The following is a 72,089-nucleotide window of genomic DNA, read 5'->3' on the forward strand; positions in this document are numbered from 1 at the left end:
TGCGCTTGCATTGCTTCGTTTGCGAGACGATTGGTCATTGGGGCTTGAACCACTGACCAGAGTCTCTTCCCAACATCCTAAGGGTGGCTTGAACCATGGCTAAGGGCCCTAGGCCAACCACAATCCAATCCAACACCTAGGACAACACCAAGCTTCAACCGAGAACACAAAAATCTGTACGGTGATGTTTCTGAAATTTCGTTTTGTTGCTGTCATGCATCATACCAGTGGCCATATGGTTGGCCATGGCTTGATCTAGACATCATGGGGTATGGTATGAACCGTGGCTAAGGGCTAAAGAGCCAACCAAGGTCCACACCAACACCCAAAACCGAGAGGACACATGCAGAATTTAAAAGGGTCGAAGGGGCTGTTCTTGTTGTTTGATTTGAAAACAGATTTCACCATGGAACAAGCCTCAAAAGGGCAACTTGGTCACGTCTTAGACATGATAGGGAAGTGTTCTAACCATGGCTATAGGCCCTTAGGGCAGCCAAGATCAGAAACTCACCTTGACATCAAAACAGAAAAATTCAAAACTCAAATGGCATAAATGAGGGGTTGCTATCATTTTCGGTTTCTAGCATGCATGGGGGCTGAACTAATGGACCAATGTGGTCCTAATCCATCCTAGAACATGTCTAGATGTAGCCTTGGGAGCCTGGAATCGAACCATCCACCTGTACTCACAAAAACAAGCAAACCGTGAAGCATGAAAGGAGAACAAAAAAATTCTGCACTTCATTATTCGAAAATGGTATGAAAAGATTTCGGTTTTTGAGCTTAAATAAATCATGATTATGATTTTTCAAAATACTACTATGGATTGATTGAAGAGCAAAGAAGATCATATACATGCCTGGTTTCGTTTTGAAAAGAAACGAACGAAACGCACGACGCGGCGCGGAGGAGACGGAGCATTCTTCCTTCCTTGTTTCTCTCTTGCTAAGCTCGATTTTTCTCTCTTATTTCTTCCCTAGAACTCACGGTTTTTCACCCTAATATTACTCTGGAATTCGAGAATGGGGAGTGGGGAAATGGTGGTTAGGAGAGTGAGGGAGATCCAATAATAAAGGAATTCAAATGGTATGAACAAGTCTCATCTCTTTTGAATTTTGAATTGGTTGATATCAAATAATTGTTGGAGGGATCTAGAATAAGGTGTGGCCGAATTCTCGTGCTAATCTAGACTAGGATAATGTTCTAATATTAATTAATTAAGGGTGAAAAGATTACCATGCTAAGGAGTGACAAGGAAATGGTCAAAGGGTGAGTTGGCATAGAATTGTTGTCTCACTAAGGGGGGTGGCCGAAATTATTCAATAAATGGAAGGGAAATATTGTTTGGTTAGTAAATTTTTAAACCTTAAGAGCTTTACCTATCCTTTAAATAATTTAGTGAATTAACACCTCAGCTAAGGAACCTAAATGAACTTATTTCCTACTCACCTCAAGTTACTAAAATAATTCCTTAAACCTCCTTTTTAACTTAAATCAACTTACTAGCTAGCTAAAATAAACTCTGGGAATGATTTCTAAATCTTAAATTCTATCTCAAAACTCCAACTCTAGTCCGGCCTCACTGAATTAACTGAAAAGATAAAAATTTAAACTACTGCATAAAATAATTAACTTTAAAGAAAAGCATTTAAATACTCATGCAATAAAATCATTTTAATTTAAAATACTAGAATTATGCATGGCTTATACGTAGTCTAATTTACGGGTTCTACATAATCGATCTTAATGAGGATTGAAAAGAATGAATTAGCATCCGGGTCCCCACATTGGGCATATCGAACAGTTTTTAAAACATCATTGAATATGTATCCCTATAGGTTTGTTTACGGAAAACATTGTCACTTGCCTTTGGAATTAGAACATAAAGCTTATTGGGCGATTAAAACTTTTAACTCAAGCATGGATGATTGCAACAAATTGCGCAAATTGCAACTTAATGAACTTGATGAACTCAGAAATGATGCGTATCAGAATTCAAGGGTTTATAAAGCAAAAATCAAATCATTTCATGATAAAACAATGCTTAGAAAATCTTTTGAGATTGGTAAAAAGGTTTTGCTTTATAATTCTCGACTTCACATATTCCCAGGAAAAATACGATTAAGATGGACAGGCCCATATGCTGTAAAGCATGTGTATCCTTATGGAGCTGTGAATATTGAAAATCCTAAAAATGGTGATGTTTTTAAAGTAAATGGACAAAGGCTTAAACCATTTTTAGAAAATGAAATCTTTCAAGAAGAGTTTATTTCCCTTTTCGATCCTTAAATTTTTATTTTGCATTTAATTTTGTTTGTTTTTATTTCAGGTTTCCTTAATCTTTTTATTTTCTTGGTTAAATGGCGGATAACGGTACTCCGTGACTCTCATAGTCAGTTAAATCAGTTTCCCACAATTGCTGATACAAAAATTTTTTTAAAAAAATCATTTCTTTTCTTTTCAAAATGGATGAAATTCTCTCGAAAATTTGTAAATATTTTCCTTCTGTTTCTGAAAATGTTCTAAGAAAAATATATGCAGGTAGGTGCGAAAGATTGAGATTGCTAATGCAAAAAGGAAATCCAGAAGATATTCGTCTTGTAATAGAAGTTAAGGTCCGATTAGGAGAAGTTCCACAATCACTGCTCATTTGGTATTTGCCTGGATTAGGAAAAAGCACTTATGCGAAAAAACGAAAGGCCAAAAGGTTAGGGGTTTGTCATAAGTGTGCAAGATGGACTCGTGACAAACGATGCAGATCTTTGGGATATGTTTCCAATAACAGAAAAGATAAAATCGGTTTCATTAAGAATGGGCTGAGTAAGGAATCTTTAGATAACATCTTATTGACTCTTGAGACGCATTCTAGTGGACACGTGCATATTGAACTTTTCCGTTTATGGAAACAATTCCAAGATGAGCGTCATAGTCTTGGAATCCAACTAAAAAAGACCCTGTTTGCCAATTTATAAGAAAATTGGATGGGAAGCATATCCTCGACTCATAGAAGGTGTTGAAGCCGTTTCTAGACGTAAAACCAGAGGAAAATTGTGAGCCACAATCACACTACTGTTTATATGCATGTGTGTCATTATTGTTTTTATTGTTTATTATACTTACAACTGTGACCTATAGTTTTGTCATGATAACATATTATCCCTACAAAATCTCTCATCTTTCTCTCTATTTTTGCAGACCAAAAAGAAATTAAAAACATAGCTGGATCATCTGCACAAACATTGAAAAATATTTGTGTATTTTGTGGGTCGAGTTTTGGAAAAAATGAAGTGTTTGTAGAAGCAGCGACTAATCTTGGAAAGATATTGGCTGAGAGAAAAATTCATTTGGTTTATGGGGGAGGTAATATTGGGTTAATGGGATCTGTTTCAACATCTGCTCATCTTGGAGGTAGTCAGGTTTTGGGTATTATTCCTACAGCTTTAGCTGAAGGAAATATTATAGGTGTTACGATTGTGGAGGAATTAAAAATTTCTTCTATGTATGAAAGAATCACCAAAATGATTGAAAATTCTGATGCTTTTATCGCACTACCAGGTGGTTTTGGTACATTAGAAGAAATCTTTCACACTGTTTCTTGGGCACAACTTAATATCCATTATAAACCTGTGGACTTGTTGAATATCAATAATTATTATGACAGTTTGTTGACATTTCTTGATAAAGCTGTGGAACAGATTTTCATTTCAGAAAATTCACGAATGATGCTCATCTCTGCTTCGACTGCTGACCAATTAATTGATGATTTGGAAGCTTTTGTTTATAAGCCTGATCCGATGATAACAAAGATCAATTGGTCGCAATCAAGCAGTAAGAAAAGAAAGTTGGATCATTGATTCAAAAGTCGTGGGTTGGTTTGCGTTTGTTTGAGTTTGTTATCTTCAATAAAATTCCAGGTGATATCTCTTTCATTATTTACTCTTTATTAATAGTTATTTTGACATTATGGACAATGTCATATTCTGATTGATGGGGGAACAAATTTAAAAAAAAAACTTTAAAAAAATAAAATTTTAAAATATTATTTTAAAATAAAACTATGTTTATTGTTTGTATCTTAGTATTTTTTGCAAAATATCATTACATTACATGTTTGAAAGGTTTAAATTAGAAAATGTATTAATCTATCTAAGGATGTTTAAATTTTTATTTGAGAAAAAGTCAATTTTAATATTCTGATCACTATAAAAATATGATTTATGAAATCTTTTGAATGATTAACTATTGTGATAAAATCAGTTATTAAAGTATATGGCCCAAGATATACCTGATAAGAATGCCTAAAATTTTTAAACTCACACATATTTTGTGAGTGAGTGGAGAGGATTGAGAAAACAGCTTGCGAGCCCTTATTGATCATCAGAGAGCCTATCTATTGCTTAGATCTTGAATTCTTATTTTGAAAAAAAAAATTGATATTTCCTGGAAAAAAAGAGAAAAAAAAAAAAGAAAGATGTTGAAGATCTATGTAATTTTTAAGTTATATGCTACGACCCATTTATCTCTCATAAAAATTTTTAAAAAAAGAGAGAAATTTATTGTACAAATTAAATAAATATGTGGTCAAGAAGCATAAACTTAGTCTGATATTATGAGTTAAAAAAAATGATCAGGGAAAAAATATAATAAGAATAACTAGATTTTGAATCAATGGATTTCCTATCTTTTGATTAGTTTGGCTCGTTTGTCTGTCTGCATTCTTTAAACCATTTTCCTGAGTATTTATCTGTATTCTAACTCCATGAAAGAAATCATTCCCATAAATGGAAACATTTATTAACCTGTGAGGACATGGAGTTGAGACTCTTACTAGAAATTTTTGAAGGCCATGTACATTTAACTACCTGAAAATAAGCTTTGAATTGATCAGTTCAGATTATTTCATAAATTATAATTATAATGAACTTGATATAATTTTAACAGTTTTCAAATTTAATTTAAACACTTGGATAGTTCTGATTACATTTCTATTTAAATTAATCAATATGTTTTGTGTTCTATTAACGCTTAAATTGCTAGGGACTGGCAATAAGCTGGTTGGAGAGTGTGATAAAGATAAAAAATTGTATATTAATTAAATATTTTATAATATAAATTTATATTTTTTGTTTTATTAAATGTTTAAATATATATGTTTTATAATAAATTGTATAAAATACAAGTTGTTGTGTAATTATAAGTTTTTACAATTTTTACAGATTCGATAAAACAAGAATAACCTTGGCGTTGCAAATGGGATTAAGATGATTCTTGGACCTGTAGAAAGTTGATGTTAATATCTACAATATTGGTGGCAGGCATGAGATAAAAATCTTCTAACAAGTGGGATCAAATTAAGCAACAAATAAAGTTATCAAAGAAGTGGCAGTTTTACCATGCTCTAGCATTTTGACCATATCTCTCAAATTACTTGGTCAAATGGTTAAAAAAAATATCACAATTCAAACTACTCAATTAACTACATGTTTTGTTTTATGTGGAGAAGAAAATTCGGATGGGAAGATTTTCAAAAGTGATGTGTATTAAAATACAATTTCTTGGAACACTTAATGAAGACTTTTGTGTAAAAAAATAATATTTTATTTGTGTTTGTCTCCCAAAATTTGGCTATAAATAGGGGTGCATTGTAATGTATTGAGATATCCCTCATTTTATGAACAAACCTTTGAGTTTATAATATTTCTCTTGTTGTTTTTTTTTCTTCATTTAAATATAATTAGCATATTAATTTTATATTCAAAGTTTTACACTTTGAATAATGAGTAGCTAACTTCCCAAAGTTGAGATGAAAATGTGAAACTTTTGACATGATAATAAGGTTATTAAAAGGTAAGAATCTATATTTTATATTATTTAACCATTATTTATTGTTTATGTTATATTTATTTCTGTAAGCATTATTATTTCCTACTTTTAAGTGGGAGTTTTAATTTATTGTTGTTATATGTTACACTAAATTCTTAGAGCCATTTAAATGTTAGTTTGGTATTATCAACCATTTAAAGTGGGAACCTTGATTTAGTGTTTACAAATATATATAGCACAATAAACATTGGACAACATTTATAAGTTTTGATATATATATTTATAAGATAATAATATATAACATAATATAAATATGATTATTTAATATATATTGGAACAATTTTATTAAGTGGATTTTAATAATGTTAATTAATGTTAACTTTATTAAATTACCAAGAGTGAATTAAAATTTCAACAATTAAAAATTACCAATTAAAGACTCAAACAATTAAACAAAAACAAAACAAAAAGACATTGTAGTGGACTTGTAATTACCTTAGTTTCCTTGTGGATACGATATTCGGACTCACCGAATTATACTACTTGTGGACAACCTGCTTTTGGGAGTGCAACAATCAAAGTCGCAACATTCTTGCTGGTCTAGGCTGGGCTAGTTAGGGTCCAGGAGGGTCTGTGAATTGTTTGGTCCATGATGGCTCGATGGTGGCTCGAGGGAATCGAGCCGTGGCTTTACATACATGGGCTAGAGTTCGGTTTTGAGGCTAGGATGAGTAATGGTTCGAACCATGGTCCACGGGGATGGATTCATGGTTCACGAGGGTAGTTTAGGTATCAAAAGTTTATGTTTAAAGTTTGGGAAGAAAATATTAAAGTTGGGATTAATTCGGGATTTAAACGCTTTATGGTTTAGTGATTAAGGAATTAAATTAAAAAACTCGAGTATAATTTAAATAAAAATATTAGAAGCCAAATTTAAGCTTAAATAATTATTTGGGATAGTTTAGAGTCAATAAAAGTGAGAAAAAGTCAAATCGAAAATTTTAAGGTCCAAGGGCAAAACGGTCATTTTACACCTAGGTAGTACAAAAAGGTCTGGCAGTGTCCCGAGGGATCATAACGCATGCCAAATGATATTTTAAAATGTTAATGATGAAAATATGAGATTTTATGATTTATGTTAAAACTTTGCAATTTTTACTGTTAAAAATGTTATTTTACAAATGTGGAAAGGACACGATATTTTAATACTAAAGCGAACAGAAAAATATTTTGAAAGATGTTAATTAATTGTGACAAAAAGGATATGATATATGATTTTTGGGAATATTATGAGGGAGAAGGCCCCTGAGTTAGCCGTTTATGGGATAAGACCTCATAAGGAACCCAACGATCGTACCTAGAGCCCGTCTCCATGCGCAATGGTGAGCTAAGACTTATCAGTCGACCAGAGGATACAGTTACTCACTTTCAAAGATCAAACTTCATCCAAAATGATAAATGATTGAGAACCTTATGATTTGACTATTTACGATTAAATTATATTTACAAATTTATGATAACTTATTTTGAATAATAGTATGATTTTTAATGCATGTGTTGTACATGTATTATTTTCTACTCATGTTTAGAACGTGGCGAGTCATTAGACTCACTATGTTTGAATGTTGCAGGTGAGGATGAGATTGAGGGAGGCGCTGACACTTGAGTGGATCGAGTCCGACAGTACACTCCCGAGGGACATTACTTTCCGGATTAGCTTGATAGTTAAAGTTTTAAATATTTTGATAATTATTTATTATATATTTCTATGCATTATTTTAAAGTTTAGTTTTGATCATTTAAAAGTTAACGTATGTATTTGTTAATTGACGATTTGGGGATTTTATGCACTTGAGATTTTAAATATTAATTAAGTTTTTGGTTATGGAAATGTTGAGTTAATTTAAATGGAAGTTCGAAATTTTATGTTTCAAAAAAAAAAAAAAGCAGTAGGATTTTAAAGAAAATAGTGAACATTTCAACTATATGTTAAATAATTAAAAATTATTATTTAATAAAAATATTTTCCCTTTAAAGTCTCGATCTCCGTTCCTCGATCGCATCTCGAATAATCCTTAAAACACGATTTTATGCATTCTAATAAAAAAACACATTTTAAACATGTAAACATATCTACCACATCAATGCAATTAAAATTATTTAATTAAACATTTTCTAGTTTTCCTAGATTCGCATGCAGTTGGACTGCATTATTACATTTTGGACCTTCCAAAAAATATCTCTCCAGTGTACAAAAAGTCAAAAATATAGTAGACAATTAACATGGAAGAGCGGAATAAAGATTTCGATTCATTTTTCATCCGTGTCGTTTGTTTTACCATCACATAACAATCTAAACTTAACATTAATTTGATAAAAAAATTTTCTTTATTATCTAACTTGGTTGGTGGTTTGGTTCTACTTATCATAATGTGTGGGTTGCTCTCCCGCATGGACAACTACTTATCTGCAACAGTACATAACAAGTGTCTACTTTTAACAATATAAGCTCAGATCAAAACTCAAGAATTAATACAAGAACGGGAAGGACAACCGATTGCAAAATATTGACAACAGGTCTTAAGGTTACATAAGTAAAGAGGTGCAACGGGACTCCAGTCCTTGAAATTTTTAAAAACAACGGCTGCTTCAACTACAAAGAACAGAAGCACTTGCTGGTCACATATAACATCTACAAAGACCAAAAATAAACTGGACAGTTAGTAACACAGAGATACAAAAGAAGCCAAGCTTTTGTGGGTTAAAGCTCTCTACGTCATCACGAGAGATATCAGAAATCATCCAGAATTTGCAGGAGTAAGTTTCTCTTGAAGTATTGCAATTTTAGCCTGACATCAAAATAGTGGAATACATGTTAGTACGTCAAACCCTACAAGATTATCAATTCTTAAATGTCCTTTAGGCAACTCTAGCGGTGAAAAAAATTAACTAAAAACGATAAAAGTTAGAAGAAATATGTCGGAAACTAAAAATTCAAACTCAACCAGAGTCCAAATTGAACTTTAATAACAAAATTAAAAAATATATATATATAATGTTTTGAAGAGATGAGATTCGTGAACTTGGAGGAAACTATGCAATCCCCCCAGTCCCTTCGTTTGGTATAAAGCTCATTCATCAAATAATATGGAGATGCTATTTTAATAATGATTATTTTTAATCATTTAAAATACCGTATATTTTAAATGTTATTTTCGAAAATGGTGCTTTTCGAAATGTTTTTACGCGTCAAATCGTATTTTAAACCGGTAGTCGATTTTTTACGAAAATAAGGACTTTTTGAGAACTTGCCTCATATTTTCAAAAACTTTCCTAAACAAAATATTGTACCTACATACTCTTGGGCCTAATATACTATAGTTATTGGGCCTAAAATTGTATCAATTGTTTTATTTAAAACAAAGCCCCAAAACCCTAGCCTTTTTCATCCAAAACTCACGCCCACTTCTTCAAGAGACCTAGGACTGTTGCTCTCTCCATCAGCAACACATACTCACACGTGTTTTTGAGGCAAATCCACGTGATTTTTGAAGGGAATTCAGCAAAGTTTTCTCTCCGTCAACGTTCCTCGCATCGCAAGTTTTTTTCGTGCGTGAAATACGCAAAGACACGCCTTAATCTTACTTCACTCATCATTCATACCATAATATGTGTGTTATACATGATTGCATGAAAAACATGATCTCCACTTGTATATTTTCGCTTTTATGGCTTGTACATGTTAAAACATTGATTTTCGTGCTTTTAAATTCTTGGTATTGATGCACAAAGGGGCTGCAAGGTAGGTGTAACGCCCCAGATTCGACGACTGTCCTCACTGTACCACGACGAGTCTTTCCAGCGTGCTTATGTCCTCACTCACACACACCCTGGGAAACTTCCCAGGAGGTCACCCATCCCAAAATTGCCCCAAGTCAAGCACGCTTAACTTTGGAGTTCTTATGTGATGAACTACCGAAAAGAAGATGCACCTTCGTGATATGAGTAGTACAAATCAAATCTTTTAAGCCCTCTTCAACTGTACAGTCCATTACATTGAACAGTCTCGGAATCCCTCTCATTCCCGTGTGGGTTCGGTTCATTCATGTTCCCTTCACCTAGAAGCCTGCCAGGAGCCGCTCATTGTCCGTGCAACTACTGATGGCACCGGCGATCACCCCCCGCCCTCTTCGGCCCCGGGCCTCACATGCCCACCAGCTTCCGCTTGGTTCGTCCCCGAACCACACCGTACTAAGAGAGGTCGGCTCTGATACCACTTGTAACGCCCCAGATTCGACGACTGTCCTCACTGTACCACGACGAGTCTTTCCAGCGTGCTTATGTCCTCACTCACACGCACCCTGGGAAACTTCCCAGGAGGTCACCCATCCCAAAATTGCCCCAAGTCAAGCACGCTTAACTTTGGAGTTCTTATGTGATGAGCTACCCAAAAGAAGATGCACCTTCGTGATATGAGTAGTACAAATCAAATCTTTTAAGCCCTCTTCAACTGTACAGTCCATTACATTGAACAGTCTCGGAATCCCTCTCATTCCCGTGTGGGTTCGGTTCATTCATGTTCCCTTCACCTAGAAGCCTGCCAGGAGCCGCTCATTGTCCGTGCAACTACTGATGGCACCGGCGATCACCCCCCGCCCTCTTCGGCCCCGGGCCTCACAGTAGGGCTATTAGATAGGACGTTTTTCAGCATGTTTTAAGAGTACATAGGAGCACAATTCAAGGCTGGAACGCATGAGGGAATGGCTATACGATTTGGGGATCTATAGGGCAAGGGTTTGCGTTTTGTTGGAAAAAAAGAGAAGGGGCTGAGCGTGGTGCTTTCCAGGTGAAGGGCTGGGCTCGTGAGGGTCCTAGCCATGAATCATGGTGGTCCAAGGGTGGCTGATGGGGCTGGTTAAGGTAGGTGCACGGCTAGAGCACTTCCTAGAGTGGCCGCGGGTTTGTCCTCGTGCATGGGCTGTAGGGCTTGGTCCAATAGCTTGTTAAGGGCTCGGGTATGGTCCTAGGATGGTTGCATAGGGGCTGGACAGGTTGGTGAAAGGCTAGGGACGAAGGGCCATAGGGTTTGTTAGAGCTAGGGTTTCTAAAAAGAAAAGAAAAGAGTGCATAATTTCAGTGGCTGTTCTAGGCTTGTTCAAGGGTTTTAGTTGGCTTGATTTAGGTTGTATGGTTAGGTGTTAATAAGCTATGGTTCAAGCTTGGTTAAGTTTCGAGTCAATTCCGGTTAAAACCGAGAAGTACGCTTAACTTTAAAACGAATTGGAAAATTAGACGAGGAGCTTAAGTTTACGTTTAATAAATATTTATGTGTGTATTCTAAGGTGTTATATTATGTTTGGATGGATTCGGGTCGTCGTTTTAATGTACAAGGGTAAATTGAGAAAGTTACGGTTTCAGGGACAAAACGATCATTTTACACCTGAAAAATGTTAGACGTCCTGACATCAATCCCTGAATGCTGTAATGAAAGTTAAAATATTTATTTTGAAAGTTTATGATATTTCGTGAATGTATATGTATTACTTGTTATCATGGTTAAGGTTAGTGAGTCTGTGATCGATACAGGTGAGCATGATTTGGTTGATGATGTAGGACTTGATGGTTGAACTAGATGAGCTGATGGTGCACATAACCCGAGAACCTTTGCTAGTTTTTCCGCACTTATATGATTTAAGATTACTTTAAATATTTGATTACGTGCATGACTTTTTTATGCTTTTAAGAGGTTTTGAGAGGATTTAAGAGTTTTACTATTTTAAAAAATGCTAGTTTAGATTTTGTTTGATGGTTTACGATTTGATGTTTTGAATTGCGTTTTTTTTTTAGATTTTCAAATAATAGGTTGGTTTATTTAAATTTTGCAAAGTATATTTAAAATATATATACGTATATGGATATTTCGGCCGAAGGTATACAAGGAAAAAAAAATCTAGTATGTTTTAGGTTAGCTTCAGGTAGCAATATCACATCCGAAGAACGTAGATGTTGATAGTACCTTGAATGATTTGGAACGACGAATAGATGGGTCCAACTCTAAAGCAATTGAATAGGACTCCTCAGCAGCGTCAAATCTATCCATGGCCATGAAAACATTACCTTCGCAAATATATGCCTGCACATAATATATTACAAAATGATCAATTGGATTTCAAATGACAATATGATCATATTGAAGAGAAGATAACTAGAAAGCACAAAAAAGAGAGATCAGACTAACAGGTTCGTTCACATGTAAGTTTGGGGTCAAGCTGGAAATAATAAAACTGGGTTGCAAGAAAAGTGAGGTTGGCGAATCGAGACAGTAAATTTCTTGTCTTTATTTCTCAAGGAGCTTTTGAGACAAGGTATTGAAGGAATTTTTTTCTGGTAAATTAAATCAATCTACAAAATTGGTTTCTCCTAACGCGCAAAACATAAGGTTTTAAAAAATAATGTATTTTAGCATTTACTTCTGAAATGGCTAGTTGTAAATTACGTGTACATCCCTGAGTTAATTTTAAATTTTGTAATGAAAAAAAGGGAAACTACAATAAAATTAAATTAGGTGGTGTGCATTTATATTCAGCTACAATATTGTTTTAATACTAAATGATTGAAGGATGGCGACAAATTTTTTTAAGATAAAAACATTGGTATTTATAAATTGAAGGTGCATGTAATTATGATTCTTGCAATAATATACCCAAAATTTTCAAATCAATCAGAGTAGCAGCAGAAAATTCGTAGGTTCGACATTTTCAATAAGTATAAACAACAACAAACACAGGCAGTGAGATCTTGATTGAAATTTTGTAGCCAAAGCAATGATTCCTCAACTTCGATAATATCAATAAAAAATATACTGACCTGAGGGTAGTGGGGTGCAAGTGTCGAAGCCTTTTTAGCATCCTCAAGTGCTCCGGATAAGTCACCCATTGCCAGCCTTGCTGCAGACCTGGAGAGGAACACATGGTCATATGAGCCTTCTAATGCGTTCAAAATATTCTTCCAGTAAGTTAAAATGTGAAGTAGTAAGTTTCAACATATTAACGCCATGATGCATGATTCAATCGAAAATAACAAAAACAAGATGTTCGAAAGTGATGCTCTTATGAGGGCACTTAAAATCTCGTTCTTTGGATCAAAATGAAAGCTCCACATACCTGTTCTTGTAAAGGGTATGGGCACCACCAAATGGTTTAAAATCTATAGCCTACAAAAACAAAATAAATGTGATTATCAGCCTCTCTACACTGCCCTTGAGCTTATACAGCCAAAATGTTCAATTTAGATTCCTATACAGAACCAGCGACAACAGAAAGACATATCCACATCCAACAAAACTTAAGGTTCTAAGCTTCTACATCAAGTGTGAATCCAACACAAAATATACAAGCATTTAGTTGCACAAACGAAGTATCGTATCACTTAGAGTCACTAAATGCTATATCAGCACAACAGTTCTTTGAGCAATGGTGTATCATCTTTGTTTATCCCAGCAACTCCGGCCATGGAAATTTATTATCAAATTTAGCCATTGATTTTCAAACATATACATATATTTTTTTCATATTTATGCATACCATTAATTGTAACACATCACCAAGTCCCAATCAACTAATTTAGATATCAGAAAACATGAATACATCACAAACTTATCTTAATCTTTCTAAAATAAATAGATCACCCTATTCCTTAGATATTATATTTGACGCAGGAGCATCAAGGATTGTAGAGCAAGCAATATTTAGAACTCCTGCTTGTTTCTAATACCAAATTACAGATAATGTCATCCAAATTCAAGAAGCTTTACGCTACATCAGTCACCCCTTCTTTCGCCCCAACCTCAAAACAGATAAAAGTTTTAATCTATTACACGCGTGCTGTAAAAGGAACCTGGCTGAGTAAAGTATTAGCCTGTGAGAAATCGCCCCGTTCCATCTCAGCCTCGGCTCTCTTCCTCAACGCCAGAGCTTCTAAACACTTGATCGCGCCATTCTCCACCTCATCATCACAAATCCCGCAAACATACGACATCGTATTCGCTGCCTTCTTGGGGGTCCCGCAGTGCCCAACAAGAACACCCTCCGGCAAAATGACGATATTCGGGCCCAGCCCGCACTTACCCAGGCAGCCGCAAGAGTTCACCGCAACAGACGGAGGGGCAATCCCTGAAAGCACCTGCAACACATCCAACGAGCCTTGCTTTCGGCACGTCCGATTCGTACACACCCTTATTTCGATATTTTCAGGAGGCGAAGACGATGCTCTTGGCGTCGGGCTGTGATTTTGTCTTCGTGTCCCATCGGAAAATGGAAACTGGAGGAAATTCGGGCCCGGGGTGTTGAGCCTTGTCTTCATATTTTCGAGGGAAACGCTGTAGAAAATTCTTGCATTAATATAGTGGTAGGCTGATTGTTCAGGCTAAAGGATATACCAAAGCACCACCTGTTCTCACCGTTAGACGGGTCAAACGAGGTGGGATGGGTTGACTCACCGATTTGACGGATTAAAAATAAATTAAACCCAAATTTCTTCCAAACCCAAAAAAAAACTCATTTCGGGTTAACATATGTATTTTTTTCCTTTCTTCCAAACCAAAAAAAAAAAAAAACTCGTTTCTGTTAATACTAGGTATAGAGACCTCAAATTTTTGAGGTGTTTACCCAAGTTTTAGTGTAATAAATGATAAATCTTGTTTGTGTTTTAAAGATAATAAATTTGTGTTTATATTTATATATGTTTAATTCTATGGTTTTTTATTTTTAATGTAGTTCAATTATGTAGATAAAACTAAATTAAACCAGCTGTAGTTTTTTAGCAAAACAATATAGGAAACATTATGTACTTGATGCTTTAAAGCAAATATTAAGTTGGATTTATTTGGGCATGAAAAATCAAAGATGGTAAACATAGGGAGCAGAAAATGTAGTATTATAGATACTTAAAATCATAGGGCGTTATTTTATATATATGAATTATTTTTGATATTTGAATTTTTTTAATGGAAAGTAATGAATTATATTGTTTGAGTAATGGTTTTCTTGGAAGTAAATTATAAAATATGTTTAAAAACATTAAAATTAAAAAAAAAATATCTTGGTAAGTCTGTGTAAAGTTAGTGCGTAGGTGTTTAAAAATGACAAAAATGATTCATTGCGTTAACAAAAAATAAGGAGTGAATATTCTGTATATATCAGTGGGAATTTAATTTTTTTACTATTTAAAAGAAATTCGAGGGTTTAATAGTAAATAGGTTTTACATATATATTTTATTTTTTTAAATTGAATTTGACATTCGTTTTTCCTAAAATCATAAGTTTTAAAGTTGTTTAGATAATGAAATGTGGGAAAAAATATGGAGAGGCCTAATTTTTTTTGTATGTGTGTATAAGCTAAAACTAATACATTGTTAAATTTGTTAATATGTGCTTTTTTGCTAAAGCTAAGAAATAAGCAATAGTTTGGTTGAATTTTGCTGTCAAAATATTAATAAATATGTACCAGTGTGTCAACTTACATATATTGTATCTAACGTTTTTAGACACCAGACACTTAGAAAGCAAAAAAACCTTAGCTATTTTCCTATTATTACGGGAGCACTTCATCCCTCGTGCATGGTTGTGGGGTTGTTCCTGGAAAAAACAATGCTCATAATAAAGTGCGTTAAATTCTAGTATAATAAATGACGGTGCACTGTAAAAATTTATTTAATTATAAAAGAACAACAAGAAAATCTAGTCATATCATTTTAGATCATTAAATCTAAGCATTTCATGAAAATATTTAGATTTACTAAATTTAATGGTCCTAATAAAAAATAGAGATTACAGCTTGTAAGTAATCTCAAACAATAATCCATCTGTATAAGCTATATTGTATATTGGTACTTAATGAGCATATCTGTTAATCAAGGGGTTTATATATGATTTATTGATGAAGAGTTAATAAATTAGGCATTAGTTAGTTCACTAATAATATGTTAAAGTCAGAAACATCTTAGTATGCTTGAGAATAGGTAAAATGGGTAAATTAAAGGTATGCCAATAACATGTAACACAGCTATTTATATACTGTAACAGAGGAAAGGCAAGTAATCATAAAAATCACAAAATAAAGGCAAATTTTTAACATGTAGTTTCTATAGGAAATATGTTATAATTGTTAGTAGGTCAATGTAAATGTTTTTGAATTAAATGATTTATATACTACAATATAGTTGTTCTAGTATTTGTTTAATACACATACTGGGTTTGGCGGACGATGTTGATATCTAGCTCGGTTTCAATGTCGGCTGCATAGTCTAGTAAGAGAAAAAGCTTTGATTCCATGGTAAGTACTCTTCGTAAGATGATTGCCCATACTGGGTTTGAGTAAAATCTTTTTATTAACTCTTCGACCTCTTTCTGAAACAGAGAGTTGTATTAACATTAAATGCAGTCGATACAGTCACAGCATGGGGTGTTTTCCATTGGAATTGATTTAGAAACAGTAGGTTTAGATATTGAAAGGAAAATGTGCAGATGATGTGGTAAGTTCTTGTAAAATGGTGGACAGTAGATAAGCTTATATATAGTACATGGAAAAGGGTGAGTCATAGATGGGGTATGACACATGGAATGATTGTTTCTGTCCAGCTCAACATAGGTAACTTAGATGGGTTAAATTGTTGACAAGTGCAAGGGTATACATGAATGTTTGATAACATAATGGTTAGTCATCATATTATTGAATATATTTGAACCATGTGTTATGTTTTTAAAACGCTAGAAATTATTTTTTATTTTAAGTGTTAATATGGTGAGTTTTAATGGTAAAAATAAAAAACTGTTAATATGTATTTAAGTTGCGATGGAATTGTAAATAAAAAGGTATTGAATGTAAGAATTTTGGTGCTTAAGTTATAAAGTATGTGATTTGTTTGCTAATAGGTATGATACAATTTTTTTCCCTAAGGAGGTTTATTAGTGAATATGATAGAGTGAATTAGTCATTTTAATGTTGTGAGCACTTGTATAGATGAATGCGGATTTGGAAAATTAGTAACAAATTTAGAGGTAGTTAAGAAACCATTTGTTTGATATTTTTTAGTAGTTCCCGAGTATTTTGGTTATATTTTTTGCACCAACCAGATAGTGCTAAACATGAAATGGTAAACATTTAAAGTGCAGGAAAGAAAAGGAAATAAGAATATATACCTCGTATATTGATCATCAACAGCTGTTATTTAAGTCGTCATTGTCAGCGTCATGGATAGCTTCATCTATGGATTGATGTGGTGAAGTGTACAACAGTTGATGTTGGGGTGTCCAGGGTGGTGGTGGAGGAAATGGTGCATCTGTTGAAGTAGTTGGTGGAAAGTGTTGTGCAAGAACCGAGGTAAAGTTAACCATATAAGCCATGAATGTGGTTGTTACTTGTTTGTGCTCTGCTAGCTCTTCCCGTTGTGCTTTAATAGCTTGTTCTATTTTTGTTATCCGGTCTCCTAGAGGTACTCTGCTCAATGCTGGTAGGCGTGGCTCTTGGCGATCTTTAGCACGTTGATTGTATGCCGCTCTTTCGTCGCGCCTTATGCTTTCTGCTTGGCCATAGAACCGTCTAAAACGATATACAATGATAGGTGCTTTAGCTTTTAAAACTTGTTCTTCTGGACCCCATGTTACACTGGCATGTTGGCATAGTTCAGTGATAATATGCGGGCAAGGGAGGCCAGTAGTGATTAGGCCTGTGCTCGTTCGAAGTATTGAACCATGAATGATTTTGCCTAAATCAATTGATTGCCCTGTTGTGATAGCATGTACCAAAGCGGCTTTGTCTTTTGTAATTTCTGTTTGGTGCGTTGAAGGAAGTATTCTTGCCAGAATGAATGACGCCCAGGTATTCGGGTCTCTAAGCATTTCAGATTTTTTTAATGTGACTGGGATTCCTTGATTTGTTCGCCATTCTGCTCCATTTATACATAAGTCTTTGAGGATTATAGTATAATCTATATCTCCAGCTATGTATTCAGTATATTCATCAGCTTCGAGGATTGGTAGATCGTAAACCATGTTTATGGTACTCAAATCAAATACTATTATCTTGCCCCGAACTAAAACTTGATGATCTTCGTGTTTCACACGTAAATTTGCATAAAACTCCCGAACGATTGAAATGATAGCGTCTGCTGGTGATTTGGCCAATTCTACCCACCCTCGTTTCATAATCTCTTTCACTAAACTATAGTCAGGGCTTGACATGTCTATCCCTCTTTCTTGAATAATAGGTCGAGCTAGTGTGCTTTCATAAATTCTTTGAGCTTCCGAATTCCAGAATTTGTGTTTATCATACCCATGAGATGAGGATAAAGCATTCCTTTTGGATTTCTTTTTTGGAGGCATATTTCTTAAAAAACGATTTGTAGAAGCAACAATATTCAGATATGAAAATATAAAAGATATAATATCACATAAATTTATAAATCCTTTGTATAAAATTTCAAAGAAAAACGGTTTACCTTAGAGAAAGATAGCGGAAGGAGGTGCCGAATAAAGCTGAGGGTTTGGTAGGCGTTGTTTTGTACGGGATCTTTGAAGGATGTGGTGACCGGTGATGATTAGTTCTTCGGAGGGATTTTGCTCAGCGCTAGGGTTAGCGGAACTATAAGGTTTTAATATCGGATATTAAGGGGGAAAAGACAAAGGAAGATGGAAGATGGAAGATGGAAAGTTATTGTGAGAATAAGGGGAGAAACGGTTTTTGTGGGTTTTTCATGGAGAATGACGTGCGCTCCTGCGCTTTTATTTCTCGTTAATGCGAGCTTGGCTCTGAAAAAAATATGAGGATAGGGAATGTGTATATGTGCAACCTTATGGTGCTGGTGCGCGGTTGTTTCTGTGGGTGATATTTAGGAGAAAGCGGTGCTTGTTCGTGGGAATAACGCGCAGTGGCGGCCGGGTCTCTGTATTTTGTGGCAATTGGTTAAGCGCTGCTACACGAATATATCGCGTAATAGCGCGAATGGCTCTGTTTTTCCGAAGGAAATGTGCATGAGTGCGAGAAGGTACTTTGCAGGGGCGCGGAGCTTTCTGGAATTTTTTGTTTATCGTGTGCGCAGGTGCACGCTTTTATCATGTCGTGGCGCAGCGGATTGTGGCAATTGATTAAGCGCTGCTGCACGAATATAGCGCGTAATTGCGCGCATGGTTTTGTTTTTTTGGAGGAAATGGGACTTTCTGGGCTTTTTTGTTTACCTTGTGCGCAGGTGCATGCTTTCATTACATCGTGGCACAGCGGTTGTTGAAAAATGAAATTGCAAGAAATACTTTCATGTATAATGGTAACAAATATAACGTTTTATAAGTTAATTCATGTAAGCGTATAGGTTTATGTATTTAGACTGTATGTGCTTGTGAGTTTAAAGCGTTTAATTGTACGATTATTAACGCAAATGGTTTGATTCGAGTTTTTGCCCTTTTTTTATATATTATTGAAACAAATATTCTGTTGGGCAATGTTTGATCCGTAATTCGTAGTTATTAGTATGTAATTTTCTCCGGTAAAGTTGTTTTAGTTGAATGGATATTACTAATTTTAATAAATTTTGTTAATTTTAGAAGAGTATTATAACAGTAGATAGCTATGTGTCGGTAATAAAATGTTGATACCGTATCAATAAGTGTGGAGGGTTTAGATATAATGTATCGTAACATAAAATTAGGTAAAAGACATTTTGTAAAGGATTTTTTTTTATTAAACGTCATATTTAATTTTACAGTTTGAAGAATGCATTTATATAGAGTTTTTTTATTACGTAGGAAAAAAAAAATTTCTCTTGCAATTCAATATGTATTAAGCATATTAAATTAAGCATATAAAACACAGAAAAGCTAGGTTTTTTTGTTATTCGTTTATATTATTCATGTTTTAATATTGTTAATGATATGTATATATACAGATATACTATACAGAAGCTAAGATGTTCGAATGAAGGAAATTGTTCTACATTTTATTAGGTAAAGCATGGGTGAAAAAATTTAAAGGTAAAAGGAGATGTGTACGTGTATGGTTTAAAGCGTAGGAGGGCCTAAATAACAGTAAATACATTAGCATTAAGGCAAAATGTTAATGCATTGATCACAAGTAGAAGGGAGTAACAATATATCTACATACAGAAACATAAAAATTATAACACATACTGGAATTTTCTATCTCTATCTGTCCTTTAGTCTTTTTTTACATGTTTTTTGATTTCATGTAATTCTTCTTCATGTTCCAATCTTCTTTTACCTGGTGTGCTGGGTTCTTGAGTTCTAAAGTCTGTTTCAAAATGTTCTCCCTGCATTGCAGAACTGCTTTCTTGGGATTCAGCTGCAGCCATATCACCTTGCATCAAAGCTTGAACTTTTAAAGAAGATTCTTTGCCTTCACAACTGTGCGATGCTGAGGACGAATCAGCTGCTGGTAGACATGCTATGACTGTGTTTCGAACAAAAGTTTTGCCTCTTGCTTTGCTCCACGATGTTCTTAGTTGGAAAAGGAACTGTAAATCTCTTGATATATGGTTAAAGTTCTCAGGATCAAATGGTGTGTCCTGCAGTTAATAAGAGCAGAAATATTTAAAAACTATATAAAATATCAAATAACGAAACTTAATTGGCAAATAAATTTACTTGTTCTTCTGCCTCAATTATGTCTTCTCCTGACATACGTAAAAGCATGCTTGCTTCTTTGTGCTCAACGTAAGCAGTCAAATTCCCAGTGCCATCAAAGAGTTCTGCTTGGAACCGTAACCTATATATATATCATAGGTAAGCTGACATGTTTTTAATAAGCTTAATTTCTGAAGCATATTTAGTACTTACAGTGGTTTTGGGCTTGGAAAATCGTGGTTGCAATAAAAACATGTAAACTCATATTTATATGCAGCGCCACAAGACTTAAAGCAACCTGGGCAAGCTAAAAAATATACAGGTCCTTCCGAAGCTTTTATTCTTATTTTAGCCTTTATCCAAAATGATTTAACCTGTAAAGCAAAATTTGTTAGCATTTTAAAATCTGTGTTGAGTCTAACTCTATGTAAGTTAATGAGTAAGTAAATTTGGACTTACTACTTCGTTCAGGCTCAGAATCTGGCTGATTTTTCGAATTTGAGAGTTAAACAGCAGATCTATTTCCTGGTTTGCTTTGTCATACAGCTTTTGAGAGACAACTGTTTCTATATACTCTTTATTGTTTTGCATCCTAAAAGAAACTTGTATATTAGCTATTTATTTCTAGAAAAATGGGAGATAAGCCCGGCTGTAAGGAAGAAATATGAACAAAAACATGAGAACATGGAAGGAAAAAACTACGAACAACAAGACACATGGTTCTTTAGCAAGATTTTCCGTTTCTTATTTACTACCTGTAATTTCATTTAAAACAATCCAATGGTACATATATATTCTGATTTAATATAGAGCCCGTTCATAATACGAAATAATAAATTCCATTAAGAAAGCTACATGTTATCAGCATATACTATAACAACATGCATATAGTATAACAACAAAAAATACGTTAGGTGTAAGAGTTATCCGTTCTCATTTAAGCTATAGTCTATTATTGTTCTTTTATTAATGGAAGATATGGTAATAATGTTAAGTTGTGAGATATCATGTAAGTTGCAGTAGGTTTTTTCAAAGTGGCTACAACTGTATGAGTAAATATGAAGAGCTAACTGTTAAAACAATCTACGGTTTGAAAAGAGACAATACTATATTTGTTTATTTCCTATGGTTTTTGAGTTTTTTGAGGAAATATTTTTTTTTTTGCCTGTCTCTATATGTAACATACAATAAACAAAAAAAAAACACTAAAATAACACCCTTCTATGTCTCTATATTTGTGCTTGGTTAAAGAAGAAATGACGCAAACCATTTTTCTTCAGAATAAAAGCTAACCAAACAAACTAAAAAAATTCCATTTGAGAAATTTGATATTACATGAATGTTTTCAAAAGATGTAATAGGTACCTATTAAAACCTAACAAACGAGCAGAGATATTATTCTTAAGATCTGAAAGTGTATGTTCTGTAACGGTGGTTGTTGAATACATACATAACTCTGGGGGGAGAAAACAGTTTTTTCCCATATAAAAGTTGAAGCAGGAGCATCTGATAAAGCATATTTATTTTGATTCAGTGAAGATAATTCTAAAATTAGCTGATAAAAGTACCAATTGAAAAAATATGAGTTACCATCGTTTTAGGAGTTCAGCCTGTTGTATTGGAGGGTCAAACAAAATGGTGCTGTTTGGGACTGTTCCAATTGATAAGCCTACATCAATAATAATTTTTATCGTTTTAACCGAGCTATGTTAAGCAAAATACATCAAAATATATTAAATATTACGTATAAACTTAAAGAAATTACTTTATCTAATCATGAGATAGCATTAAATAAAGAGCAGTATACCGTAAAATGTGTTGACAGAAAGCCGCATCCCTAAAATCACAAGAAGAGTATGCACATTTTGAGTCAAAAAAGGTGCCTTGATTTGGAGAAATTCTTCCCATAAGGTAAGAATTAACGGCCTGCGTCTACCAAGTTAAGCAAGATGTTATTTTCTGGTCTATATAAATATTTGTACGATGGGAAAAACCTGTAATTATTGTAGGAATATTAGGAGCGAAATTTACTCTTCGTTGACGATAACAAATTCCTGTAAATTCCTTTTTGTTTTTTCAACAAATCGTGGTGGAAAAACATGTACCACGCTACATAATAAATCTGTAAAAACATGTGCGTTAATAAAGCTAGAAATAATGTAATTGCATGCGATGGAGGGTTGGATCAAGGGCTTAACTGATCTGTTTAGTGGGCACATCTGCTAATTCAGGGCATTGGGCAAAAGATGTCAGTCGGTAAGCATGATCAATAGGTAGCTGTTCTTCCTCATTTGCAAGCCTAATATAAGTACTTCTACTAAGCAACATTTGGTGTTTTGCAGCTGCAAAGACTGGTGCGTTGCTAGTTATTTCTTTAATTTTGGTATTCTCAATATAATATGTCTTGTATAACTGAAGTAATTTGTCTAATTGCTCAACATCTTGATCATAAATTATGCCCTGCATGCTTCCATTCTATGGAAATAACCAGATAAAGTAAAAACACAATCCCATAATGAAAGGCTACTTGAAAAACACAATGTATTCTACCTCTTTGTCAACGAAAACAAGTTTTGTTGTCTTCCCCATTTTAGAAAACGAATCGGAGTTTTTTCAGACACTAAAACTTTGACAAACCAGTTGCGGAAATTTGGTGTCAGATTTACAAGGGTTATACATTTGTCTTCTATCGACCTGAATGCAAAGGAAAAAGGGAAGTAATGAACACAAGTTGTTTACATATTAGCATATGAAGTCTAAAGTAACGCATAGACAGATAATAAAATCTATTCCAAGCAATTTATGTGTTAAATTTCGTGCACAAGTATGAGTCAATGTTTTTACATCTCTTCGAATATGGAAAAAACTACATATTTCTGTGAAGATATACTTCTAAAATCAAAGTGTATATTTCAGAGCCTATAATTTGTTTTAGTAAAACTAACAATTTTATTTGACCGAACCCTATAATGGGTTTATATAAATATCTAATATGCCTTTATGCGCACTAATTTTTATATTAACAAGATAAACAAAAGAAGAATTTACCTGTCAATGAGGATGTGCATCGTCCAAAACCTCACGATATACTACGTTTTTTGTGTAGTTAGTACTTTGAACTAACGGGGTTGATGGTCTAATAAGCACTTTTATTTGATCTATATTTTTAGCTCTTGACAATGCAACATAAAGTTGACCATGTGAGAAAACTGGTTCTTTTAAATAGATACCCACAAAATCCAAAGTTTGTCCTTGTGCTTTGTTAATTGTCATTGCATAACATAAACGAATTGGGAATTGTTTTCTTTTAAATGGAATAGATGAAAAATCATCGTGTGGAGATTCTAATGTTATTCGAGGAATGAATACAGGTTTTCCTGCATGTGTGCCTACTGAGATTTCAGCATAAATAACATTTTTGTTAAATCCTTTGCAAAGTAAGCGCGTACCATTACAAAGGCCTTCGGCTGGATTAATGTTTAGTAGCAATATTATGGGTGAATTTATTTTCAATGTTAGTTTGTGTGGAGGAAGCCCTTGCGGAGTTGAACAGTGGAATAAAGCTTCTTGATCTGGTATAACACATTCACTTGTATTTTCATCACAACTAAAGTACGTCATCTCTACGCTAGAAAACTTGTTAATAAGAACATCATTTATTTCGTGGACAAATTCGTTCCTTGCTGTAAGTATAGCGCGTTTTACAAATGAAGATAAATTTGAATCTAGGTCATTAATGTTTGGGAAAACCTCGTCTATTAAAGCATACAAAGAAGTTATATCATCTGTGAATGGAATATTAATGCGAGATGGGATTTGGATTTCGTTGTTTTCATTAGTATTCTCAATTCCATCACCAATTTTCAACAGCCAAGATGAAAAGAGAGAATCAGACAATGCACGCATATTTTTTGGAGCTTTATCTTATTTAACTTATTCCACAACGGTGACATGACAATTGAAGAGTCTATGATATTTTCTTTTGTGCTTTTTAAAATGACTAGTAATGTTTGGCGAAAATCTCCACCGAACACAACTACTTTACCGCCGAACAATAAATTTGATTTCATTATGTCTTGCAACATTTCGTTGAACTTTTCAATGACATCACGCCTAGCCATCGTAGCCTCATCCCAAATAATTAGTTTTGCTAGTCTTATTAAAGTTGCTAATGTGCTTTGCTTACTAATGCTACATGATTTGATATTGCTTTCCTCTAAAGGAATTTTAAACCTCGAATGGGAAGTGCGACCTCCTGGGAGCAAAGAAGCTGCAACTCCTGAAGTTGCGGTTGCAATTGCTATGTCACCATTTGATCGAATTGTAGCAAGAAGTGCTCTATATAAAAAGGTTTTTCCAGTGCCCCCAGGGCCGTCAATAAAAAAAGCACTTGCCAGCTCATTACGAACATGGTATAAGATTTGAGTGTAAGCACTTTTTTGTTTTGTATTTAATTGTTCAACAGCTAATAGATCTTCTTTCGGTATGCAAATATTACGCTCAGATTGTAAATCTTTTACCAATCTATCGTTAAAATCTAAGCCCACATCTTTAGACGTATGAAAAAAGTCCTCTAATTTTTTACCCATGGAATGAAGGTAATTGTCAACTATGTCTAAAACCTTGTGGCTAATCATTTTTGGAGTAAGAGCTTTATTCCTAGCAAAATCTTCCGAGAGAAAGTCTTGGAATTTTGAGAGAAAGTCATGGAATTTTGAGAGAAAGTCTTGGAATTTTAACCATAGCTGAGGAGGATTTTTTGGGCAACAAAAAACGAGAACAGTTGCAAATAATTGTCGCAAGGCATGAGGCATTAAATAACAAGAAGCTTCTGCGATACACATTTCAGCAGTGTTATCACTTTCTATTAAGCCTAATGTTAATGCTGCTTCTCTAAATGTTGTAAAGGTCACCTCATTGACCGTTCTCAAGTCCTTGAAAGAAGATGGCTTTCTGACACGCATTAGCAACAATTTTAAATAAAACTTTTCACAATCTGAAGGACGGCAGCTAAAAATCCGGCCTATAACCTCTGTTTTCTTACGTGGTTCCCACTCTTTAGAATCGTTATGCCAAGTAAAATATTCAGGAAATTCAACATACAAACAATTTAGGCTTTGAGCATAGCTATTGTATTTGTTCATAAAGAAAAATTGGGTTAACATGGTTTTTTTAAATGTTGGATTGTTAACAATGCTGAACAAAGACTGATTCGCAGCAAATGTCACAACCTGTTCATTTTCTAAATGAATCGGTAGACATATAGCAGCTGGATGTACATTGTTAAGGTCAAAGTCGAAAATACGCCATATGGATTCAGGAGGTGAAATCCATCTTGCAGCTTGGAAATTTTTTGCTTCATCAATAATGTGATCATGTTCATCGCCAAGTAATGTATACAAAATCTTATCGTGGCCTTTGTATATATATTTGTAGATATATTTTACAGCTTGGATTGTTGAACATATTTCAACGTTAATATGACAATTAAATTTAGCAAGTAAATATGGGTTGTAAGGAACAACCCAACGGTTATCAAGTTGTGATCCCCTTATGTTTATAACATGATTGTCATTTCGACGGCGATATATTGGGTACGAATTTGTTCCAAATTTAATGGCTTCTGAATATTCTTTAGGATAATTATATTTACAAGAATTTTTTTTCATGCAAGGGCATGTTGGATTAAGTAAGCCACATGGACCATGCATCATATGTTTCACCACGAGTGAAAACAAATATAGTTCAGAATGGGCATTAGGTAATTTTGCGCAAACAATTCTGTCAAATGACTCAGGATGAAACATTTTTGAGGCTTGATTTAAAATAAGCAGAAAATGAGCATGGGGTAGGCCTCTTTTTGAAATTCTATCACGCTAGTGTACGCAATAATATGGCCAAAGATATCTTTCTTAAATAGTTCATCGCTTAAAATTTGGAGCTTTGCATGGAAAATCCTAGAGACCAAATCAGGTCTATTCTGGATTTCATCAGATGGAAGACAAAGAGACTTTATTTCAGCCCAATTCGGATTCGAAGTCATTGTTAAAAAGATATCAGGCTTCCCATAACGTTGGACCAACGCAATAGCATCCATGTATCTTTTACGCATATCTCTAGGCCCACCAATTAAAGACGTAGGTAATATTACGCGTTTTCCAACGTCTGAGCCTACCTCACACCCTTGTGTGAGACTATCTAACAACCCATTATAGGCCTCATTTCGCAAACGATTTTGCATACTTGGAGTCCTAAAAAATTCTAATCTTGATGTTTCAATTTTAATATGCATGTCTACTATATATTTTTGCAAAAGCCTACCAGTGTGTAGTAAGAAAGACTTATCGTTTTTCCTTATTTGTAATTTGTAACAGTAATACTCACGGCATGACACCGTAGTCCTTTGTTTTCTGGCTTTTTTCGAAGCTACACAAAAAAAAACAGCTTTCTAAGTGTAAAACATAATAATTGTAGTGTAATAGAATTTTCTTTTTAAGTCAAAATTACCTTGAATTTCAGTGCTTATAAAAAATTCTGCACTTGCAGAGTTTTCTATGCAATTGATGTTTTCACCGCCACAAGTTGGTCTAGGATGCAAATTTTTTTGTTTTTGATCTAATCGTTTAATGTTTCGATGCCAACCTGGCTCCCCATTTGGGAATATAAGAGGGTATTGCAAAGGATCATAGCAACCAAAGTAATGTTTAATTATTTGTGGGCAACTGTTTTTTGGATATACTTGTATATGTTGGCCGGTGTTTCGATTTTTGTCGTCAGTTTCTAACCATATTCCAGCAACCTGAGATACAGTGGGTTCGTTAAAAACTTGTTGGTCAGTAATAGGATCGGCTTGCAAACCAATTTTATATTCGTCTAAGTTGGCAACACTATTTAGACCATGGAAAAAATTTTCATATGGGTTTTTTGATAAGATGTACATTAATTTCTGAGTAAGAGTATCCTTAAATTTTGAGCTAATGCATAGGCGGTTAGACAGTTCATGTTCAGTATCAAAGAAATATAGTTGTAGATTTTTGGGTGTTTCATTCTCTGGCGGTATTATTTCGCAAATAAAATGATAAAGTTGACCTTGCACACGAAATATATAAACACCAGCATTTCTTTTGGAAAAAGCTGTATCACAATGTACGCCCATTGATGTGAAGACAAACATGTTATTATAGCTACGAATACATGTAGTGAATTCTTTTGCGTCATCGGAATTACCAACGTACAGTTGTACTAACTCAGAAGGCATTTCTGAAGGCAAAAGATTTATTTCTCCTAACGAACAGCAAAATGTTGGTGGTTCAGCATATAGGCGCAATGCACCACAAAATTTACAGTCCACCATATTAGGTAGCACATCTGGAGTATCCACTATATATGCCAATGGATCAGGCTTATTTTCTTTTGCACCAAATCCCTGGGAAGTACATGTTTTATTTTTTTGGGTTCGACACATGTTTTTTTGAATTCTACGGTCTTCTAAGCAAGCATATTTTCGTTTACAAAAGTTTTTATTCTTGGTAATTTCTATTGTATTATATCTTCTTTCTCGAGCTATGTAGCACGGATACCTTAAAATTTTTTTTTTTTAAGTATCGGATACGGATACGACACGCGGATACGCGTGTCGGATACCACAAAATCCGTATCGTTGACTTTGTTTAGGGTTGACCATCCGGATACGTTTTGGACACGGCGAGGACACGTCATGGATACGGCATGGATACGTTTTTCGGATACGTTTGGGCAAAATTGCAAATATTTAAAAGTTTTAGGGGTTAATTAAAAAAAATTAAAATTTCTAGGGACTAAAGAAAAATAATTTAAAATAAATTTGGATGGTCTTTTAAATCCATAAATAAATTTGTCCGTCTCTTTCATTCCATTTCTATAATTTTTACTTTTCAATACTAAATTTATATAAATATAAATATATATAATATTTATATATATTTTAATGATTGTCGTATCCTAGCCGTATCGTGTCTAATATTTTCAAAATTTGACGTGTCGCCATATCCGTATCGTATTCGATACGATACTCGTACCCGTATCCATGCAACATAGTTCTCGAGGCATAGTTGTTATTTTGGAATAACAAATAGCTCAAAATATCTAATTTTAATAGTACTTGTTTTGCTGCTATATACAATTTTCACCTAATGCTAGATATTACACTTCCCAAAAAATAAAAAAAGAAAAAAGAAAACACAAGCATAAGCTATAGCATAGAATTTAATACCACAGAAGCTAATAGTTAAAAGCTGCTGCCGCTAATGAAGAAGTAAAGATAAGCCTCGATTATAGTAAAAAAAACAAGGATACTAAAGGGCAAACGACTGGAATTGTAGATAAAAACGAACCTGTTTGAAGAGCGAGAAGACGAGCTTGTCATAGCTCTAAGCTGTTTAAGTTTCTTATTGATTGTAAACTGTGCCCAGACAGTAAAGCAACAATAAATCTATACATGAACAGAGCGGAAGCCTAATGTAACGAGAAACATGGGCATACACATCCCCAAAACAAAAGAAAATTAAAACTAAAACCAAGCAAGTCGTAGGTAATGAAGCATAAGAAGCAAATCAATCTAAAGGAATTTGAAAGAAGCCTTTAATGGTCTACGGGGAAAAACCGTCAAATTAGCTCTTTTAGTACGTCACTTAAATTAGATAACAAAAGCTTAAAAAAATAGAAGCCAATGGCTCTCCTTTCAGACAAGGTAAAAACGAAGGAGAGCTATAAATGCACAAGGGAAATGGCACCAAAATAAGGTATAGGGAACGGCTGAGACAAAATACTAAAACCAGTACTGTAGCTGAAAAGAAAAGGGAACAAGAACAAAAAAAACAAACAAAATCGAGGGGAAACCACATCTAATCTACGGCAAAATTAATGAAGCATAAGAGCCAAATAAAGCTAAAGGAATTCCTAAGAAGGCTTTAACTGTCTAGGAGGAAAAACCGTCAAATTATTTCCTTTAGTACGTCAATTAAATTAAATGACAAAAGATTAGAAAAAGAGAAGCCAATAGCTCTCCTTTCAGACAAGAAAAAAACGAAGGAGCTCTACAAATGCACAAGGGAAACGGCACCAAAATAAGGTGGAGGGAACGACTGAGACTAATTCCTAAAACTATCACTGTAGCTGGAAAGAAAGGGGAACAAGACCAACAAAGGCAAGCAAAGTCGAGGGGAAAACACATCTAAGCTACGTAAAAAAAAAACAGAAGATCTATGTCTGAGAGAGGGAAAGGGACGGCTATAAAGAGACCGTGAAGACGAAGGCAAAGTAAAGCATTCCGGGTTACCGAGACACACCTCCCATCATGATTAATACAGGCGAAAAAGTAAGAAATCACATGAAGAACAACACAAGAAAGAAGAATGAAAGGGAGCACTAACTTGATGGAGTTTTCTGGGTCTTGAACAAGAAGAACAAACAGTAGACCGAAAGTTGAAATGAGAATAAGCACAAACAGAAAAGAGAGGAAGCCCAAAAAAAAAGCACAATAACCGGAAGAAAAGGAAACCAAAAAAATAAAGATGGAGGAGAAACAGAGAAGTGGGCAGCACCGCTTAAGGTGCTATCGACAGCACAAAATTTTGTTTGACAAAGGCAGAAGCAGGCGCCACGTGTTCGACCTTTTGACCGGGAACTGTACAGCAACTGGCCATTTACAAATTATATCCGCTTTCATACAAGTAGATATGTATTTTTTTTATAAGGATAAAATTGGAGATAAATATTCAATTCAAGTTTTAATTCAGGAGACATAAAAATTTAGTTTGAACTCCTTAATTTTGACAAAGTGAACAAAAAAAGTATTGATTTTATAATTGTGCTAGAAATAATATTAAAGTCAGGGTAAAATTATTTCATCCATTCAATGTTATTATTACTATGTAATTAAATGTTTGAGGATGACATTTTTGTCAAAAATTATATATCCAAACATATGTTTGAGATTAATTATTTACAATTTTAGTAGGATATCAAGATTTGAAGATAGCAGGCCAGATCGATCCTTAATAATTTTGAAGATCAAAAACAAATAAAATATTGGAAGATAATGTAAAATTACATTTGCATAACTGCATTTACCTATATTTTGGACTTAGATCCTTATTTGGTTCATACGGATCAATTAACTCTTGATTATCAATCTTCATTTATTATTTATAAAGCATGTGATATATTAGAAATAATCAATATATGCGTTATTATTAATATAATAACAAGAGTTTCAGGAATTTGACAAACATATAAACGAACATGACACAAGATTTTAAAATTAATAAATAGACAATATAAATACCGTAAAAAAATTAAATAGAGCTTAAATTTTCCTTGCCTTCCATCAACTGTAATTTCATGATGAACAATACCTGTAGTCAGTGTCCAAATAATTTTTATTGGGGAAGCCTGGACTCTGGAAAGCTATAACTTCCATTGACATACTTGATGTGGACTACATAGAACTCCCATGACTTTAGCTTATATTATTGAGGATCTCATGCAACTGTCCACTAAGATTCAACATTGATGGGTCGGACTCGACACGTGAAGAGAAAGAGTATCATATTATTGAGTTCTCATAAAACGTGGGGAAAGAGGTTGTGATTGAACTTTGCCTTTTGAAATTATGATTGAGTGATATTATTCGGGATCATAATTTAGAAATTGGGTCTAATAAAATATTTTAAAAAGTTAGTCACATTTATGATGCTTCTATTTCAGTATATTTAAGATGTACTTTCGAAATCATCTATCTATTATACTGGATAAAAATAAGACGACTGGACCTAATTACCAAGACGGTTGAGGAACATAAAAATTGTTTTAAATTATTTGGAAATAATATATGTGCTCAATATGACTCATCCAAAAGAGGAAGTTGTCGATGCCTCTGTTGAGGAATTGGCTAAGCTTGAGAAATGGTGAGACCATGACTTGCAAGCTAAGAGCTATATGTTAGCTTCTATGTTAAACTAATGCAGAGGCGCTTTTAGGATTTTGTGAATGCTGCTGACATTTACGGACACCTGCAAGATTTTTACGGTGCACATACACATCTATTAAGGCATGCTACTGTTAAGAAGCTCATGACATCATGCATGTGACAAGGGGCCTTGATCCATGAGCATGGAGTAAAGATGATTGTGCTCATCGAGAAGCTAATGGGCCTAGACCTTATCATTCCAAAAGAATTGTCCACGAACATTCTACTGTTGTCACTGCCACCCTCGTTTGATGAATTGGTAATGAACTTCAATATGAACAAGTTGGAGGCTAGCTTTGAAGAGCTAGTCAATATGCTTGTCAAATATGAAGCCACCATGAAGAAGGAAAAATTTGTTCTTCTAGTGGGCGCCTCGCTTGGGACCAAGAAAGGCCCACAAGGGAAGGTAAACAAACGTTCTGCTCCTTCCAAGAAACACAAACCCATTAATAAACAAACTCCAAATACTTTCTAAAAGGCCCACAAAGCCCAACAAGACAGAAGATATCTGCTTACACTGCAAGAAGCCTGGACATTAGAAGCACAACTGCAAGAAATATCTAATGTCGAGGAGTTCTGGCAAGGGTATATTTTATCTTGAAGTACGTATCTCAATTAATTCAAATTCTTGTGTATTAGATATTAGATGTGGTTTTCATCTATACGATGATTTGTATGTGATGAGAAGAAGTAGGAGGCTAAGATATGATGATACCTTCCTTGAGATCGGCAGTGGAGAGAAATTTACTTATTGTCAAACCATAAATTTATGTTACTTTTGAGAGATATTTTATATGTTCTTGACTAGGTCAAAAACATTTTTTCCATTTATATTCTCCATAAAGATGGATTTTATTATTTATTTGCTAAAGTTGTTTGCAATATTTATACGAGTAAATGATTAATTCGAACAAGAGAATTAATAAAAAATTTCTATAGCTTAAAAATAGAAAATATATTCAAATAACAATGTCCAAGTAAATGTGATTTCAAAATAATAATAAAAAAGCTAAATTAAACACACCTGTGGCATGCTAGACTAGGACATATTTCTCAAAGAAGAATGTGCAAGTTAGTGGGAGATGACAAGTTTGACTCCGAAAAACTCTCTTAAAACATGTGAGTCATGTCTGAAAGGAAAGATGACCAAAGCCCCTTTCCTAGAGAAAGTGGAGCATGCACAGGAGATATTGGATTTTATCCCATACAGATGTGTGTGTCCCGCTGAGTGTTAGCATGAGATGTAAGGTCTAGAAAATTCGAACTACATAACCTAACTGTATGAAATCTAGGGTTTTTAACTAAAATATGCGTTCAATTATTTAACGAATTAAATACATGATTATTGCACGAATATGTGGTGTAGTTCATGGTTTATTTAAAGTTTCATGCATTAGGGCTTTTAGTTGCATTTCGAGCTCGAACGACGAACGGAGACCGGAGATAATTAAGAAAAATAATTTTATTATATAATTAGTTTTAATTATTCAATATAAGATGTATTTAGGTGAGATTTTTGAAAATTTGCCTAGGTGGAGTATTTTTACTCGCTGAGTCATATTTTTTACCGGTACAAAAAGTTTAGCAAGTCGGAGAACTTTTTGAGGGTTCAGGTACTATTTTAAAAAACGTACCAAAAAGTATTTTTCGGGAATATTTTTGGGATTAATGGGATTATTTTATTGCTTAGTGGGCTTAAAATCCTTTCTACCCCTTTAATTTTTAGTAAAAGCCCATTAGTGCATAATTATATAACTTAATCACCATCCAAAACCCTAACCCTAACCCTACACACTAAACACACGGCCGTCCCTTCCCTAGTAGCAACAGCCTCCCATTAAAAATTTTCAGCAGCCTCACTTCAAGTTTCTCTCAAGTTTTCAAAGAAAATTCCTTCCCTGCCTCTCCGATGCACGTTTTACGCAAAGATCTTAAGTTTTCGAGAGTATAGATGCAAAGGCACGTCATGAATCTTATTTTTCTAATCATTCACTCTATTTATTGCTGATGTGTGTGTGTTTGCATGAAAAATTAATTTATCTTTCATATGGTATTCTTTTTGCAAAGTTTTGACATGAAACATACCCATATCTTAATGTACGTAACTCACGTTTTTTGTTATCCTTGTGTAAGTGGCTGTCGATTTGAGATGCTTGGGGATGTTTAGATCGAGAATGAAGGGGATTAAGTGCTGGAGTCGAGGCTTGGTCGGCTTGGGTGAGGGCCGATCGGTTTGTCTTTGAGAACCTAGGGTTGCCGCGTCTAGATCGGGAGAAAGGGGTGATGCAGCCATGCATGGCTTGATTCCTTCCATAGGTCTGACACTATTGGGTCAGTGATAGGGCTGGGAAGGACCGTGATTAGCTGGTCGCGAGTTGGGGAAGATCGAAGTGGTCGAGTGTAGGTGATCCTCATTTCTTTTGAGTTGTTCGGGCATTACTGTGATCCTGCGTGCATGGCTGGTGGTTGATGGTCCAAACCAGTTCACATAAGGATGTTTGTGGTCCTAGATTGTCGGGATGAGGGCTGGACACATCGGTTTTTAGCCTAGCATCAGATATGGGACCGCTATTGCACTAGGGTTTCGGGGTATGGACGTATAGAAATTCCAGCAAATTTCAGTTATTGTTCGTAGGTCCTAAGGGGTCTAGAACAATTGGTTTAGGGGTTGGTCATGTAGGTTCGAGTCGTGGTTTAAGTTGGGAGAAATTTGGTTGAATTTCAGGTTGATTCGGGTTAAAACCGGGACCCCGGTCCAATTTTTAAAACGAATCATATAATTTATGAAACGGGCTCAATTTTACGTCTAAGAAACGATTCTAAATATGTTTTGAAGTGTTTTAAGATTTTTGGTTGGCTTCGAGCCGAAATCTTGAGCTCCAGGTGTAAAACGGTCAATTAGGGTTTCTAGGGGTAAAATGATCATTTTGCACCGGGTCGAGTTAGCAGTCCTGCAGCGCCCTGATCAAAATTTTACATGTTTTAAATGTTTATATTATCACGAACATGACTTTTATGGAAATATGAAAAAAAACGTTGCATGCTTAGTTTTAAGAAAATTTACATATATGCATGATTTTTACGAGTGATGTATACGATGACATGTTTTTGAAGGAAGGGAGTTGGTTGTGACTAATATGATGATACGATGACATGTAAAGCCAAGGCTCAGTAGATGGGTAATACTCTCGCTGATGTCCCCCCCGCCAGGTACCGCGGTTATACGTAGATGGATCCATAGACTAATACGATGATACGAAAGTCATAAATAATGAATGATATTCAAATAAAGAAAATTGAACATGTATATGTTGATACGATGTTATGTGGACATGTTTATGCTTTGACACGTCATATTTAGGCTTATGTCTTTTTAATATCATGAAATGTATTTTTATTACAGTACTTTTCACCGTTGCATGTTATGTATACGTACTTGTTATAACGAATCAGGTTTGTTGAGTCTTTAGACTCACTAGGTTTGGCTGATTGCACGTGAGCAAATTGATGAGGAGATTGCAGGCCCCGAAGACTGAGTAGGCGGAGTTGGATGTGCGCATGCTAAACCGAGGACCATAATTTTTTCGCACATTATGTTTTGAGTCAAGAGTGAGCATGGATATTTTCATAAACTTTCTTTTATATGTTGATGGTTGTCAAGATTTTCGCAGGTTTCATTTGTGAATTATTTTAAACAATATTTTAGGGTTTGAAGGTTGTCTCAATTTTTTTAACTGCAGTGTTTTTGCTGTTAGTTGAATATTTTATTTTAAAATGTATAATTTTCAGCTGTTATTGCATGCATGCATAAAAATGTATTTTTTGGAAATAAGCTTGCAAAAAAAGAAAAAAAAATCTAGTAGACGTTTCAGATGGTATCAGAGCAAGGGTCATGCATAGGGTTGTGCCACTGCCAGCTTCTGCAGCTCTGTATGCAAGCCTCAAGTCTGTAAGTGAGTGATTGTGTGTGTATGTGTGTGAGAACTGATATATGAATACAACACGAAAGTGTTCTCACACACTGATAATTTTGCTTCTAGTCAAAGAAGTTGGCATGCCCTATTTTTCTCTTCTTTTGATCTTCACACACTTGTGTATTGATGATCTTGGACAGGTATTTATAGAGGCAATGTGACCGTACACCAAGACTAATCAAATATGAACGTTGTAGTTTGAATTCGTTCTTCGAAATGTGTCTGTATTTTCCGACAGCCATTCTGGAACGTTTTGGCTTTAAGCACTGCTCCAACGTCTATTATTGTCTTTTGATTGGACAAAAGCTTTTCCTCAGTGCGCACAACTGGATTATATTGAATAAGCTTGTCGTGTTCTGCAAACTGATTGGTTCCAAACTGATATTCTGAACTGCTCAGTTGTACTGATCTTGAACTGGTTCGGTGAAATCAGTTGACTCGTCAGCTAAACTGATTTCGCTGCTTCAGTTGAACTGGTCAGTTGAACTCTTCATCAGTTGAGCTCTTCATCAGCTGACCGGGTTTCTGAAGGTCTTCGGTTGAACTTCCTATCAGCTGGACAATCAATTGAACTCATCTTTGATATATCTGTTGAACTTATTCAGTTTGGATGATCAGTTGGCGCTTTCAGTTTGCGTCCTGATAGCTTCAGTTCTGGCTCGATAACTGATCAGTTCGAATCCCGATCACTTCCAGTTTCTGCGTATTTAGGTAAAATCATTAGAAACAAAATAACAAGTTTTGTTAATATCAAAATCAAGATTGCGAACATGAAATGTTCCAACAATCTCCCCCTTTTTGATTATCACAAAACTTGATCAATTAAAGAGAAAATTTTCAGTTCAGGGATAAGAAAGCTCCCCCTCAAGAACTGAATTTAAAAACGAATTTAAAACATTTTTCAGTTAGAGGGCTATTTTTAAAGAAAACTCCCCATCAAGAACTGATTTAAAAACTCCCCATTAAAAATATAATCATTTACGTGTTTTAATGAAGTTTTAGCATCTTTTAGCATTCAAGCAGTTTAAGCATGGGCGATAATTTTCAGTTTACGTCTCGATAGCTTCAGTTTTGGCTCGATAACTGATCAGTTCGAATCCTGATCAGTTCCAATTTCTACGTACTTAGGTAAAATCATTAGAAACAAAATAACAAGTCTTTTTAATATCAAAATCAATATTTGGAACATTAAATGTTCCAACGCGTCGCCTCAGTAGATAACATTGTTGATTCACTGACGAATCCCCTACCAGGACCATTGTTTGAGAGGCATCGTGAATCAATGTCTTTAAGATCTATGGGTAGTTGCCTAGAGGACAAGTGGAAGATTGTTAATGTATGTTTCCAATGAGATAACTTGTGATTTGGGGTTCATTGACTATTATGCAAAAATGATATTTATTTTAATAATATTTTATTTTTTATCTAATTTTGGTATTTAATTTATCTGTATACAAATGCAAGGTACGTTGAAAAATTTCTTGAATATACAAAAGGTACAATGAGGTTTTTCTATCAATGTAAGATCATGAAACTCATTAGAAAACTTACTGCATATTCTAAACTGGTTCCTAGCCGATTCAGTCGCCTAAAATAAGGATAAATATCACTCAATCTTGAGACTATAATCTATTATGTAAACGCTATGATTCATTATCAAGGGCCAGTTTGATAGATAGTATTAATCTTGGATTGATTATTAATATTTTGTTTGCTTTCATTTTTAGATTTGACATTGACTATTTCTTTGACAATTTTACTGTTTGTGTTGGAGAATAAATCCATGCATCGAAGACTGATAAAAACAATCTGGATACACCAAAATACCCCTGATTGTAAATACCCAACTTGCAAGTGGGTCTTCTTTACGTCATTGTCCAAATTTCTTACGAAGAGTGGTGCCCTTGACCGCTGCTGAAGAAGTTCGAAATCGAAAGGGGACAACCAAATCCCCATTTCTAACATAGATCTGAAGTAATTTCAAGCTTATTCGAAGGTAAAAATAAATTCTGGCTTCGAAGCTATGTGTGAGTATTGATGTTGCAGCTGTTGCCTAACGCCTTTGGCCGTAGATTTATGAACAATTTATTGTTTTCTGTTTTTGCTTTCTTCTACATGCATTATAGAAACTGAATATTTTCATGTTGTCATTTATTGGGTGTGTTCTTATATTGTGCTGATAATTTTTTTTAAATAAAAAACCAAAAAAATGGAGCTCGTCTTACATTGTGGTAGACATTCATTGGCATTTTTTCTTGGGCTGTTGTGCAAGAAATATTTTTTTTTGTAACTTCTAGCACTTTTTTGTAATGATATTGATGGAAACGATATAGAAGAGTTATAATTTTATTAACTATTTTTTCGGAGACTTTTTAATTCATGTATTGGCTTGATCTAACTTTTTTTATATTTGGTAAGTAAGAGTGCAAAATGGACCGTAGACGTCATAACATTAGAATTTTCCTGCTGCTACACCAATTGATGATCCGTAAAATTTTTATGGTATGTCTTTTAACACGGCATCACATGAGATTACTCTCCGAACGACGTCGTCAAGCACGTAGAACGTCAGCTTCGTACAGCATGACGGGAAGACTGAATGCACAAATGAACCATTTGAGAAGAATTACTGAGACCGGAGATGTTCAATGGGTGGTGAATTTGAGGATGAACAGAAATTCATTTGCACAACTATGTTACTTGTTAACTCATGTCGGCGGGCTTGATCATTCTAGATAAGTGAGGACTGAAGAAAAGGTGGCTATGTTTTTGTCCATTTTGGTGCATCATAAAAAAAACCGAGTGATCGGACATGATTATGTAAGAAGTGGTCAAACAATTAGCACACATTTCCATGAAGTCTTGGGGTAATTACTGAAGCTCCATCCTATACTGCTTGTGAAACCTTCCCCTATCGATAAAACCTGCACCGACGAGACGTGGAAATGGTTCAAGGTATTATGAACATTTGCTCAATACTAATTACTACAAATTGCATTTATAATGTTGTACGTACAATACCTTTTAGTAGACATCCTGATACATATTACTCATAATTTTGTAACAATGCTATCATAAAGTGGGATTGGTTGGAATGACACAGAGAACATGATTGACGCTACAAATGAGGCATGGGATGCGATAGTGAAGGTATTAAATTTAAGTGAAATGTTTAAATTTCATATTTCAAATGATTACTCTATTAAAACGAAGATATTTCAGGTGGACAATAGTGTTCGAGTTATGCGTTAAAAGCGGTGGCCACACTATAAAGATTGGTGCAAAATCTTTGGCTATGATAGGGAAACAGGTGATCGAGTGGATACTTTTTCAGCGGTTGTTCATGATGTCTTAAATATGACTGAGCATGAACCCATTGACAACAGAGTAGGAAAAAAATTATGATTCACAACACATTCGTTTAGCTCTTTTCTTAATAGCATTCAAATACTACAAATTTCGATGACTGAAAATTACTGAGACGAGAACAATAACAAGATGCAAAACTAAAAAATTTTAAGAAACACATACATAAAAAATGCTTCCGTTGCGACTAACTCGTTCAAATTGGTTTCTGTTAAACTCGGAAGTACAAGATTACTTGAATAAGAAATTAGAAAATTACTCACAATAACTTGTTCTCACAGGTAAATCTTGCTTTCTATCAATGGATCGAACGACGTTTGTAGAAATAATCTCAAATCTCACCTGTAAAAAAAAAATTTAAACTCACAACAACATGCTCCAGCTTTCTGTTGCCTCTTCGGTTCAGATCTTTCATGGATCTCAACTCATCTTTCAATCTTCACGGACGAACGAAAGGGAGAGGGTTTCCAATTGGCGTGTGATTTTTCGGAGAACAGGCCGTAGATTTGGGGATGATAAACGATATTGGGAAATAAAATAAATATTAAGATAAAGGGTATTTTGGTCATTAGTATATTTATCATGAATTTATCTATCTTGTTAATTTCACACCACACATGATATTACATATCTCTCAAATTAAATATCTTATCATATCAAACATTTATCAATCAAATTATTAATCATTCAATTATCACATCCTACAAACTAAGCAACCCTAAGGGTATTGAGATGTACGTTCATACAAACGGATGATCTTTTGATGATGTACTGAATAACATTTCCTCGGACTTTCCAACTAGATATCAATTATCAAGTATTACATTATGCGATTATGCTTGTACACCATTAGTTCATTGACCGAGGACAACGTGGATGCTATACATACTAGCATGCATTTCGGTCCATTTACCGACTCCATTTCCAGAGTAAGACGTGTGAATTTTGGAAAGGTGTTTCCTCAGTTTCACATATAATGTCCCTGTTATTAATACAAGATATATCATACTGTTATCAAATTCATTTTTTGGATAGTCTAATTCAAGAAGTTGAATTTGACGAATGTAATTTGATGGAGGATCAAAAAAATTGCTTATAAAGAAGTTTATAATTGGATTCCATATATTTAGAGTTGTGGAAGTTAGCTTGATTTCTAATTAAGTATAAGGATAGTGGAACTGTTTGTTTTTGTGAAGCGTTCACAAAACTTGCAACTGGCAAAAATTGGATTAGCGGAAAATTTAGGCTTGCGAAATTTCAATTTTCCATTATATGCATGAGATTTTTACTCTCGATACGACGACGCTGTCTGATCGTCGGTCGGGCTTATACTGAGTTCATACATATTTATCTAGTAAATTTAGATTATACTAATTAAATAATAAATTAGAAATAGTGACTAACATGGACAAGATTCTAAAGAAATATTCTAGAGGAGCCTAGAATTAATTAAGCTAATAATTAATTTTATACTTATTTAATTATATATATATATATATATATATATATTGCGTATTATCAAGCGTTGACTATGCATGTGTTTCTAAGAATATAAAATACCGTATGAAAATTTTAAATAATGAAAATATAAAATTCTGACAAGGTTGGAATTTTGGTGGAATTAAAATATCATGTTTACTAAATATATGTTATCAAAAGTTGATAATACATACAAGTTTTTGTTCAAAATTTTTCCACAAAAATTTGACAACCAATTATCTCCCCTTTCCCTCACTTAAAAACCATCAGCCACCTTGGGAAATAATTCCCACGGCCGAGATTTCCCACCTTCTCTGCTGCCGCCAACATTGTTTTACAAGCACCCAATTGAACACAACAAGCCTCGTAGTTAAGTATAATTCAAAACCAGATTATTACTCATCATAGATCTTCAAATTGTTTTTACAATGTAAATTCCAAAATTGATAAAAAAAATATGCGGAATTATTTTACAAATTAAAATAAATAAAACTTAAAACGAACATAAACTAATTAAACTTCTTGACTTATCCACTACCAGTCCCAAAACTATTCTTGTTCCTCTTTCTCTATCTATTCTTCAGGCTTATATGGGAAGAAGAGTAAGGGGTGAGTGATATAATCGTCACTCAGTAAGTGTGGGCCATTAGAGCATACATAACAAAAACATATAAATTTCGAAATTAACATATCATGCACGACATATTTCGTATAACGTATACCATAAGTATAAACGTAAGCATAGCTTGACCTAGGCACTGATATATCTTTATTTTTCATAGTTTACTGATATTAGTCTCTAATTTTTACTCGTGTAAGGGGGCTATGCCATACGACAAATACAATCCCACCATGTAAGGGCTATAAATGAAATGTTCACTACTCGTTTTTTTTAAAAAAAGTACTAGAAATTTTTTTTTCTTTCTAAAAAATTCGGCCGAATATATGTATATAAATATAAAATAATTTTAACACCATTTTAAAAATAAGCCAACCAACTATATTTGAAAATTCAAATGGAATAATTCAAAACATAAAATTGTCAATCGTTTACCAAACCTAACATAACAATATATCAAAATAAAACTAACTCTAACATCCTCTCAAAACCACTCAAAATCATCATAAAAGTCGTAAAATCTTTAACGTAAACTTAAATCATAAATTTAATTAATTTGCGGAAAATTTACGCTGGTCCTCGGGTTATGTGCACCTTCAGTCCAGCAAGATCAACCATCAAGTCCCTTAACCACATCAATATCATGCTCACCTGCATCGATCACACCTAGTGAGTCTATTGACTCAGTAAACCTTAACCATGATAGCAAGTAATACGTATACAATCACATACAACAGTGAAAATACTTTTACTTAAAATAACTTTTCATGAACATGCATAAACCTAAACATTTTCCATTCATCATATCATATCTCATTTCATCATATACATATACGTTTTTTTATTGAATTCAGATCGTTAATTGTGATTTTCGTATCAGTTGAAGGTTGATGGATCCATCTACGTGTAACCACAGTACTGGGCGGCGGAGACATCAGCGACACTCTCACCAGTCAACTGAGCCTTGGCCTTACATATCATCATATCATCATAATCATCGTATTAGTCACAATTACTTCACCTCTTCCAACGTTTAATATTTTCATCACTTAAAAAAATTCATGCATATAAATATCAATTTTCTTTTAAACCAAACATGCAACATGTCTTTTAACTTTAACATTTTATCATAACATTCCATAAATATTTAAAATAAACCTTTTAACATTTATTATAGCATTCAGGACATTGCCAGGACCTCTACCATTTTTCATGTGTAAAATGACTGTTTTTACCTTTGGATATATAATTTCTCGATTTTAACTTTTCTTACTTTCATTGACTCTAGACCATCCAAAATAATTATTTAAGCTTAAATTAAATTTATAATATTTTTATTTTGCTAAAGCTCTTGGCTTTTGATTTAATTTCCTATTTATTAACTAGTAGAGTGTTTAATTCTCGAATTAATTCAAACTTAATATTTTAATCCCAAACTTTAAACATATAATTTTTATTACCTAAAATACCCTCGTGAGCCATGAGCCACCCTTATTGACCCACGGTTCAAGCCCTAAGCCATTAGACTAAATTTTCGAACCCTAGCTTACTCCCTCGAGCCATCTCTGGTTTTACCCGAGCCGCACCCAAGCCACCCCAAACCACATCTTGACCAGCCCTCCTAGGGACCCTCCTAAACCCACTGGACTCATAAAACCAGCCACTAGCCATTGCACGAGCCCTGCATGCTAGACCCTAGCCGCGCGAGACTCCTACCTTCACTAGGACTCTTTGCTCGAGCCACCCTCCAGCCCGAACCCTCGTGACCCTCTCTGGACCATCCTAAGACGCTGTCTAGACCATCCTAACCAAACCCTAGCTACCCCGTTGCTGCAGCCCCTCGGCCGCAAGCTTCCACGCATGGGGAAGAGTCCTATCTTGCCTGGAATCTTCCCTAGCCACTGGACACGAGTTCTAGCCATGCTAGGACTTTCCCTCACCCCTAGCCACATCCATCCCAAGCCGTGGTCGAGCCATGGTCGAGCCGCACGCTCCCAAGCTTCCTAGCCGAACCCTAGTGTTCAAAACATGCAAGTTTTTTATTAAGCTTTCTCCTAGGCGTGTTCAGTCCTTACTTTGACACCAATGGACCCTTAACATGATGTAAAAATGTCCCTCGATGATACCCTACCATGGAAACCCCTTTATGAATCATTAGGAATAGTTTTATATCATCAAAACACAAGTTAGATGCACGCATGCCCATAAAAACGAAAATAAAACTAGTGCAACATATTTTTCATGCAAAGTTAAATAAATATACATTATATGGCGTGATAGATGTTTGAAAGAAAGTTAAGGCGTGCCTTTACGTGTACTACGTACGAAAAACTAGTTGAGATGCGAAGAATGTCGACGATCGGAGGACCTCGCTAGACTTCCTTCAACCTCGCGATTTTTCTTCAAATTTTGTGTGGAGTGTGTGTGGTGTGTGTGCCGAAGAGTCCTTGCAAATTTAAGAGGGGAGGTGTGTGTGAATTGTGAGGAAACGGGGAGGGTTTGAGGCCTTTTTATTTTCATTAAAACACCTAGTATATGCTTAGGCCCATTAGCATGGCATTCTAGGCCCATTAAGCTCATTAATGAATATTTAAAATATTTTGTTTAGAAAAGTTTGTGAAATTATTTGATGAGTTCTCAAAAAGTTCATATTTTCATCAAAAATTGAATACCGTTTAGAAACACGCCTCGGAGTATAAGATCACCTCAAAACACCTCATTCTCCAAAAATATCATATAACATAAACCTTATTTTAAATAATTAAAAACAATTATTTAATAAAAATATTTTTCGTTTTTCAGTCCTCTGTCTCCGTTCCTCAATCGTATCTCGAATAACCTTTATAATGCTCTTTTTATGCATTCATGTAGAAACATATATTTTAAACATGCAAACATGCAAAAAAATATTTAATTTATGCAATTAAAACTATTTATTTAGACATTTTTCATTTTCCCTAAATTTGCATTCAGTTGGATTACGTTTTCGTATTTTGGACCTTACAATTCCTCCCTCCCTCAAATAAAATTTCGTCCTCAAAATTAGAAATTACCGAATAAGTCTGGGTAGCGACTCCTCATGTCCCTCTCAGTTTCCCAAGTAGCTTCTTCCTCTGAGTGATTTAGCCACTTGATTTTAACCATTGAAATGACTTTGTTTCGGAGTCTTCTTTCTTATCTTCCTAGGATTTGTGTAGGTTTTTCCTCGTAGGACATATTTGGAGTTAATTGTAGGAGCTTATAATTTAGTAAATGTGAAGGGTTCGACATGTACTTCCTCAGAATCGAGATGTGGAACATATTATACACTCCGGCTTGCATCGGTGGCAACGCTACTCTATAAGCTAGTGTCTCAATCCTCTCCAAAATCTCAAATGGTCCTATGAACCTCGAAATGAGCTTGTACTTTTTACCAAATCTCATAACACCCTTCAGGGGTGCTACTTTCACAAATACATGGTCACCCACTGCAAAATCTATCTCTTTTGTCGCTTGTCGGCATAACTCTTTTGTTGGCTTTGTGCAGTCTTCATCATATCTCGGATTTTGACTACTAGTTCCGCTGTTTGCTTGATCAAGTCTGGTCCAAATTCTCCTCTTTCACCAACCTCGTCCTAATGTACGAGTGATCTACACTTCTTCCCATATAGTGCCTCGTAAGGACCCATCCCTATTGATGATTTATAGCTATTATTATATGTGAACTCCACTAGAGACAACTTTGGTTCCCAACTTTCTTGAAAATCAATCACACAAGCTCGAAGTAGGTCCTCCAAAATTTGAATCACTCTTTCACAGTGATCATCGGTTTGAGGATGGAATGTTGTACTGAATATTAATTTAGTCCCCATCGCTTCATGCAGACTTTTCCAAAAAGACGATGTGAACCTCGGATCTTTGTCAGAAACGATAGACACGGGAATCCCATGCAGTCGAACTATCTCTCGTATATACCACTCGGCTTTTTGTGTCATGGTGAATTTCGTCTTGATAGGTAAAAATGCGCTGATTTTGTAAGACGATCAACTATCACCCAAATATCATTAAACCCCTTGATAGTCCTTGCTAATCCCACAACAAAATCCATGGTAACATTTTTCCATTTCTATTCGGGAATAGGAAGTGGCTTAATTTTTCCCGCTGGCCTCTGATGCTCGGCTTTAATTTTGTTGACATGTCAAACATTCAGAAAAAAATCGCAGGATATCTTGTTTCATGCCTGGCCACCAATACAATAACTGAAGATCCTTGTACATCTTCGTTCTTCTAGGATGAATGAAATACGACGTGTCATGAGCTTCCTTCATAATGACTTCTCTCAAAGAATCGCCACTAGGAAACCCAAAGTCAGTCTCGATGTCGAACAATACCATCCACATCAGAATACATCTTTTGGCCCTTAGCTTCATCGCTCGACCTCCACTTTTGCAATTGCTCATCCGTAGACTGTCCCTCACGGATTCTATCCCTCAAATTCGACTGTACCGTCATGGTGGAAAGATTAGGGGCCTCGCCCCTAGCACATACTGCCAGTTCAAACGGCTGTATCTCAGACTGTAATGGTCTCTGAAGTGATAATTGTGTAGACCGATGTCTTCCTACTCAAGGCGTCCGCCACTACATTAGCTTTTCCCGAATGGTTGCTAATGTCACAGTCGTAGTCTTTTACCAACTCTAGTAATCTTTGTTGACTCATATTAAACTTTTTTTTCTGTGAAGAAGTATTTCAAGCTTTTATGGTCGGTGAAAATCTTGCACTTTTCTCCATACAAGTAATGTCTCCAAATCTTCAGTGCAAATAATACTACGGCGAGGTCAAGATCATGTGTGGGGTAATTTTTCTCATGAACCTTCAATTGTCTAGATGCACAGGCTATAACTTGATCATTTTGCATCAAAACTGCTCCCAAACCAAGTTTTGAAGCGTCTGAATGTTAGAAACTCAGTTTCGGTTGTTTGACAAACTAAGTGTTTAAATCGATTCGATTAACTGATCAAGGAGTTTGAAAGTAACTGAACAAATACTCAAACTGACAGTTCCCTATAACTGAATATTAATGCGCAGATTAACAAAGACAACTGAACCAGCTGAACTAAACTTACGCAGACAACTGACTGATCAGTTTGAAACTGATCAGTTGCTATATTCAGTTGTGAGCTTATCAGCTGATCCTTTAGCTGTACACCACATCAGTTAACAAAAAGGACATTCAACCGACAACAGTACAAAGCAGACTGCAACTAATAGTGGAAAAGCTGCATTTCAGAAAAGCTGAAGTGTACGAATGTCAGAAAGATATTGACGTGGCAAACAACAGATATAAAGATTCAAATTACATTGATTATTACGTTTGAAGAGAAGCCTATAAATAACAGAGAAGAGCAGTTGAAAACAACGATTCCCTATTCTATCAATCTTGCTGTTACTCTGCTGAAATTCTCGCTCATATTCAAAAATTAGAAGCTCACACTTATCCGATTTATTCGTAGCATTCTAGGCTATTTTTTGAGCTTACTAGCACAAATTATTTTGTTGTAAATCCGATCCTTAAAAGAGATCAGTTGTGCTAAGTCTAGTTGAGTACTTTGAAACATATTGTAAACTAAAAGTTTCAATTTTTGTATTATTAAGTCCAAACTGAGGTGGTCTGTACAAGTGTTTACATCGATCAAAGTCTTTTAGTAGATATCATATCCTTGTGATATAAGGGGTGACGTAGGAGTGATTGAAATCTCCAAATATCCATAAAATCTCGTGTGTTCTTATTTCAGTTTTTATTCTATCTATCAGTCAGTTTATTTCCGCACGTTATTGTTAACTGATTGATATCGACTGACAAGATTCCGAGTTTCAGTTTGTCACTAAACTGACTAAACATTCGAAAAGATTGTGAAAATCGTGAGTGTTTATTCAACTCCCATTCTAAACACTCTTTCCTCAGTTAATAGATCATATCAAGTGGTATCAGAGCAGTTGAATCCTATCCCAGAATATTCTTATCCACCAAACTGATCACCATGTATTCATTCAATAAAATACCAATGTTTTCAAGAGAAGATTTCGATGACTGAAAAATCAGAATGCATGCTCATTTAGCTGAACAAGACGACGACATGTGGTATGTCATTACTGAAGGACCCATGAAAATCTTAAAAGCAAATACATCAGTTGCAATAACTGATGGGCACCTCATAACGTTGAGGAGCCCAGAGAGGAATGGACAACTGAAGATAAAAGGAAAGCCAACCTTGACAATGTGGCTAAGGATATCTTATATAAAACACTGGATAAAGTCACTTTCAGCAAAATCAAAATATGCAAAACTGTTAAAGAGATATGGGAGAAACTGATTCAGCTTTGTGAAGGAAACGAACAAACCAAGGAGAACAAGCTATCAGCTGTTGTTCAGAAATTTGACAATATCAAGATGAAGGTTGGAGAATCGATGCACGAATATGATGTGAGGGTCAGTGGTATTATAAACAATCTGAATGCACTTGGCAAGGTGTATTCTAACAAAGAAATAGCACTGAAGGTGGTCAGAGGTCTTCCCAAAGAGTGGGACGTCAAGACCATGGCTATCCGTGAATCAAAGGACCTTAACAAGGTTGAACTTCATGATTTTTTTGTTGATCTAAAGGCATACGAGTTTTAACTACAAACCAGAGAAGGGGAACCTTCTAAATCAAATGTCACAACTGCTTTAACTGCTGTCAAGCTGGAACCAACTGGTTCAGTTGACAAATCTGCTGATCAGCTGAGTGATGATGTAATGTCATTGTTTGTTAAGAAGTTTGGAAGGTTTGTGAGGAGAAATCAAGGAAACTTCCAGAAACGATATAAGAAAAATCACTCCAAAGAAGAACCTTATGCTTGCCACAACAGTGGCAAGATTGGCCATTTCATTGCTGACTGTCCCAAGCCAAAGAAGGACAGTCGAGGATCAAATGTAAAGGAAAAGAAGCCCTGTGAGCACAGAAGAAGAACCAAGGATGACAAAAAATCTCTCATAAAGAAACATGAGGAGCTTCTAGCTGAGGAGAGTAAGTTAAAGTGGGCAGAAACTGACAGTGAGGAGTCAGAACTTGAAAGCCCAATAAGTTCAAGTGATTATGAAGAAGAAGTCAAGTGCTTAATGGCAGATGATGCTGAACTGAAGTCAACAAGTGAACATGTATTTGACTTCAGCTCTACTGATTTCACTCGTGAGGAACTCATTACCACATTGCATGACATGGTAAATGAGTATCACAAACTTGCTCAATCATTTGATAAGGTCAAAGCTGAGCAAAATGATCCCAATGATGACAAAACTGAAATTGATGAGTCAGTTGAAGTGTTGAGTCTATAAAAGGAGATTGCAGAGCAAAAAGATGAAATGATTGAGAACCAAGCTTTGATATATCAATAAAAACTGAAATTTCAAAACATACTGAACTGATTCAAGCTTGGAACAAGTCTTCAGTTACATTGATTGGAATGCAGAATTCACAAAAATCAATTGATGTTAAAATTGGTTTAGGCTTTAATAGTCATGTTGAAAATTCTGCAAGTGATACACAACCAAGGTTGAATGAAAACAAAGGAAATTACATTACCTTTGTAAAAACAACTATGATAAATGAATTCTCAGAACCAAGTAAACCAACTGTTCAATCGACTGAAAGTAAGAACAGAGCCAAACGGTATGAAATTGGATATAGCTCTGAGATCAACTGATTCAAGAAACTGGTCACCTAAATGGTTCAGTTACAAAAATCAGCACTCAAGGAATGACTATTACAATTACTACAACTGTAAGCCAGTTCAGAAACGGTATCAAAAGAACAGTCAGTTGAAAAAGGGTACAAATCATATTGTTTCTTCCTCACACCACACACTTAATACCCAAAAGTCGAGAAAAGTTATTTGGAACACAGCAACTGGAAAGTTAGTTAGACTGGTTCAAGTCTGGGTTCCTAAAGGACTAATCAGTTTAGGACCAAAGGAATATGGGTACCAAGATCATATACCGTGTGTGATTGCAGGTAACAGGTACAAACAAGAAATCCACCTGGTATCTAGCAGTGGATGCTCAAGGCATATGACAGGGGATGGAAGTCTGCTATCTCAACTGATCAAATACACAGGACCAAACATCAGTTTTGGAGAAAACTCTAAAGGTAAAACTGTGGGTAAGAGTAAGCTTATCCATGGTAACTTTACCGTCAAAGATGTTTTACTATTTGAGAATTTGAAGTATAACCTGATTAGCATCAGTCAGTTATGCGACAATAATTTCTCAGTTCAGTTCGACAAACACACTTGTTCAGTTAGAGACTCAACTGATGAGGTCATCCTAACTAGCAATCGTTCTGGAAATACTTACAAAGTCATGGATTGATCAACCTTATGCACCAGTTTGTTTCATTGCTTCCAAATCTTTTAAAAACTGGTTGTGGCATAAGAGGCTGAACCACTTAAAATTTAAATCTATTGCCTATCTGAGTAACCATGATCTTGTAATTGGTTTGCCCAAAATAGATTTCTCAAAAGATAAAATTTGTTCAGCATGTCAGTTTGGTAAGCAAGTAAGATCTTCATTCAAAAACAGAGGTTGTAAATCATCCTCCCCATGCTTAGAACTGTTACATATGGATCTTTTGGTTCAATACCAGTCATGAGTTTAGGGGGAATGAAATACACCTTAGTAGTTGTGGATAATTTTTCAAGATTTACTTGGGTTATCTTTCTCAAATCCAAAGACTAAACTACTGCACAACTGATTAAGCTTTTCAAAAGATTTTAAATAAAAAATCAGTTGGGATTGATCAAATAAGGTCTGATAGAGGGACTGAATTCATCAATCAAAATCTTTCAACATTTTTAGAAAATACAGGGATCAAGCATGAGCTCTCAGCAGATAGAACTCCTCAGCAGCTAGAACTCCTCAGCAAAATGGTGTAGCTGAGAGAAGAAATCGGACCCTTAAAGAAGCTGCTAGAACCATGCTTGCTGATTCTGGTATTTTTCAAAGGTTTTGGGTAGAAGCGGTAAACACTGCATGTTACATTCAGAACAGATCAATGATTAATAAGAATCATTTGGAAACACCTTATGAGATCTGGCATGGATGCAAAAGTGTGGTTTCCTACTTCAAAATATTCGGGTGCAGATGTTTTATTCTTGATAATGACAAAAATCATTTAAAAGTTTTTGATGTTAAATCTGTAGAGGGAATATTTCTTGGATATTCTTCAGTGAGTAAAGGTTATAGAGTTTTTAATAAAATCTCTTTAAATGTTGAAGAATCAATACATGTTGTATTTGATGAAGCTGTCCTAACTGATAAGTCAACTGATCTAGTTGAGCTAGTTGATCGATTTACAGATATCAATTTGAAGGCTGATAATGAAGAAGAGAATCATATCAATTGAAACATCCTTCAAACACCTGAACCAGAAGTACTGGATCAATCAGTTGAACAGGAAGTTGTTCCTGATAATCAGTTGGTGGAGTATATTGATAATATTTAGCTACCAACTGATACAGCTCCAACTGAAACTGAAGAAAACATTCAGTTGTTAACTGAAGCAGTTGCTGATATGGACACAACAAATACTGAGCTCAGATGGAAGAAATCACATCCTCCAGAATTAGTGATAGGTGATCCATATGACCCGGTAAGAACTAGAAATCAAATGCTTAATTTATTTATTAATTCAGCATTTGTTTCACAACTGGAATCAAAGAAAACTGATGAAGCTCTTGCAGATCCTAACTAGATAAATGCTATGAAAGAAGAGATAAATCAATTTACCCATAACAATGTCTGGAACTTAGTTCCAAGACCATTCTCTAAAACTGTTATAGGTATAAAATGTGTATTCAGAAACAAACTGAATGAAGATAGTTCAGTTGTACGCAACAAAGCAAGACTTGTAGTTTAAGGTTACGGGCAAGAAAAAGGAATTTACTACGATAAAACTTATGCACCAGTTGCAAGACTGGAAGCAATCAGAATGTTCCTTGCCTATGCATCATTCAAGAACTTTAAAGTCTACCAGCTGGTCAGTTACAGGAAGAAGTTTATGTTGAACAACCACCAGGTTTTAACAATCATTCTTTTAATAATCATGTCTATCATCTGAACAAAGCTTTATATGTTCTTAAACAAGCTCCAAGAGCTTGGTATGAAACACTTTCAAAATTTCTAACTTATCATGGTTTTACTGTTGGATCAGTTGATAAGTCTTTGTTCAAATTCTCTAAGAATGATCACATCTTACTTGTGCAAATTTATGTTGATGATATTATATTTGGGTCAACTAACCCCAAATTATGTGAGAAGTTTGCCAAGTTAATGCAGGACAAATTTGATATGAGTATGATGGATGAATTGACATTTTTCCTCAGTCTGCAAGTGAAGCAACTGGAAACTGGTATTTTTATCAATCGGACCAAATATACGAAGGAATTTCTCAAGAAATTTGGCATGGAAACATGTTCAGCTGCAAGTACTTCCACGAGTTCATCAGTCAAACTATACAATGATTAAGGGGGAATATCATTTGAGACGAAACTCTACAGAGGTTTAATTGGTTCATTATTGTACCTAACTCCTAGTGTAATGCCCGAGATTTTGATTGTTGTAATCTGAAATGATTTGTTGGTAATTGAGGTGATTGTAGATGGAACGGGCCAAACCGGGATAGGCGAAAAGAAGACTGAATTATGTGCGAGGACTGAGCACCTCGTGCGTATGCGCGACCCAGCTTAGCGCATATGCGCGAGGTAGGCAGTGAACCTCGCGCATATGCGCGACATGGACCCGCGCATATGCGCGAGTATGGCAGAGAGTTGCAAAGAACCTCGCGCATATGCGCCGAGCGAGGGCGCGCATATGCGCGAGCTGCCGAGAAGGTTATGCGCCGAGACAGAGTGTCTCGCGCATATTCGCCGAGGAGGGTCGCGGATATGCGCGAGACGTGCAGCACCTAGAGTGAGCCACCTAGCCTACACATGCATGATATATATATATATATATATATATATATATATATAACAAACTTCATTCCTTAGAATTCAGAAGGAAAAGAACGGAAGAGCTCCAGAGAATTAGTCAAGTTCTTTGAATCGTAGATTTGCAATTTTTGCAAAATCCAGCCGTCTGATTTTCAATCCGACTTCAGTACCGTGTTCTTATAGACGAGAATTACAACTGGACGTAAGTTTTATTATGTTCTGTTATGATTTGAAAATATGATATTGAAGGAATCGGATATGATTCATATATGGTGTTCTTGAGATAGTAGACATCGTATAATCGAAACCGGATTGAAGAACAGATACCGTATGAAGTTGTTATGATTTATCAGATTTGATTTGATTGAGATTTGATATCAGATTTGTATTGTTATCGATTATGAGTTGTGGGAATTGATATCTGATTGATATTGTATTGCTGGGTATATTGAGATTGTACCGTTATGCCGTTGAAACATAATTAGATTGAGTTCTGATTATATTCAGTATTGATTTGAGTGGTGTATTGATATTGTACTCCTCGATTTTGTCATTAACATATTGAGTATGGACAGATTTGAATTCGAGACTTCGACTTCGTCAGACCGAGAAGAGAAATGTATAAATCAATGTTGATCCGGGATTGCACAACTCGAGTTTGATTTAACTTGAGTTTCCCAAAATCACATACTTAATTGCTATTGCCTCGATATGTTGCAATGTTTGAGATTGATATGCTTATTCTATTGATTTATAGTTAAGCATATGTTATGTGAGGAGTCATGGGCGGATGTGCCTAGTCCTTGGGCTGATGTACCTGATATTTGGCGGAGATGCCAAGTCTTTGGCAGAGGTGCCAAGACACCGGACGTTTGGTCATATCGATGTTGCTTATGAGTGGATTGACTTCTATCGCCGAGATTCGATATGGACAGGACCAAAGTCCGTAAATAAGAACGTACCGCCACCACGATCGAGATAGTATGTGGGAGATTGTTACGTTCTTATTCAGATCGGGATCCCTAGATTTGGAATGAGTCGAGTTAGAGATTATGAGTCAGAGTTTGATTTACTATTTTATATTGATTCAGGTCTTTCAGATTTGATACATGTTACTGATATCTGTTTCATGCTTATATATCTGTTTATATGATTGCATGTACACATTATTTATACTGGGATTATATTCTCACCGGAGTTATCCGGCTGTTGTTGTGTTTTTATGTGTGCATGAAAACATGTGGGACATGATCAGGATCAAAAAGAGCATGAGAGATTAAAGTTAGCATGGAGATCCGGCCCAGAAATATATTAGGATTCAGCACTTGATATATAGTAGTTGAACCCTAGTTTGACAGGAATGTATTTAGTAAATGACATGTACTTTTACTTTTGATATGTATATCAGATTGATTCCATTATGTTTCCGCACTTGAAATTTAGACCCTGTTTATCTTAATTGATTCAATTATTCCCAAAAATGATTAAGAAATGAATTAGCATCCGGGTCCCCACAACAGGTGGTATCAGAGCAGTAGGTTACCTTAGACTGCGATAGAAGCTAGTAAGCGGGGTAGATGGAGATTTCTTTCTTGCTTTATGTGCTAGCATGTTTACTGCTTTGAAATGCATGTTTACCTGATTATCTGAATTGATTGGAAACATGTTGTATTGAGAATGAATCAGAACCGATTCTTGATCAGCAGTAAGATGATCAGAGGAGGACTGAAACAGGTTTGTTGTATTTGGTTACTAATCCTTTTGGTAATCAGATATGCCTCCTCGAAGAATCCCAGAACAGGGAAGTACCTCGAATAATCCGATGGATGATACAATAACACCGAGGGAAACACTACTGAAGAGTTCTCAGTTGTTTGAACCGTCGACTCTGAAAGGCACTGAGACATCCGGTGATTTTGAGAGTGGTGATAGTAGCACTGGGAAGAAGAAAGATCATTTGAAAGCCAAAAGAAGACAATTTAAGAAGTATGGTAGTGGTTCATCCAGCTCAAGTGGTTCACGACAGAGCCAGAGTTATACCGGAGTCTATTGTAGCACATGTGGAGGGAGACATCCCACAGAGAAATGCTACGGGGTATATGGTAGTTGCAACATCTGCAAACAACCGGGACATTTTGCGAGAGTATGTCCACAGAGAGATTCCCGAAGATCTCAGGGAGCAGAATCATCTGGATCAATGGCTTAGACTGACAGATGAGCATCTGCTGTTCACTCTTTCCAGCCACCATTGACTACTGATCAGTCACAGCCGAGGCCAGGAGGAAGCCAGACTATTAGCCAGCCTCCGAGAAGCAGGCCAGAGTGTTACATTGACCGAGAAACATGCCCAGAACACATTTGATAATATTGTTGCAGGTAACTGTTCTTTATGTGGTTACACTGCTTATGTATTGATAGATACGGGTGCTTCTCATACATTTATTTCTGAGCGATTTGCATTGAGTTATGCATTGCCTGTTGAATCTTTATCATCTGTAGTATCTATCTATTCACCTTTGGGGAGAGGTCTTGTATCAGTGACGTATGTGAAACATTGTATACTACAGTATGACAGGCATGAGATTGATTTAGACTGCATTGTACTTGGATTGTCTGATTTTGACTGTATTATCGGTATTGATATGTGACCAAGTACAGAGCTACCGTTGATTGTTTCCATAAGATGGTGAAATTCAGACATGATATGGCTGATGAATGGAAATTTTACGGTAAGGTTTCTAGATCTAGAATTCTTTTGATATCCGCATTGTCTATGACTCGATTATTACAGAAAAGAGCGGAGGGATTCCTTGTGTATTCAAATGATTTACTGAAATCGAGCACATCATTGGCTGATTTGCCAATGGTATGTTAGTTTGCTGATGTCTTCCCATATGAGATTCCGGGTTTGCCTCCGATTCGAGAGATAGACTTCAGCATTGAATTGGTAGCAGGTACAGTTCCGATTTCTAGAGCTCGGTAGAGAATGGCACCGATTGAACTGGAAGAATTAAAAGAACAATTGGAAGATTTACTGGCCAAGGGTTACATCAGACAGAGTGTTTCTTCTTGGGGTGCTCCAGTTTTGTTTGTGAGAAAGAAAGACGGTTCTATGAGACTCTGTATTGATTACCGGCAACTGAACAAGGCTACGGTAAAGAACAAATATCATTTGCCTCGTATCGATGATTTATTTGATCAGTTGCAGGGTTCTTCTGTTTATTCCAAGATCGATCTGAGATCTGGATATCATCAGCTGAGAGTCAGAGATTCTGATATATCGAAGACAACTTTCAGAACCAGGTATGGCCATTATGAGTTTATTGTCATGCCGTTTGGGTTGACTAATGCTCCAGCTGTATTTATGGGTCTGATGAACCGTGTATTTCAGAAGTACCTTGATGAGTTTGTGATTATATTCATTGATGATATTCTGATATATTCAAATAATATGATTGATCATGCTGAGCATTTGAGAATTGTTTTGAAAACTATGAGGGCTGAGAAATTGTATGCCAAGCTTTCGAAATGTGAATTTTGGCTGAGACAGGTTGTATTTCTGGGTCATATTATATCTGGAGATGGGATTTCTGTTGATCCTAGCAAGGTCGAAGCTGAAATCAGTTGGCCTAGACCGACTTCTGTGCCAGAGATACGCAGTGTTATGGGTTTAGCAGGCTATTACCGTCGATTTATTAAAGATTTCTTGAGTATTGCGAAGACTATTACTCAGTTGACTCAGAAGAATGCACCAGTTGTATGGTCAGAAGACTGTGAGTCCAGTTTTGTTGAATTGAAGAAGAGATTGACCAGTGCTCCTGTATTGACTATTCTATCAGGTACTGGTGATTTTATTGTTTATTGTGATGCTTCTCATAGAGGATTGGGTTGTGTTTTGATGCAGCGAGGACATGTTATTGCCTATGCCTCAAGACAGTTGAAGCCACATGAGTCTCGCTACCCAATTCATGATCTTGAATTGACAGCCATTGTATTTTCATTGAAGATATGGCGACATTATCTATCTGGTGAGAAGTTTGAGATTTATTTTGATCACAAGAGTCTGAAATATCTATTTTCACAGTCAGAATTGAATATGAGGCAACGAAGATGGCTTAATTTACTGAAGGATTTCGATTGTGAAATCAAATACTATCCGGAAAAATCCAATGCACCAGTTGATGCACTGAGTCGAAAGGTATGTTCTTTATCTTCATCGACGATTGGTGTTTCGAATTTGATTGAAGACTGCTGACCGTTGAGACTCTATACTATTCAAGTCAAACCAGAGCTGATTTTGAGAATTAAAGCAGCTCAGAAAGTTGATCAGAATGTTCAGAACTCGATAGTGATGGTCAAAGCAGGGCATTGATCCGAGTATCAGGTTTGTGACAGTGTGTTTTATATGAGTAATCGTCTTGTTGTGCCAGATGTTTCAGATTTGAAACGACAGATATTATCAGAAAAGCATAGCAGTCGATTCAGTATTCGTTCTGATGGCAAAAAAATGTATAATGATTTGAAAAGACAGATTGGTGAAAACAGATGAAAGCTGATATTGCTGAATTTGTATCCAAATGTCTGAATTGCCAACAGGTGAAAGCAGAAAGAAAGAAACCAGGAGGTTTGTTCCACAGCTTGTCTATTTCTGAATAGAAATGGAATCAAATTTCTATGGATTTTGTGACGAAGCTACCACGTTCCTCCCGAGGTTGTGATGTGATTTGGGTCGTGATTGACAGATTGACCAAGTCAGCATGTTTCATTCCGCACAAGATGACTTACAGACATGACCAGATGACAGAGATTTATGTCAGGAAGGTGGTCAGATTGCACGAAGTGCCGAAATCGATTGTATTAGACCATGATCCTCGTTTTACTCCGCACTTCTGGCAGAGTTTGCAGCAGGCTCTAGGTACGAAGTTACATCTGAGTACCGCATATCATCCACAGACTGACGGACAGAGCGGACTATCCAGACACCGGAGGATATGATGAGAGCTGTAGTGCTTGATTTTAGCACTAATTTGCAAGAATCTTTTCCACTTTGTGAATTTTCGTACAACCACAGTTATCAGATGAGTATAGAGATGATACTATTTGAAGCATTGTACGGCAAGAAGTGCAGATCCCCTCTGTATTAGGAGGACATATCCGAGGTACCTGAGATTGGACCTGATATGATACGAGAGATGACAGAGAAAGTGAAACTGATTCAGAAAAGAATGAAGACAGCTCAGCCAGACGAGGCAGAACTTGATGCGAATCTGAGTTATTTCAAGAAACCGATTCAGATTCTTGATTGTAAAGAAAAACAGCTCAGAACGAAGACTATTCCGCTTGTGAAAGTTCAGTGGAGTCGTCATGACATTGAATAAGCTACGCGGGAGACTGAATCAGATATGAGACAGAAATTCCCATATTTATTTCAAAGATGTGAGTTCTCGTTATTTAGCTTCTATTCTCCATTTCTTATTGTATCTTATTCGTTATCTGATTTGATTGCCTGTGATTTCGGGGACGAAATCAGATCTTAGGGGGGGGAGAAATGTAATGCCCGAGATTTTGATTATTGTAATCTGAAATGATTTGTTGGTAATTGAGGTGATTGTAGATGGAACGGGCCAGACCGGGATAGGCGAAAAGAAGACTGAATTATGTGCGAGGATTGAGCACTTCGCGCATATGCTCAACCCAGCCGGGCGCATATGCGCGAGGTAGGCAGAGAACCTCACGCATATGCGCGACATGGACCCGCGCATATGCGCGAGTATGGCAGAGAGTTGCAAAGAACCTCGCGCATATGCGCCGAGCAAGGACGCGCATATGCGCGAGCTGCCGATAAGGTTATGCGCCGAAACAGAGTGTCTCGCGCATATGCGCCGAGGAGGGTCGCGCATATGCGCGAGACGTGCAGCACCTAGAGTGAGCCACCTAGCCTACGCATGCATGATATATATATATATATATAACAAACTTCATTCCTTAGAATTAAGAAGGAAAAGAACGGAAGAGCTCCAGAGAATTAGTCAAGTTCTTTGAATCGTAGATTTGCAATTTTTGCAAAATCCAGCCGTCTGATTTTCAATCCGACTTCAGTACCGTGTTCTTATCGACGAGAACTACAACTGGACATAATTTTTATTATGTTCTGTTATGATTTAAAAATATGATATTGAAGGAATCGGATATGATTCATATATGGTGTTCTTGACATAGTAGACATCGTATAATCGAAATCGGATTGAAGAATAGATACCGTATGAAGTTGTTATGATTTATCAGATTTGATTTGATTGAGATTTGATATCAGATTTGTATTGTTATTGATTATGAGTTGTGGGAATTGATATCTGATTGATATTGTATTGCTGGGTATATTGAGATTGTACCGTTATGCCGTTGAAACATAATTAGATTGAGTTCTGATTATATTCAGTATTGATTTGAGTGGTGTATTGATATTGTACTCCTCGATTTTGTCATTAACATATTGAGTATGGACAGATTTGAATTCGAGACTTCGACTTCGTCAGACCGAGAAGAGAAAGGTATAAATCAATGTTGATCCGGGATTGCACAACTCGAGTTTGATTTAACTTGAGTTTCCCAAAATCACATACTTAATTGCCATTGCCTCGATATGTTGCAATGTTTGAGATTGATATGCTTATTCTATTGATTTATAGTTAAGCATATGTTATGCGAGGAGTCATGGGCGGATGTGCCTAGTCCTTGGGCTGATGTGCCTGATATTTGACGGAGATGCCAATTTGGTAGCAGATGCCAAGTCTTTGGCAGAGGTGCCAAGACACCGGACGTTTGGTCATATCAATGTTTCTTAGGAGTGTATTGAATTCTATCGCCGAGATTCGATATGGACAGGGCCAAAGTCCGTAAATAAAAACGTACCGCCACCACGATCGGGAGAGTAGGTGGGAAATGGTTACGTTCTTATTCAGATCGGGATCCCTGGATTAGGAAAGAGTCGAGTTAGAGATTATGAGTCAGAGTTTTATTTACAGTTTTATTTTGATTCAGGTATTTCAGATTTGATACGTTTTATTTATATCTGTTTCATGCTTATATATCTGTTTATATGATTGCATGTACAAATTATTTAAACTGGGATTATTTTCTCACCGGAGTTATCCGGCTATTGTTGTGTTTGTATGTGTCCATGACAACAGGTGGGACATGATCAGGGTCAAGAAGAGGATGAGAGATTACAATTAGCGTGGTGATCCGGCCCAGAAGTAGATTAGGATTCAGCACTTGATATATAGTAGTTGAACCCTAGTTTGACAGGAATGTATTTAGTAAAAGACATGTACTTTTATTTTTGATATGTATATCAGATTGATTCAATTATGTTTCCGCACTTGTATTTTAAAAAAAAAAAATTAGACCCTGTTTATCTTAATTGATTTAATTATCCTCAAAAATGATTAAAAATAAATTAGCGTCCGGGTCCCCACAGCTAGTCACCCTGATATTGTATTTGCTAGTTGTATGTGAGCTATATTTCAGGCAAATCCTAAGCAATCACATTTTTCAGCTGCCAAACGTATTTTAAAATATCTTAAAGGCACACAAAATGTGGGATTATGGTATGCTAAAGACTCTTCTATCAATTTAGTTGAATATTCAGATGCAAATTATGCAGGATGTAAGCTAGATCGTAAAAGCACCAGTGGATCGTGTAAGTTTCTAGGAGAAAGACTGATCTCATGGTTCAGCAAGAAACAAACATCCATAGCTACTTCCACAACTGAAGTAAAGTATCTTGCTGCTGGAAGCTGCTGTGCCCAACTGCTCTGGATTAGCAACAACTGAAAATTATGGATTCGATGCTAAAGAATCTCCAATATTTTGTGACAATACAAGCATAATTGCAATCACATACAATCCAGTTCTTCAATCAAGTACCAAGCACATTGATGTCAAGCATCATTTCATCAAAGATCATGCTCTGAAGAAATCAATCAGAGTGGAATAAGTGCAAACTGAACAACAAGCTGCTGACATCTTCACCAAACCTTTACCAGAGACTAAGTTTTCTCACTTTGGCAATATTCTTGGTTTAATTGACTTGTCTTAATTTTATCAGTTTTATTGTTGATATGTCAGTTGTTGTTCATTCAGTTAGTCATTTATCAGTTACTGTATTCAGTTAGTTAACTGTTTGTCAACTGATGTCAGTTAATCACTTATCAGTTACCTTATTCATTTAGCTCTCTGTGTCAACTAATGCTAGTTAGTTTTGCAGATAAGAAAAGGAAAGAACAATGAATCGAAACAAAATTTTTATTGCTGATAAAATTGAAACCATGTTACACGATCCATTTGTTCTCCAGCGGCATCTTGCCAAACAGTCAACTAGTTAGTCAAATCATGACTGTTGATACTCCTGGCTTCTTAGTAGAAATACTTTCAAGCAAGTACCACTCATTCTGGAGCATCAGATGAATCAGCACATCATCTTTAACAAGATCGAGAATATGGTCGACTTTAGCAAGTCTCTTATACTTCCTTGCAGTTGATCTCTGCTTAGCAGTAGCAGGAAATTAACCACTGTGAATTGATTGGAGATCATGAACCGTAGTCCAACCGGAATAACTTTTGAAAAGACATACTTATCAAGAGCCTTCTTGAATCTTTCAAAACGATGAGGCGTCCATGAAGGATGAGGGACGTTGGAACTGCTTGAGAAATCCATCAGCATTTAGATGTTATTATTGAATAACAATGGTCTTATTTATAGACAGCCCTTAAAGAGACAAAAGGAAGTCGAAGAGACATCAGTTACCAAATAGACTTAACTGATCCGGACTAAGTTTTTCTTACCCTTCTTTTAATTTTTATGGATTTGTTGAGGGGTAATAGAGAATATAAATGGTTAACTGAAAAGAAAATATTCAGTTGGTCCTTAACTGAATTGATTCAGCTCATAACTGATCATTCAGTTGCTAACCTAACTTATCTTCTCCAATAAGTTAACTGATTAATCGAATAGTATTCTATATTAAGTAATGTGACTGATTGATTACGCATTTAATTATTGTCTTTCAATGAATAGCATTTTGAAACGTGGACCCATGTGATCAATTTATATTCTACAAACTTTTTCATCACACGTACACACGTTTTTATTCAAATTCTCTTGGACTGACACGTGTCCAAAATTTGAACCGTCACAAACATATGTACTATACCCCGCTCCTATTCAGTTTTTCTTTACGCTTATTTAGATTTACAGAGCAAATCCAAACGCAATGCATTCTTTCTCGCAGAAAATCATTTCATCAAATGGCAACTCAAGTTCCAGCTCACTTTCTGAATGCTATGGCAATCAATTTTGCCTCAGTTATGTCTATTCCTGATGAAGCTGTGAAGAACATCTTTAACAAACTGGAAGCTGCTGGAATCAAACCATTTTTGGGATTATCTTCCCAGGAAATATAGCCTAAAGAGATTCAAGATATTTACGCAAATGGCTACGTCACTACTACTGGCAACATCGCAACTACTGTCAATGGTCAGCTGCTGATTCATTGATGAGGACTCCTTCAACAATCTATTTCAGCTACCTACTGATGGGGTAGCTAACATTTCTAAAATCAAAACTGCTGATGTTGAGGATATGCAATCTGCACTTTTGTTGATGGACGGAAAATCAAAGTTTCTGATCCAAAGAAGGAACTAAAGCCAGAAGTTAAGTTGCTGGCCGATATTGTAGCCAAGGGGCTATTAGCGAAGGCATGATCCTTTGCTGCTCTCACGATGGAGAAATTTCAACCTATGACTGCTATCATGGCCGACGGGAGACTGCAGCTCAGCTATTTGCTGAAAGTCAAGGGGTTGGTGGGTGATGATTTTGAAAGATCATCCAAGCTCAAAATCTTCACATGCCAAGAATGTCCGGCCGCCAAAGCCCAAATTGGACATGTCTCTTGAGAAATTCTTGAAGGTGAAGAAGGAAATCAGGGACGCAGGAGGCCCCAAATCTACTCAGAAAATCAAGAAGACAGTTCAGAAGAAGACAATCAAGCGAAAATTGATTGTCAGCGAGTCTGATTCTTAGAAGACTCCTTCACCCAAAATCACCAAGAAACCCAGGACTCTGAAGACCAAACCTGCTGCTGCAGTTGGAACCATCCCAGCCGAAAGGTTGATTCACTAAGGAGCTCAACAGCCTATTCAGGCTACACCTCTGAGAGCTGTACCATCTGAACCATCAGCTGAGGTTCAGTTACCTCTTTCTGATGACCAGTCAAAGAAGAAGAATAAAATCACTGAATCTGGTGATAAGAAGAAATAGACTGGAGTCAAGACTCCATTAATCACTATTTTGGCTTCACCACTCTACCTTTTGTCAGACCCAAAGTGGTAGTGATTGCAGAAAGAATTGATGCAACCACATCAGGACTGAGTCTCCCTCATGTCCTGACTGATCTTAAAGGCAAGGGGAAGTTGCAAGAAAAGCCCCGACCAACCAACTCAATACCGACTCACATTGATCTATCTGGTAATAGATCAATGAATTTTCCACGAACAGGCTCAAAGTTTACAAGGAATGGGTCAGATTCAGAATTGAAGTTTTTTCCAAGCAACTTCAGAAGAAATCATTTCTGAAGAAATTTGTTAACCTTGATAAAGTTGTTCTGAAGGTAGTCAAAGCTGCTTCGATTGAACAGCTTTGCAGCGTGAGAAGTATTTTTTCGATCAAATACGAGCCAAGCAGTTATCAAAAATGGTTTGCTCATTTACGCTTGAATTATGATCCTACCAGTCCAACTGCCTACAATGATAGAGATTTCTTTAACCAACTTGAAATGGATCTTATCGGGCTGCAGACGGAGATTAAACACTGGGAACTGGACCAAGAACTGATTATTCCGGCAGATTCCCAAGATCCTTCATCAGAAAGAGCAAGCTGACAATCAATCAAGAGGCAACCAAGGACCAATTGCTAAATCTTCTCAGCAAGCAACTGCTCCTTCTACAAATGATGCACAACCATCATCGTCTACACCTCCATCCTCACCTGCTTGTACTTAAACTTTATTCTAATGATGAGCTATCACTGGCAAATCTTGATGAGGTTATCAAATCAGTAACCACTGATATTCAGCTTGATAAACTACAGTAGTTGAAGAAAGTTTGCAAATGAAGAACCAGTCATTCAGACTGAAGGAGCCAGTCCAGTCAGCTGTCATGACTGAACGGCAGTTTTTGAAGAGAGACTGTAGAGCCAGTTCATTCAGCTGCCATTACTGAACATGAAGTTCTTGAAGAAACTGAAGAGGCTCACTGCACTCAGTTGAAACTGAAGAAGTGCCAGTTGAAGAGCTACTCCAAAGCTTCAGCCGTTCAATCAACTGAAGAACCAGTTAGTGATTCAGCTGCGCAAACAAACTGAACAATCATCTACTGTTTCAGCTGATCAACAAACTGAAGAGCAGTCAAGTACCTTTGTTGATCCGAATCATTCTCCTCCACCACAATTTCAACAGGAAGTCTTACATGAAGATGTTTCAGAAATGGTGATGCTTGAAACTGATACAACTGACAGATCTTTGGTAATCTTTAATCAAGAAGAAAGGGAGAAGATACAAGAAACATTTGGAGACATGTCTCCTGGTATATCAATGGATACTGAATCCTTGTTCGAAGAAATCCAATCTGTTCAGAACAACCTCGTCAGTATGATGAATGCCATTTCAAACATCCAGTCAACCCAGGTTGCGCATACCTTGAAGATCAACTCTTCAAATGAGTTTACTACGGGAAGACTACAACAAATCCAAGAGAATGTGACTTCACTATTTCTCAGAATGGAAGAAACTAAAAAGGATAGAGTGTCGACTGAAGCTCACTTCCAAACTCAAGCCTTGGTCGGAAGACACTTTGATTTTCTGGAAAAGACTTCACTAAAAGGATATATTTGCTACAAGATATTGTGATGAATGCCTGTGTCAGACATCGCCTCGGATGTTCGTATCTAGAAAGGGTTGATGCGTTTGACAAAAAGGGGGAAAAGGAGAAGAAAAATTCAAAAAGGAGAAGACAAAGGAAAAAGGAAAAGATGAAGATCAACAGAAGTAATCAACTGATTTCAGCTAGAGGTTGAAGATTATGCAGATTTTTGAATATTCTTGAAGATTATTTCATTCTTTTATTCTTTGTACGAATCTGTACACTGGAAGAATTATTTTATCTACAAAGAGTTCAAAGATTTTTTTTTCCTGTTGCAATCGATCAGTTCATATATTTCAAGTTTTGTCAAATACCAAAATGGGGGAAATTGTTGGAAATTAAATTTCGGTTATTTGACAAACTAAGTTGTAAATCGATTGTATAAATTGATCAAGAAGTTTGAAAGTAACTGAACAAATACTCAAACTGACAGTTGCCTATAACTGAAGATTAATGCGCAGCTTAACAAAGGCAACTGAACTTACGCAGACAACTGTTTGATCAGTTGGAAACTGATCAGTTTGCTATATTCAGTTGTGAGCTTATCAGCTGATCCTTCAGCTTTACACGTCATCAGTTAATGAAAAGGATATTCAACCAACAACTGTACAAAGCAAAATGCAACTAATAGTGGGAACGCCGCATTTCAAAAAAGCTGCAATGTACGAATGTCAGAAAGATATTGACGTGGCAAACAACGGATATAAAGATTCAAATTACATTGATTATTACTGTTGATAGAAGCCTATAAATAGCAGAGAAGAGCAGTTAAAAAACAAAGATTCACTATCTATTCAATCTTGTTGTTACTCTGCTGAAATTCTCGCTCATATTCAAAAATTAGAAGCTCACACTTATCAGATTTAATCGTAGCATTCTAGGCTACTTTTCGAGCTGACTAGCACAAATTATTTTGTTGTAAATCCGATCCTTAAAAGAGATCAGTTTGTGCTAAGTCCAGTTGAGCACTGTGAAACATATTGTCAACTAAGAGTTTCAGTTTTGGTGTTAGTAAGGTCCAAACTGAAGTGGGACTGTACAAGTGTTTGTATCGATCAATGTCTTTAGTGGAATATCCTATCCTTGTGATAGAAGGGGTGACATAGGAGTGATTGAAATCTCCGAACAACCATAAAATTTCGTGTGTTCTTATTTCAGTTTTATTCTATCTATCAATCAGTTTATTTCCGCACTTATTGTTAACCTGATTGATATCGACTGATAAGATTCGAGTTTCAGTTTGTCACTAAAGCTGACTCAACATTCGAAAAGATGTGAAAATCGTGAGTGTTTATTCAACCCTCCTTCTAATACTCTTTCACCAGTTAATCGATCCTATCACTGTATAAAGAACAAACTCTCCTTGACCTTAGTGGAATCGATAATACTGGCACTGAGATCAAAGCTTACTTCAACTTGTCAAAAATTTTTTGACATTCGGATCCCATCTAAGTTTGCATTCTTCTTTGTCAAGGCGTCATGGGTACCACAATAGATGAGAATCCTTGAATAAAATTCCGGTAATAGCTAGCTCGACCCCAAGAAACTACAGATATGAGTTACGCTCTGTAGGTACGGGTCATTCTTTCAATGCCTCGACTTTCCTCGGATCAACCTCATACCCATTCTCTGAAATAATGTTGGCCTAATAACGGCCACTCGCTCCATGCCAAATTTCGCGCCATCGCTGAACTTAGCGTTATAACTTGTTATTCTTGTAGTATTTGCAGTGCCATTGTTCTCAAATGCCGATATGTTCCTCTTTACTCTTCGAATATATCCAAAATGTCATCGAGTGACAGGACTATAACAATTGTTTCCAAGATATGGATGAAATACGCCGATTCATGAGATCCATGAAGATCGTTGGGCGCATTTTTCACAACCCACATGGCATGACTCATGAACTTACCTAATGCCCATAGTCGAGGTTCACTAACATGGATGTTCTGAAGATCGGACTCTTTCACTTTCAACCGGTGGTATCCCGATCGAAGATCTATTCTTCGAGAATATTGATGCTCCTTGTAATTGATCAAATATGTCTGTCAATTCTCGATAAGGGATACTGTTAGGATCAGTTGATTGGTTGAGATGTGTTTTAGAAGGGGGGGGGTTGACATAAACATACACGATTTTGAATCTTTTCGAATGAAGTGTCAGTTCTGTGACAAACTGAAACTATGAATTTTGTTAGTCAATGACAATAAGTATAACTGATAACAGTTGCGGAAATAAACTGACTGAAAGATAGAATAAATAACTGAAGTAATACACAAAGATTTATGGATGTTCGGAGAATGAAATAACTCATACGTCACCACTTCTATCACAATGATAGGATAGCACTAAAAGACTTTGATCGATACAAAGATTGTACAGACCCACTTCAGTTTGGACTGCCAAAACTGAAACTCTTAGTTTACTAAATATCTCATAGTTCTTCGACTAAACTTAGCACAACTGATCTAGATAAGATCAAATAAACGATAAAACTATTTGTGCTTGTAAGCTCAAAAGATAGCCTCAAATGCTACAGATAAATCAGATAAGTGTGGCTTTTCGATTCTTGAGTAAGAGCTATGAATTTTGCAGAGTAACAGCAAGATTGAAAATAGATAGATCGATTGGTTGCTTGCTCAACTGCTCTTCTGACGTATTTATAGGCTTCTCTTCAACGGTAACATTAAATATAATTTGAATCAATATATCTGTTGATTTCCATGTCGATATTCTTCTGACATTCGTACACTGTAAGCTCTGAAAATGCGGCGCTCCACTACGAGTTGCAGTATGCTTTGTACTGCTGTCGGTTGAATGTCATTTTCAACTGATGACGTGTACAGTTGAATGATCAGCTGATAAGCTCACAACTGAATATGTCAACTGATCAGTTTCCAACTGATCAGTCAGCCGTCTTAGTAAGTCTAGTTCAGCTGGTTTCAGTTGCCTTCGATAAACTACGCATTAATCTTCAGTTAGGAAACTGTCAGTTGGTTTGTGTTGTTCAGTTACTACAAGTTACTTGATCAGTTAGTCCAATTAATTAATTAGTTTTTAAAACAACCGAAATTAAGTTTCCAACAATTTCCCCTTTTTGGTGTTTGAAAAAACTTGTAATGTATGAACTGATCAACTGAAAAAAATATTCTTCGAATTCATTGTAGATAAAATAATTCTTCTAATGTACAGATTCATAAAAAGAATAAAAGAATAAAGAATTCCTGCTGAAGTCTTCTACTGATTTTATTTCTTCTTCTTTCCTTTTTCTTCCCCTTTATGGATCTTTTATTTCTCCTATTCCCCCTTTTTGTCAAACTCATCAACCTTTTTTGATAAATTCCACACATCTGAAGAAAGATTAGAAAATGCATTCATTAGGATATCTTGCAGTAGATCCATTCGTTTTGAAACAGTACTTTCCAGATAGTCGAGACGTCTTGTCACTAAAGCTTGCGTCTGGAAATGTGCTTCAGTTGAAACTCTGTCTTTGCGGAGCTCTTCCATCTGAAATAATAAGGAAGAAACATCCTTCTGGATTTGCTGCAGTTTACCCATGGTGTTATCCTTAATAGAATCAATCCTCATTGTGTGCAAGAATTGCGTTGATCGGATGTCAGAAATGGAAGTCATTATACCGACGAGGTTGGTCTGAATAGCTGTAATTTCTTCGAACAGAGACTCAGTTTCTACTGTTATGCCTGGAGACATGGCTCCGGAAGTTTCTGGTTGCTCTCTGTTCTCTTCATTGAAAATGACCAGTGCCCCGTCAGTTGGTTCAGTTGTAGTATTGATCATTTCTGAAATTTCTTCTGGTAAGACTTCAAATCTCAAATGTATTAAAATCACTAAATCGCAACTAACCAAAAATCTACGTCGATCTTTTAGAAGATCAACTAACAATAAAATAAAACAAAAATGTCTCTAATAAAATCATTAAAATAATCTTTTAAATCTTTTATCTAACAGCTAATGTGGAAAATAAATGTTTCTCGGGTGTGTACTGCCATACTCGATCCACTCAAGCGTCAGCGCCTCATCATATCATCAAATCCTGCAACATTCAAACCTAGTGAGTCTAATGGCTCAGCACGTTCTAAACATGAGTAGCAAATAATACTATACAACCACAAGAATTAAAAATATACTTTTATACATAAATAAATCGTAAATCGAAAAATCATTTAATTGTAAAGCTTTCAATCCTTTATCATTTTGGGTGAAGTTTGATATTTGAAAGTGACTAGCATTTTATCCTCTGGTCAACTGATCAGTCTTCATCTCCACATGTCCCATGGGGATGGGACTAGGAACCGCCATGAAAATACGATCGTCGGGCTACCTCTGAGGTCTTTTCCCATAAACGGGCTCTCTCGCGACATTCCCATAAAATTGAAAGTTCATCGTTCCTTCTTAAAACGGATCCCCCACATACCTCTATCCTTTGTCACAGTAAATTCCCATCACTCAAAAATATTTTTCCTTTTTTTTAAAGCATAAAATATCATGACTTTCAAAAATAGCATTTTTAACAGTAAAAATTGCACAGCTTTATCATAAACCATAAAAATCATATTTTCATAAAAATCATCATTTTATATCATTTAACATGTGTTATGACCCTTCGGGCCGCTGCCAACCTTTTTCGTATTTCTCACGTGTAAAACGACCTATTTCCCCTAGACGTGATATTTCTCGATTTTGCATTTTCTTACTTTTATTGGCATGGGCTTATCCCAAATAATTATTTAACCTTAAATCTAATTTTTCATAATTTTATTTTGCTTAAATTCATGGGTTTCAAATTAATTTCCTATTTAATTATTCGTGAGGCGTTTAATTCCCGAATTAAATCAAACTTTATTATTTTCTTCCTAAATTTTAATCATAGACTTTTTATTACCTAAACCCCTGTGAACCATGAACCACCCCCGTGGACCCTTAGTTCGAAACAATTCATTAATTTCGAATTATTGACCCTTAACCCAAAACCATCGAGCCATCTTCCGATTTCATCGAGCCACGATCGAGCCACCTCGAGCCAAACCATAGCCAACCCACCTAGGGAACCTACTGACTCTCCTAGACACACACATGAGCCCCAGCCCACGCACACAGCCCCTGCACACAAGAACAAGATTCCACGAGAGTTCCCTTATGTACAGTCGAGCCAACTCTCATTTTTATTGGACCATGTTCGAGCCACCTCAATCCATCACCTGACCAGATCTCTCCTAGACCATCCTGACCAGTCTTGACCCCTTGAACTAGCCTTTAAGCCAAGCTAGAGCCCTCTGCGTAAACCATGAACATAACCGTGACTATCCCTTACTCCCTAGGACTCCTACCCGACTAGGACTCTCTACTCGAGCCACCAACGAGCACACTTGACCCTCAACGACCCTGGACCATTCTCAGACTCAACTGAACCCAGCCCAAGCCCTTGAACCAGCGCCGCGAGCCCTGTTTCAGGAAACAAGAGCCGCGCACATCTCCTTCTCGCGTGGGACTCTTTGCCCGAGCCACCACCAAGCCCAAGCCTTCCTGACCCTCACTTGACCACCTAGAGACACCAACTAGACCACCTAGCCTAGCCCTAACAGACCACACTGCTTTACACAGCAGCAAGCCGAAGGTTGCATGGGAAGAGTCCTAACTCCCATGGACTCTTCCCTAGCCATTTTGCTTGAGTTCAAGCAATGCTAGGACTATTCCTAGACCTATACCATGAGCAGCACATGACCCTAACCAAGACCTAATCGAGCTACATGCACAGCCGAGCCTTCACCCCCACGCAACTCCCATGGCATGCAAGAAAACACTTGTTCTCTTCCCACAGCCACACAGGCCCCTCATAGCTCGAGTATGGCCCCAATGTTGTCCCTTAAACGATTCTTCTTAGCCTTTTAACATCCTAAATTGGCATGATGTCCCTTAGAAATCATAAAGCCAAGTAAAAGAAGCGAAAAATCGTCAACGTTTAAGATATTCGTTTTATCGTAAAGCTAATTGAATACAAATATTTCTCATGCAAAAATAATTGAAACAAGCATAATATAGTTTGAATGATGTGTCAAAAAGGTTTAAAATGTGCCTTTACGTTTAAAACGCTCGATACGCGATCGTCTGCGAGGAATACGAACGGGTGACGAAGAACCTTAGCTTTCTTCCCTACGTAATTTTCGAATTTACGTGTGTGTGTAGTGTGTCTGATTCAGCTGATACAAGCTCTCAAAAGACCTAGGATTGCATTTTTTATAGATTTAATTTTGCATGATAATGGGCTGAGGTTTTGGGCTTTCAAGTATAGAAGCAATTGGGCATACTCAATTTAGTTAATTTGGCCCAATAACTCTTATTTAATTAAAACATAAAAGTTATAAAAATTAATTTCCGAAAATAATATTTTTTATCTTTTAAAAACTCCTCGTTTGCCCAAAATCGGCTTCCCAGATTAGTCATTTTTAATCATATTAAGAAGCCTTGAAAATATTTAATAAAAAATATTTATTCTTGTCATGGTCGTCACCGGTCTCTTTTCCCAGCCTATTATCGAATATTCGGATAAAATCCTTCAATTTCACGAAATCATACCATATAATCATGCAATCATACTTTAATCACATAATATGTATCAAGTAAGCATTTGCAATTACTTAAAAAAACAATTAAGCAATTCAAATAATTTTCATGCTTGTGGTTTACGTAGGTTGGTTTTTCGGACGTTCAATTTCCATAATTTCTAAGGTCAATCCCTAGCATCCTTCTATTGTAGTACATGCAACATAATTTCTCCTAGGTGATTCTTAATCCAAATCAATTCAAATAACAAATTTAATACTTCATGCAATAAAAGCAATATAAAAACGTTAAATAACTAGGTTACTGGCGATTAGGGTAGTGTCTAGCTCTTCCTCGGCTTCCTCAGCATGCATAACATAAGCTCTCCCCAAAGTTGGTCCCTTCTCTTTCGGGCATCAGTAGCCTTATGCCCTCCTCCTTGCATATGAAGCACTTGTATGTTCCCCATATGCACTTGCCATTGTTAGAGTAGGTGCGCGGAAAGCTAACTTGTGGCTTCGGTTTATTGACTCTGATGTAAAATAATCTTTATTTTAATAATATTTTAAGATATTATTCGATTATGGCATTATATTTTATCTGTATACCCATTCAAGCTGCATAGATAAAGTTCTTGAATATACAATAGGTACCATGAGGTCTGCGTCCCAGAAAATCATGAAACTCATTAGAAAACGTACCGTATATTCTAAATAGGTTCCTAGTCGAATCAGCCGCCTAAAACAAGGACAATGGTCTCTAGAGCTTGAGACTAGCATCTGTGGTGTAAACGCGACGTTTCATTGGTAAGGGTATGGAGATGTCCATTCACACAGATGGGTGATCGTATGATGATGCACTGAACAACCTTCCTTGGACTATCCAAGTGGTTCTCAGTTATCGAGTAGAATGGTCCGCAGTTATGGTTGTACATTAGTCCTTTGACTCGGGACAATGTAGGGGCTATACGTACTAGCATGCACTTTGATCCGTTTACCGACTCCATTGAGGGTCATCAGGTGGTAAGGTTGGGTGTAGTTTCGAAATATGTAGGAGCAAATGCATTGTAGTCGGGGATTCACCGTTCGCCTACGGGTGAAGATATCCTATGTGATCTGATGAGTTAATAGTACAAGGAGTCTTTGGCCAGAGCAAGAAATGTGCTTTAGGGAAAAATGTTTTCCTAGTTGCACATGCCATGCACTATTAGTACTCAAAGATAAATCATATCGTTATCGAATTCATATGCAACTCTCGATATACTAATGGTTGCAGATTCGATCGGTATATATGTTTTGAAAGGACCGTACTGTACGCTAACCATGACTAAAGGTTCTTGTAGGCACTATCAATGATACCTAGAGGATCATGGGACGATGCTACTAGACGCTTACCATGGTCCGATGGATGCAATCAGAAATGGTTCTGACATTCTTGATCAAGGAGTTGATGAAAAGAATGGGGTTAACTAGGGTAAACCCGAATAAGAATAAATCTTATTTGAATCTCACATGGAGATGTGAACCCACGGCTAGCTGTATCCTGAACCATTGAGGGTCACACAAGTATCGGATTCTGTGTTCCCGTTGGATAGTCAAATTTCAAGGAGTTGTAATTTGGCGACTATAGTTTGATGGAGATCAAA

At 36.0% G+C, this 72,089-nt stretch overlaps 5 protein-coding genes across 8 annotated transcripts; all 5 read right to left on the reverse strand.

Moving 5' to 3' along the window:
* Window positions 1-8,314: 8,314 nt before the first annotated feature.
* On the reverse strand, window positions 8,315-14,242 carry LOC142541074 (uncharacterized). Its single transcript, XM_075647618.1, has 5 exons — window positions 13,720-14,242; window positions 12,987-13,036; window positions 12,691-12,778; window positions 11,840-11,956; window positions 8,315-8,672 (listed from the first exon to the last, which is right to left on the reverse strand). Exons 1-5 carry the CDS (start codon window positions 14,182-14,184, stop codon window positions 8,622-8,624), a joined length of 771 nt encoding a protein of 256 aa, XP_075503733.1. The 5' UTR covers window positions 14,185-14,242; the 3' UTR covers window positions 8,315-8,621.
* Window positions 14,243-15,298: 1,056 nt separating this feature from the next.
* On the reverse strand, window positions 15,299-19,087 carry LOC142539131 (uncharacterized). 3 transcript variants are annotated; one of them, XR_012818830.1, is made up of 2 exons: window positions 16,072-19,087; window positions 15,299-15,458 (listed from the first exon to the last, which is right to left on the reverse strand). XR_012818830.1 is itself a non-coding variant. In XM_075644410.1 (2 exons), the coding sequence occupies exon 1, from the start codon at window positions 18,201-18,203 to the stop codon at window positions 17,037-17,039; it is 1,167 nt and encodes a 388-aa protein (XP_075500525.1). In that variant the 5' UTR covers window positions 18,204-19,087; the 3' UTR covers window positions 15,299-15,458; window positions 17,022-17,036. The 3 variants fall into 3 exon arrangements, 2 of the variants coding, with proteins under 2 accessions (XP_075500525.1, XP_075500524.1); XM_075644410.1 differs by having other exon boundaries at window positions 17,022-19,087; XM_075644409.1 differs by lacking the exon at window positions 15,299-15,458 and having other exon boundaries at window positions 15,468-18,207; window positions 18,320-19,086.
* An 873-nt stretch (window positions 19,088-19,960) lies between these two features.
* LOC142541075 (replication factor A protein 1-like) lies at window positions 19,961-30,122 on the reverse strand. 2 transcript variants are annotated; one of them, XM_075647619.1, is made up of 10 exons: window positions 29,864-30,122; window positions 28,826-28,893; window positions 22,652-23,147; window positions 22,485-22,575; window positions 22,261-22,385; window positions 22,044-22,122; window positions 20,913-21,045; window positions 20,667-20,827; window positions 20,475-20,595; window positions 19,961-20,395 (listed from the first exon to the last, which is right to left on the reverse strand). In XM_075647619.1, the coding sequence occupies exons 3-10, from the start codon at window positions 22,917-22,919 to the stop codon at window positions 20,027-20,029; spliced, it is 1,347 nt and encodes a 448-aa protein (XP_075503734.1). In that variant the 5' UTR covers window positions 22,920-23,147; window positions 28,826-28,893; window positions 29,864-30,122; the 3' UTR covers window positions 19,961-20,026. The 2 variants fall into 2 exon arrangements, with proteins under 2 accessions (XP_075503734.1, XP_075503735.1); XM_075647620.1 differs by lacking the exons at window positions 28,826-28,893; window positions 29,864-30,122 and having other exon boundaries at window positions 22,652-25,142.
* LOC142538719 (uncharacterized) lies at window positions 23,505-26,260 on the reverse strand. Its single transcript, XM_075644016.1, has 2 exons — window positions 24,499-26,260; window positions 23,505-24,376 (listed from the first exon to the last, which is right to left on the reverse strand). Exons 1-2 carry the CDS (start codon window positions 26,258-26,260, stop codon window positions 23,505-23,507), a joined length of 2,634 nt encoding a protein of 877 aa, XP_075500131.1.
* LOC142538720 (uncharacterized) lies at window positions 26,275-27,807 on the reverse strand. The gene is made up of 2 exons (XM_075644017.1): window positions 26,961-27,807; window positions 26,275-26,879 (listed from the first exon to the last, which is right to left on the reverse strand). Exons 1-2 carry the CDS (start codon window positions 27,805-27,807, stop codon window positions 26,275-26,277), a joined length of 1,452 nt encoding a protein of 483 aa, XP_075500132.1.
* Window positions 30,123-72,089: the final 41,967 nt, after the last annotated feature.

This window comes from Primulina tabacum, chromosome 3 (assembly GCF_025594145.1).
Source record: "Primulina tabacum isolate GXHZ01 chromosome 3, ASM2559414v2, whole genome shotgun sequence".
NCBI classification, from domain to species: domain Eukaryota; kingdom Viridiplantae; phylum Streptophyta; class Magnoliopsida; order Lamiales; family Gesneriaceae; genus Primulina; species Primulina tabacum.

What these genes read in the sequence shown, in the direction of transcription:
- LOC142539131 (XM_075644410.1), bottom strand. Translation starts at nt 18,203, where the DNA reads ATGCCTCCAAAAAAGAAATCCAAAAGGAATGCTTTATCCTCATCTCAT.
- LOC142538719 (XM_075644016.1), bottom strand. Translation starts at nt 26,260, where the DNA reads ATGTTTCATCCTGAGTCATTTGACAGAATTGTTTGCGCAAAATTACCT. An exon ending in ATCAAATTTATTGTTCGGCG is followed by an intron (nt 24,377 to 24,498) that starts GTAAAGTAGTTG and finishes AAGTTAAATAAG; the next exon opens with ATAAAGCTCCAAAAAATATG.
- LOC142541075 (XM_075647619.1), bottom strand. Translation starts at nt 22,919, where the DNA reads ATGCAGGGCATAATTTATGATCAAGATGTTGAGCAATTAGACAAATTA. An exon ending in TGTGCCCACTAAACAGATCA is followed by an intron (nt 22,576 to 22,651) that starts GTTAAGCCCTTG and finishes ATGTTTTTACAG; the next exon opens with ATTTATTATGTAGCGTGGTA. An exon ending in GCTGAACTCCTAAAACGATG is followed by an intron (nt 21,046 to 22,043) that starts GTAACTCATATT and finishes AGTTTCTTTTAG; the next exon opens with GATGCAAAACAATAAAGAGT.
- LOC142541074 (XM_075647618.1), bottom strand. Translation starts at nt 14,184, where the DNA reads ATGAAGACAAGGCTCAACACCCCGGGCCCGAATTTCCTCCAGTTTCCA. An exon ending in CATACCCTTTACAAGAACAG is followed by an intron (nt 12,779 to 12,986) that starts GTATGTGGAGCT and finishes GTTCCTCTCCAG; the next exon opens with GTCTGCAGCAAGGCTGGCAA. An exon ending in GTCGTTCCAAATCATTCAAG is followed by an intron (nt 8,673 to 11,839) that starts GTACTATCAACA and finishes TTTTGATGTCAG; the next exon opens with GCTAAAATTGCAATACTTCA.
- LOC142538720 (XM_075644017.1), bottom strand. Translation starts at nt 27,807, where the DNA reads ATGGTGGACTGTAAATTTTGTGGTGCATTGCGCCTATATGCTGAACCA. An exon ending in TATAAGCACTGAAATTCAAG is followed by an intron (nt 26,880 to 26,960) that starts GTAATTTTGACT and finishes TTTTTTGTGTAG; the next exon opens with CTTCGAAAAAAGCCAGAAAA.